This window comes from Oenanthe melanoleuca, chromosome Z, assembly GCF_029582105.1.
Source record: "Oenanthe melanoleuca isolate GR-GAL-2019-014 chromosome Z, OMel1.0, whole genome shotgun sequence".
NCBI classification, from domain to species: domain Eukaryota; kingdom Metazoa; phylum Chordata; class Aves; order Passeriformes; family Muscicapidae; genus Oenanthe; species Oenanthe melanoleuca.
This window is the reverse complement of record NC_079362.1, coordinates 1,204,787-1,276,875: the sequence shown is the minus strand read 5'-3', so window position 1 is coordinate 1,276,875 and position 72,089 is coordinate 1,204,787. Positions and strand designations below refer to the sequence as shown.

Here is a 72,089-nt window from a genome sequence, read left to right as displayed (position 1 = left end):
GGGGGTCCTAGTACAGCCAGTGACCCCAAGAGGCTCTTCAATAGTGCCAGATACCTGCAGCAAGGGGGGAGCCAGGCACCTCAGGCTGCCCCCATCGCTGACAGGCAATTCAGAGTGTGAGACACACGGCCTGTTTTAGGTGCCTGCCTTTGCATAAGAAGGATTATTGCCAAGAATAATGCCTGTCTTGGCAACACAATTCTCACCCCTGGCTTCTCTTTGCTGACATCTGATGGGTTGCAAATTTAAAAGCCATCTATGGAGTTCTTCTTTTTCCAGTATGATTAAAAGTTTTACTCTTCAATGATTGTCAGTTGCATAACAGGTGTGGTTTGGGATCTGATCTTGGCAATTAAGCTGCAGATTCCAGTGGAGCTCTTGCATAAAAACTCCAACTCTCTTCCCTTAAAGTAAGAGTGCATCTAATCCAGCTAAAAATATCAACTTCCACAAGAGCATCAGACAAATGTTCTTGTGGATTTGCGATGGAAAATTGGACTATTTCTGTTATTAGTGCACATCAAAAATCATGCATATACTTGTTACTATGAGTACATGACAGACAATTTCATATATCTGTTTTCATCTACAGTACTTCATAAGAGGAAAATGTGGGACGATTAGCAGTTATACACTGCCCCAGTTAAACAGCCCTTCAAAATAGTCAAGTACTCACAACCAGAAATAAATTTATTAATTAATTTCAAGAGAAAGGAAGGAAGGAAGGAAGGAAGGAAGGAAGGAAGGAAGGAAGGAAGGAAGGAAGGAAGGAAGGAAGGAAGGAAAGAAAGAAAGAAAGAAAGAAAGAAAGAAAGAAAGAAAGAAAGAAAGAAAGAAAGAAAGAAAGAAAGAAAGAAAGAAAGAAAGAAAGAAAGAAAGAAAGAAAGAAAGAAAGAGAGAGAAAGAAAATAGCCCCTTGCCTAACCTGGTGGCTTCCTGTCCCATGCATGCTAGTGCACCTGCTTGCAGGTGAGGGTACCTATCACCATCCAATCCAGAGTCCAGCTATGAATGTAATTAGGAAACAATAACACAAACTCAAAGAACTCAGATATCATAGCAGTGAGTATAATACAGGGTGCTGAAAAATCCTGTGCTAGCCAGGATTGTTTTAATAAACTGCTCAGAAGCTTTCATGAGCATTAATCTGATGTGAGGGGTGTGTAAAATGCAACCTGGCCATATGGCAATGCTTTAATCTGACAAGGCTGAAGCTATGACAGCAGCCACAGTGCACAGCCATCCTCTTCCCCTTTGCCCAGCTGCAGTTGCTTTTCCTTTTTTCATCTCTTCCTTTCCTCTTTGTCATTCCTAAAACAATCCTTTCACACCAGCTCTGGTAATAGAGTTTCTATCTCTCCAGATCCCTAGTCTACTGTAATCTGTTTTTCAAATCACCCTGTTTATCCAAGTTAGAATAAAATTATTTAAATCAGTTTCTTGTAATCTTCAGTTATTTATAGATAAAATTATATATATGTGAGCTATCTGCTGTGGGCACAGTATTATTGAAGGTTTTTCTTCAGGGATTACACCACCATATAAATTTATTTTCTTGTTCTCCACATAATGCTTAGATCTTTGAAAGGAAATAGCTTATTCTATCCTTTTTTTTTTCTCTTTAAGATAAAATGTCCACTTTTTTCTACATTTATTTAAGAGAGTGTTGTGGTTTATCAGTGTGATTGTTTGAAACTAGAATTTCATTTATGTTGGGGATCAGATGGCAATGCACTCCTTTTTTTTCCTCTGTGCTGAAAAAAAAAATTGGATATTTATCTATAAATGCTGAACAATGGTTCTTTGATCATGAATCTGATCCTCATCACACTGACATAAAATTGGCTTATTTGTATTACAGCCAGTAGAGTTGCAGAACAGTAGACATGGTGTGAGTGAATTAAAATTAGCTGTGGGCATTTACAGCAGGGTGAAATCCAAAATAACCCTTTGTGGTGCATTGTGTTTACTCCCTGAGTAAAAACTCCAACTGCTGAGTTAAACTCAAGTTGTTTCTTTTATGTGAATAGTTGGCATAGCTAATACCATGTCATTTGACATGGGTTACATGGGTAATGGACTTGTATTGTTTTTACCAATTTTTCAGTCTTTTTCCAGGAGGAGTAAAAGAAATACTTTCTTAGTTTGCTTGGTTTATGCTTTATCTGAAAAATTTTTAACATATGTATAATGGGCAGTTTTCTAGCCTAGTGACTGAGAAACATTCTATTTTATGTAGACATCAAGGATTTCCCTAGGTTATTCTAGTTTACAAAAACATTGGCCACTAGACCAACAGTGTGCATGACCTGCTTGTAGACTTTCAGTTGTATGAAGAGATATTTTCCCTTTGTAACTGTGCTTGCATTTAATTTTGGTTAACCTTGTATATAAAATTAATACATTAATATTAGTAATGGATATTTAAATATGCATGCATCTGTAATAAAAAAGAAATTTGAATGACAGTGAATTTGTCACAAAGAATTTCAGTTTTCAGTTTCCTAGTTACAATGAATGTGATTGATAGTGCTAACTGTATAGAATCCAAAGATGCATTTTACAACCAAAAAAATTGCTAAAAATGGCTGTTAGGTTGGTTTTTTTTGTAATCGTTGTTTTGCAGTTGTTTTGGAAACCACTTAATTAAAGAAAATATTTTCTTTCTCATGCATTCTTCTCTGTTGAATTTAATTCACTGTAAAAAGAGGCTACAAAAGGCCAATTTTTCTGTCCTTTTAAAAAAGACAACTAAAAAGGAGGTAAAAACCAGACCACCAGAAAGTAGGTAATAAATTTCTTTCTTTCTTTCTTTCTTTCTTTCTTTCTTTCTTTCTTTCTTTCTTTCTTTCTTTCTTTCTTTCTTTCTTTCTTTCTTTCTTTCTTTCTTTCTTTCTTTCTTTCTTTCTTTCTTTCTTTCTTTCTTTCTTTCTTTCTTTCTTTCTTTCTTTCTTTCTTTCCTTCCTTCCTTCCTTCCTTCCTTCTTTCTTTCTTTCTTTCTTTCTTTCTTTCTTTCTTTCTTTCTTTCTTTCTTTCTTTCTTTCTTTCTTTCTTTTCTATGTATCCACATGTGGTCTCAAGTGATAATTCTACTTAATTACATTTTTAATTACATAATATTTATGTGCAAGCATATATGTGCCTATGTAGGCACACAGCTACATCTTTGTTACAAAAAGCAAAGTTTTTTTGCTTTTGTGTTCTGTAACTATTCCTACCAGGACCTGGTTGCTGGATGCATCCAGTTTTGGGGATTTTGCTCATTTTTTACAGCAAAATATGGCTGCAGGAATGGTTACATTTGTGCTCCATAAGCAGGTTCCAGCTATATATTCAAGCTGGACTATAAAGTAGGGAAAAAACAGCTGATACACAAAGGGGCTGTCTAGACAGTGCCCCATCAGTCTGGCTAAATTTGGTGCTACTGCTCCCAATGGGATAATAATATAATTGTTCTGGTGTCTACATTCATTTCCCATGTCAAATATCATCCCAAATATATATATATTTTCCAATACAATAGGCCCATAGGCCCAAACTCTATCATTAAATGGAAGCAGCTCAAAAATAACCACCTAAGTGAATATCTCCTAATATGCAGAAAAGATTTTATTTATTTGCTGGAAGAAAACAAAAACAAATCAAAACCAAAAAATCTCAACCAAACAAAAAAAAATCCTACATAATTTTTCATCAGAATCGAATTAACTTGACTTTCAGTCAAAACATAATTATTTTAATTAAGAATCTAAAAACATTTTTCTGAAAAATACAAAAATTTACTTCTGTATAGGAGCAAAGCAAAGGCATCTTCTCCTGTACAATTATTAATATTATCAAAGAAAATTTAACAGAAATTCAGAGATTTCAATGTGAAATGATAGGTATGAATCATAGGTTGCAACAAAGTGAAAATCTTATTTAAAAAAACCTAATGAACAAAAAGCTTTAAAGAAAAGTTGTAATTTTATCTTTTTTAATGAAATGAGTGCCGGTTTCTTTACTTTCTGTGGAGTGACTATCTTATTTATTTGGACTTTTTTGATTGTTCAAAAGACATTTGACAAATATTAGAACAACAAATATCTTGATTAAGACTTGTTCTACGTATTTCCGAAGATGGTGTGAAAATTCTGAAATCTATGAAAACTTTATGGAGGAAATTAAGCAAAAATATGGAGCTTCTAAAAGGAAAAAACAATGGGAATAAGAACTGTGCCTTCAAACACAATGGTTAAAATTAAAAAAAAAAAAAATAGAAATATATAAATCCCCCTGCTTCAGGAAAGCAAAATACAGAAAATGTGTTTCTGATTTTCCTGTCTGCACAATTATATGTTGTTCTCCATTCAGTTTTGTTCTTTTGTTTCAAGACCAAATTATTCCAAGACCTCTACATATAACAGAACTCAGTGATTTTGGACATTTTAGAGAAACATGCCCCCTGATTAGTTTTATTTTAGAAAGTGATGCTCTCCATGTGCTTCAGTAGCTATTTAGATGAGAATCCACACACACACTTCAGGCAGAGACCATGGGAAAAGCCACACTGCCCCACACCTCACTTTGTAAACAGCACAGGTTTCTTCCCCATCATTTACCAATTCTGGCAAACTGTAGTCAAAAGCTTTAAGCATGTCAAGAATACAAATACCAGGCTAAGCTGCAAATAAATAAAAATCCACTCCTTCCCCCAAAACACTGGGGTGTCTCCCTCCCTAAACTTCCTCTATAGAAACTTTGGTGGCAGCAACTTTCCACGGGATAAGTGAGGGAAAGAAGAGGAAACTCCAAGTAAGAGGGTGGGAAATAAACCCCCTTATCTCTGTCCAGAAGTGCTCTGGAGGAGCTTGCACCCAGACTACTGTCCACCGATGAAAAGGAGGCATGGGAGAAAAAATATGAATATGAACAGAAATACCATTAAATAATTTAAATCTAGGTTTAATCTTGGAGTGACCAGACCTGCTGGAGAAGGGACTGCATGGGCATGAGGGTGTTGGGTTTGGGGGTCTGGGCAGTGAAGGGGGCTAAGTGTGCACTTCCAGGTTTGCCTCCCTCCCTTCATCCCCTGCACTGGAGGATGAGGAGGGTGGGGGAGCTCAAGGGCTCTGCAGCTGCCCCCTCACACTTGAATAAAGAGGAACTTTTCTTTCTGGAGGGGGCTAGATCCGTGAATACCACACTCAATAAGAGATGGGGCATATTGAAAACTATATTAAAATACCCTGATTAACAATTTTGCCATGAACAGGGGAGCTTTGGGAGATCTCTATAGTCAGGGCTGGGGGTTATTCATGCCAGCAGCTAAGAGGTCGAAAGGTTTCTGAAGTTCACAGGCTCAGAGCTTTTGTTATGCTAACAGACAATCTCAAATCAGCTGCCTACTGGAGTGTGAAATATAAATGATTCCTTGTGAACTTCCAACAAGTTGTCACTCTTGTTCTACAAATACCAGGACAGGCTGTTAATTTATAGTGGAGTCCTTTTCTTTCAGCATCGTGAGCCCTAAATGAATGCCTTTGTACTTCAAATAATCTTTCTAATGAAGTTGCCCTGGCATAATAGACCAAATAATTTTTTTTTTTTTTTTTTTTTAACATGAAAGGCAGGATCACTATTTCTCCAAATTTGTCTTTCCCTGTGTCAGAGGTGTTAGGGGTGGGTGGGAGAGATGTTCCCAAATACAGCAAGCTGGGACCCAAGGTGAGCTAGGGGCATTTATAAGTGGTAATAGACTGGGACCTGTGAGAGCCAAAATCTCATCCACTGCCCAGAAACCCAGAACAAGATTTACTGCTCCAGAAATACCTGTCCCCTGCATTGGATGTGATTCAGGGTGTCAGGGAAGCAGAGGAGATCTGGGGAGGGTCTAAGATTTGGGTACAAATAGAAACACACAGTGCTGCAGGACATCAGCACTAACGCCACAAAGAGAAGAACAATCAGTTAATTATCTTTATACACGAGGAAATAAATCAATTAGAGGATGTGCTCTGCTCTTATCCAAGGAGGAGAGGGAAACCCCCTTGTGAGAAGCTGAGGGCAGGTCTGGAAGGTGGGCAAAGTGTAGTGGAGGCTCCACTGCAACCCAGGATGAGAGGAGACCCCCTCCTCATCACAGCAATAGTCATCAGAATTACAATAAAAAACTGATTTAGTTTGCTTGCACTGGAAATAAAAATGCTTGTGTCCCATCCCCACTCCCATATCAGGGAAGGCAAGGAGGGATCTGGGCTCCCCAGGCACCCCCCAGCCATGGACAAGGAAGACACACAAACACAGAGGTTTTTGGGGTTAAGTTCAGCTGAAGGAGGAGCTGCAGGTGCTGCTGGCAGCTTTGGGACCCTCTGATCCATGCAGCCCAGAACGAGGATGCCTTTTGATGGCTCCTTGTACTTACACCAGCTGGACAATGCTTTATTTTGGTGGGGCATGGGAGGAGGAGGAGGTGGGAATTGTTTTCCTTCTGATCAGCATTTATTTTCCCTTTTGAAAATTGATCTCACGATTTATTCTCAGTAAGTTTTTACAAAAATTCTCCAGAAATAGAAGAAACAGAAGTTTGATTTATGCTCTTTGCAAGAAGAAAAATAAAAGTCCTTTCCTTTCCTTTCCTTTCCTTTCCTTTCCTTTCCTTTCCTTTCCTTTCCTTTCCTTTCCTTTCCTTTCCTTTCCTTTCCTTTCCTTTCCTTTCCTTTCCTTTCCTTTCCTTTCCTTTCCTTTCCTTTCCTTTCCTTTCCTTTCCTTTCCTTTCCTTTCCTTTCCTTTCCTTTCCTTTCCTTTCCTTTCCTTTCCTTTCCTTTCCTTTCCTTTCCTTTCCTTTCCTTTCCTTTCCTTTCCTTTCCTTTCCTTTCCTTTCCTTTCCTTTCCTTTCCTTTCCTTTCCTTTTCCCTTTTCTTGGTGGAGGTATGAACTGGTGATACACTACAGGAATTAATTATCTGTGTCCTCAGAGTTATTAGTAATACTTAGCACTTCCAATATGCTTTCCATTTAACAAAGCTGACAAAATGAAACACTAAGACTAATTAGAGTTGTGGTTTTATTTTACATTTCAAGCCTTTTCTTTCCCTTTTTTTTTTTTTTCCCTTTTTGGAAGGGAAAAGTATTCTGTTTTCCAGCAAGTTTTCAAACAAATTAAAATCCACTATGTTCAAACTGCTACTAAAAGTTTGTTACTAAATTGCCAATACTGACTTCATCAATTACACCTGGTGCAGCTAATGCTGAACTGAACAGTCTACATGTTAATGATGGTGTTGCTGACAGCACTTATTTAATTGACATATAGTTCACACCCTTATTTTCACATTTCTCATGGCCAGGTTTTGAATATTCAAATTTCAGCTTTCCTTTAGAAAATCTCTAACCAGGTAGGAACATCATAATACTCGTTTATGAAATTATTAAATTACAATTAAACAGATTTTTTTGGGGGGTGTGACATTTTATTTTTGAGCCTACATCTTTAAAGTCCACAATATTTTAAACACAAAGATAAGAACTGCATAAAACAATTATTTTGTTGAAATAAAAGCAACGTTAACAAGAATTAAATTCTTAAGCTTTCCACAGTGACAATGTGAACATTTAAAACCGTAACCATTTTTTTCAATAAATATTAGCCAGTACAAAGTTAATTTAGGGGAGGGTGTATCCAGGAGATTTCCTGTTTTAGCATCCCTGCCACACGTTACGTTTGCAGGAAAATTAATCTTGTTCACAATAATAATATTTTGCTCATATATTTACTTTTTGCTTTTTGCAAATACAGGTCCACAAAGGGCCACATAATGCAAAAATTATTAGATGTAATTTCCTTGTAGCCACTAGACAGTGATTGCTTAAAATGCCAAAGGGGAATACTACTTTTCTATACTATATGATACTATATGGACTGAAGAATTTTCTTTTTTTTTTTTTTTTGCATATCAAGTACTATATTTGTGGTCAAAGAAGGTGAAAGCAAATAAAACAGCAGAAGAAAAAAAAGACTCTGTGGAAAATAACCATGTAGAAAAAGTGCAATATGACACCTATAAAATGGCTTCCTTTTCATTCTTTGTCTATGATTATAGATAAAAAAATAGATATAGATAAAAAAAAAAAAATTAAAAATTAATGAAAGGTCTTCTAGCAAATCTGCTAGAGGAACTACAGTTACCTTCTCCTAACACCCTCGCAAAGAGTAACAAAACATATTGAACATTTTTAAGCTGATATACACACAGCAGAACATCACACAGGTTTGTCTGGAGGAACACCAGCAACTGAGTCATCACACTGATTTTGGCAAGTGTGGGTGCATGAGGAGGACAGAATGACACAGATGAATGTGTAACATAAAAGAAATCCCTTCAATATGATAGGCAAACTTAGCATAGATTTATCCAAGAACTACACCATTATAGCAGATGAGAAAAGTATAGTACGAATAATATATGCAGTGTATCATTAGGGAGGCTTCTCAAATTCGGGTAGAAAATACAAATACTTTGTATGAGTGTATTAACTTCTCTGCTCTTGGTCAAAATCTACTATTATTAAAAGTTATGGAAACAATACAAAGGCAGCATTCAACATTGGATCACAGACTTGCTAAAAAAACCAATATTACAAAACATTCAAGTCCAGCAACAATTTTGTGGACAAAATTAAGGCTTCCTAAAAACTGTAAATAGTTTGGATTTTAGTCTATTCAGCAAAAATCTGTAGGTTACAAGGTTACTCTGTGGGCTGAGACTACAAACGAAGAACAAAGCAAATGGTTCAGTTTCAATAGGAAATATAATAAAAACCCCTTTATCTAAAAGCCATCAGGGACAAGCACTCAATACAAGCTAACAAGCAGGAACTGATAAGATAACATTTATGTGAGGTCAGAAGTCAAATGCCAGTCAAAAGCTTTTAACCCCTTGGGTCATAAACAGGAATAGATAAAACACATAGATAGTTATTTATTGGATTTTAAAGAAATCTGATCATTGTGAGTGAATAACATGATGATTTATGTAACTGGGACTTACAGAAGAGTAACTGTGTCATTAAAATAAAATTAAAAGCTTCTGGTCAATAATTCTTCAGGGCTTTTGTGTTTTTTCTTTTAATTCACTTTTCTGTCTCTTGTTAATCTATACAATTCAAAAAAGACAGGGGATCAACACAATAATAATTGTCTTAAAACAGGCACATATCAACTCAATAAGAGAACTGATCTTTGCAATCCAAGGTTTCTCTGAGCATTCAATAGGCTAAATATTTACAGTCAGCATACATAAAAGAACAATAGTCACCCTCCCCATTGTGGTGTTAATACCAATGGAGGTTTTTTTTCTTGCTTTTCTTTGAGTCCACTGAAGTAAAAAGCAATCTCATTTCACAGTAAAGGGATGTCCCCTTAAAGAAATTATAATAAGAAAAAAAAAACAAACAGCATCTGATATTTTAAAAAATCTAGTTTTAAGTGCATAAATATTTCATGTGGATTTACAAAAACTTTAATTACACTTCTAATACATCTGGCAACAGGAACTTCTCCACTATGTAATTTTTATTTATTTTTGTACATTAAGTCTTCAAATTCTGTTTATTGTCTATATTTTTGTCCAAAAGTGATTTTGAAGGTAATGCTAAAACAATTACTGAATGAAATGTAATATCTACCATCCAAGAAAGAAGCAAGGATTGACAGAAGGCCTTTCTAGGCCTACTGTTCCTTTAAATAGCATTCACAATACACTAGGCAAACACCATGGATTTAAAATGCTTTAAAATATTTATCAGGAGAATTTTGTCGCCATATTTAAATGATATGTGGAGCACACTCACCTTTATTGACAATCTCTGTTCAGAATGTCCATTTGCTCCACGAGAGACCCTCAAGCAGAGCAAGGATTAACTGTTTTTATTCAGTCAATGTTCTGTAAAAAACCAAGCAACCCTAATCAGCATGCTGATTGCATCGTCCACTAACAAATAATTTACTACTCTGAGCATTGCATTCCATTAAAATCTCATTAAATTTTCTGTTCTCCAATGGGAGCTTTAGCTTTTGAACGGCACGCTTTTTGCTCCAAATTATCACTTAATCCACACTTATGCATTTCTTGCCTGCCCCCTGTAAGCTCCCCTCCCCACCATCATAGGTAGAAATTTCAACACCTAGATACACAAAAGTATGAGGTAAATTGAACTCAGATTTTTATTTCTTTTCTGAATTCAAGATCTTTGGGTGTCAGGAGTGATCAAGAGGAAAACTACTTTGTTAGATTCTCACTCAAGCAGTTTAACCTTGGTGAAACACCCCTCTTCCTAGGACAGGAATGGTGGGTGATTTAGGTATGAGAATGCTTTGAACAATTTGGTAGGTGGGAGAGAGATACATAACACAGAAACATTTTAAGGAAGCAATTACTTAATGAGAGAGAAAAGAAAAAAAGAAAAAACAAACACTTTCTATTTTATTCATGTAAACACTGAACAAAAGAAAAAAAACACCCTTTAGGTTATAGAACACAGAATTTCTATCCTAAATATCAAGAATTGCAGTTAGGATGCTTTGGTAGGGCTCACAGGGTAGTAAAAATCTCATCTTCTCCAGCCTTGCATACTAAGGAGCACATAATCATTATATTTAATAAGTAAAATGCAAGCAAATGTCAGCCCCTAAATTAAAATGCATCTTTGGATTGCTAATTGTGCTCATTGCAAATTTGGGTCATTTTGCATGAGTGATTCTAATGTAGGGCTGAGATTGCCGTGTAGATCAGTGAATTCCTGATTCCCTGTGCTAATCCTGAACTCAGTGACTGTGTCAGGTGCAGTTCTGTATGCTTCAGCAGCTGGTTCATCCACATCAATGCAAATAAGGCAACTCCTACAATCAAAGCTTCGTGAGTCTAAAGCCTGATTGCTGAGGGCAGGCTAAAGCACAACACAGGCTCACTTCAAAATCACAGAAACTGACAAAACAACTTGAATGGTTGGTTTAATGCCAAAAAAGACCAAACAAAATGAGAAAAAGCCATATATAGATAGAGAGATAGAGATAGATAGATAGATAGATAGATAGATAGATAGATAGATAGATATAGATGAGATATAGATGAGATTAGATATAGATATAGATATAGATATAGACATAGATATAGATATAGATATAGATATAGATATAGATATAGATATAGATATAGACATAGACATAGATATAGATATAGATATAGATATAGATATAGATATAGATATAGATGATATAGATATAGATAGATAGATGATATAGACACAGATGATATAGACACAGATGATAAAGATAGATATATATATGAATTTGAGTGAAGATCTGTATGGTGATAATTAATATTAGAATACCTATGAAGAAATATCCCCAGCCAGTGATTACTGGCACAGCCTCCCTCATTTCTCAAGGTCCTCAAGGCACTGTGGTGTCCCCACAGCCCCCACCCATTCCAAGGGGGAGCTGTTTTTGTGGTGCCCCTTGCCCACTCACCTCTTCCTCTGTGCTTTCAAGAATATCCTAAGGAAACCTCTTACTGAAATATCTTCCCTCTGTCTACTCCCCAATTTTTAGCCTACCTTTCCATTAAGTCCACGAAGCTGGAGAAAAATTACAACCTTGAAGAAGAATAAGGCCATGAAAGCACCTATAAAAATCCAAAGGCTCCAGGGGACCTGTATTGATGTATATAAAGGGAGAGCATACCATGTAAATATACTATGCACGGTACTATAAATGCCAAACAGGAGAAAAAGTAGTGTTTCCAGCAAAAGCAAATCCCCTTGGGCAGGGCAAAGAGGAGACCTACAAGGGGTTGACAGGTTTTAGGAGGTGAGAGAATGGCCAAAAGTGCCGTAACAGGTAAACCTGACCTCAAAATCCGCTATGTCCACGGCGGCTGCAGCCAGACACCCGGTCCACGGCCTCACTCGTGCCCCTTCCCGTAACTGCAGTAACTAATATTTCCCTAAAAGCAAACCAGAATCTGGCAAATCGTGTGTGACAGTGGTTTTGCTCAAAATATCCACTCTTTTCTGCTATGAATTCAGCGCCGTTCTCAGTTTAACCTCAGCTGACACAGAGCATCTTCAAGGGAAACCTCTGCCTGGCAAAGCATTCATACCCTCTCCCCCAAACATATCTCCTTCAGGCACACCCAAAAGTGGGGAGGATCCTCTGGAACTGATGCATCCTGGTGACTCGTAAATAAGATTATTGCCATGAAAGGATCCCGAATGTGTTTCATTAATCTCTTTTCTGTGCTGTTCTGTTTTGATTCCCCCTCCAAGACCGTCCGAACCCTTCCCTGCTGCACTGGTCTTTCAAAAACGGCACAACTCAAACTGAAACACTAATCTTAGAAAATTAGGATTCTAGTTAATTAAAAGTTAGAAGTTAGAAGGGAGTAGTTATCTGAAACTTAACTAATCGATTGTCTGTCATTTTACGTTTGCTCAGCTGCGCTTACAATGGGAAAAGACGAAACTAGTGAGCAGAACCAAAGGAACGTAGACAATGCAAGAAGAAACCCATTCTTTGAAAAATTGGACTATCTCCAGAAATTGTTTGTATTGTCAGTGATAGAAAAGATCAAGAGTTTAGGGTGAGGAAGACTCACCTTACTTCCTCCTTTTAGGACCCCTCCCCATGAAAACGATCCCAGACTTAATTTAAGAAGTCAATCACTCATGCTTAATAGCTATTCTGCTAATTACCATAGGAGGTGAGGGATGGGTGGGGCTGTTATTATGAATATCTATTTGTTTGAATCCTTTGCCAATAAATAAACTCCGTGATCACCTGTGATTTTGCAGTGTGAATTAGAGGATTACCTCACGCTGCTGCCCAGCGCTGAATAAACACACACTTTGTAACTTTAAATTGTTAGAGAGTCTTTTGTCCGTCACAGCTGAGTGTCGGTATTAGACCAATACTCTTATTTGGGTAAATCAGTAGGAGAAAAACAAGCTCTGCCCATCCCAAAACAGGGGGGCTGAATCCTGCAAACCAGTACTCTGGAGTCAGCTTTCAGATCATGTTCCCTCTCAATGGGATGAGGCAGCTTCCCCCAAGTCCTGGGTTTGGGAGGCTGCTCAACTTGTCATGGCTGTGCCAGGACCCCGGTTCAGGCTCAGGGGAGATGCTCTGCATCCTCTAGGTGCTGCAGCTATCTCTTGAGGAGTCTTAAAATTAAAATTGTGTTTCACTCCAGAATCACTTTTACCTTAGGGGTTTTGTGGCATTTTGCTCATTTGATTGGTTGGTTTGTTTTTTATTGGTTTGGTTTGGGGCTTTTTTGTTTATATCAGCCTTTTTTTTTTTTTTTTTTTTTTTTTTTTGTCTTTCCTGCCCTGTGCAGAGAGATAGATATCTTGGCTTTTTGTAACAGCTGTAGTTAGGCAGCAGAGAACCCCTAAATACATCCTCTTCAAACAGAAGCCTGTCCATACAAAGTCTCTTGTAAGCACTGCAGATAAAGTTTCTTAGGTTGTATCTGAACTCCAATTTTCCTATATACTCCTATACTTCCTATATATGAGAAGTATGTGATTTTTTTCACTTCTAGATAATAATTTTGTGGTGTTTCCTCTGTTTTTTCCCAGGTGAGGACATCAGGTTTGAATCAAAAGTTACTTAACTCCTCAGTAACCTTCTTACAAACTAATTAGAACCTTGTAAAAATATCAGTAATGTTTCACCAGTCCTACTCTAATGCAATTTGCCCTCCTTCTATTAGAAGTATTTCCTTTATTTGCAACTGATAGTCTTAGGCAATTTGAGGTTGGGGGAATGAGATGGGTACATGTAACCAAAATCACACATTAACTTTTGAAACTTAAAAAAGTAGAGTGACCCACATCTTCTGAGTAATTCACAGTGAGATGACAAAGCGGCAGCTCCATAATTTTCAGTTTTGAAGAATATGGCATAAAGGCTTTAACCACGTCTAGTCAGAGGAAACAATAGTGCATGAGCATGTCTTTTCAGCAGGGGAGTCCCCTGCCAGCAGCAACCTGCAAAATCCTTTTGAGCAGATACACAGGCAGTTCTTCTCAATGTAACATGAGAGCTGTTTGGCTAATGGTTTTCCAGGACTAGAAAACAGACTGCAGATGAAATGAATTCCTCCTCTCTCAGAAACGACAAAAGCTACCTTAGACTCATCTCCACAGGTCTCTTGGTGGGCTTGGTTGGCTCCTTGCAGCTTGACCCAGCTCCCAATCTTCCTTCTGACCAGCACAGAAACTGACACTTAGCTTTCCCTGCTTTTTATAGTATCAGCTGAGGATTTCTGACTTGTCCCACACTAAAGGCCATGTATTCCTTTTCACTGAGGGGAAAAATAGTGGCAGACATTCATGCCCACTGTAAACTCATAAGAATATACCAAGAGCCTGCTCGTGATCAGTGACTGTCCTCAAAATGTACATGAGTATCTCTTTTAACCAACCTATTTTAATAAGGCTCCATATTTGTACACACACACACACAAAAACAGAAATAATGAATATATGAAGATGGCCTAATGTTGAATATCTCAGTGACACATGCTAAACACTAGTTCTAGATAACAATAACATATTCCATGGTAAGAGACACAGTTTTGGTCAACACAGGTTATTGAACTGGAGTGAAATAAAATCTTGAAGCTAAATTTAAGACGTCAGCTGCCATCCCACTTCTCAGCTAGCCAAAAAATTCACAAGAAAACAGGAAAAATAAATGCCAGAACATAAAGCTAGTTTAGGTACATATTATAACCTTTAGGATTTAGAATTCCAGCTTTATTTTGACTACCACTTTTACACTTGTACTTTGAAAGTACACCCTTATATATTCATGGAACTATCTCACTGTTCCAGCTGATAATTTCTACTGTTTTGAATTTATCCTACTTGTACACCAAAATGCCTTATTTGAAATTCAAATTAAAACTGTAAAATTATCCTAATTTTAAAAGTGCTAATTCTGACCATTAAGACAATACTGAAGATACTCTGCTGATAAACAAAGAAAATCGATTCTTGTTATGAAGAAGCAATGTGTCAAATCAGAACTATCAAAATAATTTCATTTTCCATTATATCCTCATTTTCTGCTTTTCCTTGTACAGACAAATCACTAGTATTTAAAGGAATATGGGACAGTGGAGCTGATTGTAGCATATTTACTCAAGTAAGTACTTGGGTGTAGTAATGAGTTTGTTTTAAAATATTCATATTATATAAATGTTAGTTGAAGTTGACAGTAAATACTGAATAGACATATCAAAAGGGCAGCATGTCATCTTCACTTCCCCTGTACTGTGTAACATTCAGATAACTGTTTGCTCTGGTTGTGTCCTTTTTCTTACAGAAAATTAATTTTTAAAGGTATACCAAAATGATGATTGAATATGACAGATGAAGAAAGAAGGAGGAAGTTTTACAGAGGGAGTTTGGGGATTGAGCCATCCACAAAAGAAAAATAAAATTATAAAATTATAAAATTATAAAATTCTCAGGGCTACTGTTCGATTTCTATCAATCAATATACTCAGTTATTAGGTCTCTTTCTCAGGATATTAGAGTGAAAGACACAAGGAAGAGCAAGGTCTAAAGCTATTCCAATTCTTCAGCACAAGAGAAGCATCAGGAATGCGCTGTTACTAAATAAAACCCAGAAACTTTCATAATGATGTCTCTCTGCCAAGAGATAGATAAAGTAATTTTGGTAAATCCATTTTTTTGGTCACCTAAATGGCTAACTTTTAAAATATCAAATTCACCAGTATTCACTGGAGTCTGCATATGAAGTCCTCAATTGAGGACTATTGTCAGAATGTTAACTGAGAACGTGGCAACCAGCATTTTATCAAGTTTTCTGTAAATACTAACATATATAGTATATCGACACAATGCATACATGAACACATCCTTAGATATGTGTATATATACATATCTAAAGATTTTCAAATATATGTACATTTATACACACACACACATGTACAAATATATATATATATAAAATAAATAAATATAATATATAAATATATATACATATATATACTATCGTTCTCTGTACTTCTGAGTATCTGCAAGGCCAGGTGCCACCTGTCTTTAATATTTGTGAAGAACACTTCAAACACATAGAAGACAGTGCATAAGTTTTCATACCCACTTTGAAATAGTCAACTTTCTTGTCCACGGTGCTGTTAAACAAGAGGCTCAACTTGACTGAACACAAATCTCCCATTAGCAGTGAAACTTATGAACCCTGATCTCCTTTGTATCCAGGTCTTGTTCTTGGATTTGCTATGTCTGAATAAGATATGTGGCCCAGCTGATGCTTTGCCTGTGTTTAAACATAGATTTTAATAAGGGGGGAGTTCACACCGTAGCACTATCCCTGCTTGTAGTAATAATGAGGGTTTCCCCTTGTCAGGGTTTGACACTGGCTAGAACCTAGGGACCCATGAAAAACCATTCACTCATTCTCCTCTCCTGTAGCTGAGCAGAGGAGGAGGAAAGAATAATCAAAAGACTTGTGGGGTGAGATATGGATTAGGAGAAAACACTTTAAGGGTAAAACAGGCTCAAAACTTAAAAGGTGTAAAGAAAAATGTATTAACAGAATTAATAGGATAATGGGAGCTAAAATAAACCCTTAGAACACTTCCCCACGCTCCCCCCCCACCCCTCCTTTTTCCCTTCCCACTGATAGTGCAGGGAGACAAAACACACGACTTTTAGTTTGTCACATCTAAAAATCCTTCTTCAGTTTGCTTAGGGAGAGAAGTCTCCTCTGTTATATCGTGGGGTCCTCCCCATGGGAGACAGTTCTTTGTGAACTTTTCCAATGCGGTTTTAATTTTCAGGAGTAGCCCAACCTGCTGTAACATGAGTCCCTCCCACGGGCAGAATAGTCTTCTTGAACTACATGGCAGGGTCAGTTTAGCTCATGGGGTGTCGTTTTCTAAGGATGAGTTGTTACAGTTTGGAAGCAAAGGTTCTCTGTCTTCTCTCTCCCTCTGTTGGACTTTCCCACTAGATTGCAGCTTTTCAGCATCCACACACTGCAGCATGAACACCTTTTCTCACAGGCTGTGACTGTGCTCTGCATCCCCCCATGCACTTCATGAATTACAGGGAACAGTTTATTGTGTTACAGTCCTTGCAGAAGAGTCTCAGCTCTGACACCCAAAGCATTACCTGCCTCCTGCTTCTTCCCTCCTCACCAAAAAAATCAAGTAATGTAAAATTAAGACAGCCCTTGACAATCCCCAGGGTTCACAATTTCATCAGACTTGTAAGAACTTAGTATCTTTCAGGACAGTTAATTAGGACTCGACAACAAGGCCTGAAGTAACCAGGTAAAATGAAACTATGAAACTATCATGCACACACTCACATGTGAACACAGAATGATTAAAAAGAGCAGGATTCCTTAGAAAACAGATTGAAATGTTTAAGGGTGCAAAAACTTACTTCCAGTATATTGAAGTCCTCCTGTTCCCCACAGTATTGTAGGCTGGTAGAGAATCACTTTAGAGCACTAATGCAGATTTTGACAGAATAATTTATTTTTTTTTAGCAAATATTTTTCTGTTTTTAACATATTATTCCCTTTAAACTCAGAGAAGCAGAAGGGCACAATTGAAAATACCCAGCTTTTTCAAATATGTCCCAAAATTTAAGGATCTCATTCAAAACTGTGTAACCCCCGTTAACACTAAAATACTGATTTTTTTCAGCATCATTTATCCAAAGCCAGTTTATAAAATTAATTGATCTCTCCTTTGCATACCAGAGAACTAATGCTAACTCTGCCTTTGTGACACTTCACATTACATAAGAATGGAAGAGTTCTTCACATTTTTACTCTGGGATATGTTGGAATCACAATAGGACACACTTGAAAACACTCAACAGATGTGCTGCTCTGCTGCACTTTTTAATTTGAGCCTTACACCTTGACTAAATTCCTTTTGGACATTTTTGACCCAGATTTATCCTATGTTGAAAAAAATAGATTTACATTGGGGATTAATTTAGCCTGGTATACTAACATCCCTATATCTTCATACGAAGCCTGTATCAAGATGTTTTTAAGATTTTATTTTAAACTGATTGAAGAATTGCTCCTATAAATATCATTCTGATAGGAAGCATAGAAAAGAGCAAGAAAAGAATTGAGAGAGAACTCCTTGATAGCTTTTAATCTATGATCACAGAGCACTATTTCCAGTCAATGCCACTGAAGCAACACAAGACTTTATTACTGGATATAAACAACACATAATGAGCATCTATGGGACACTAGATAACTCCCATTAGTGAAGGAAGATCTTCATAACTCACATGTTGGTTTAACACTTCATTTTATTAACCCTCACTTATCAGAGAGCAGTAGTGCTTTCCACTACAACTGCAGGTAACTTCTCCAGAGCCCACTGTGTGACAGTTTTCCCAATGCTAGCCTTTTGGGGATTTTTCTGAAATAAGGATTGCACATATGATTTGTTTATGTGTTAGAAAGGCAGACAGAGACAACAAATAAAAATGAGGGGCTGCTTGGTTTTCTGTGCATGCAGCCCTCTGTACAAAGCTGACTCAGCCTGACCTGTTCTCTTCCCTGACAGCATAGGAAAGTGAAAAATTCATCACTGATGAATAGAAGAGGGACTAGGAGGGGGGGATCAGAACGTGGGACTAGAATAAGTAATTACCTGATCAACCACCTGATCGGTCTATTCGGGGTGTAGAGCTCTTCAAATCATCATTCTTGTGAGGAATGGAAAGGCATGTGATCAGAGCACCAAGAGGTGCTAGGAGAATTCCTAGCCCTGAGTCTTACAAATGCTGCATTTGCATTCTGATTTGTAGAAGGAGAAGAATATTCTTCTAATCAGTGTTTTGTTTGCTTGTTTGGTTGGTTTTTTTTTAAGATATTTGTTTGTAATACTTACAGGTGCTTGGGATATGCTTCCTAATGCCCAAGGAACTGAGACACTGAGTACAGGCCTGTGGCATCTTCCCCCAGTATTTAAAGAATGTTTCTGACAGGTTGCTAGCTTGCTTCCAAGCCTCCAAACATGCCAGAGTTACTCTGCCCACTATACTGTTTCTCCAAGAAAAAAAAAAAATTAAAATTCTGGTTCTGATCTACAAGCACTTCAGTGGTCCAGCTCCTGCACACAAGCACAAGATTCTTTCCCCAACTGCTCTGCAGATTCCAGTCCACTGATCATCACCTACTGCTGGCTGTCATACCAACATACCAAAGAACATCCCCTTTTTTTTGCATTACATATCTGGAATGCTTTGTTGATTCGTAGCCCATTGCCCACTCAGGACAAGATTTTTTACACACATATATCATTTTGGGACACTGCAGAATGTACTAGCCCATTGCTGATATAGTTATGCTCTGATGATGCTGTTATTTTGTTTCTCAGATACTTTACCTTATATTAAAACAATGTACATAGAACCTCAAGACACAATACAGAGGAAAATGCATCAACACCACTCAGTGCTTTTTAAAAGGAACTACTATAATCAGAGACATGTATTTTAAAATTCTTTTAATACATAGTGGTTAAAAGAAATCACAACACACCACTGGTCTTCTTAGCACTACTGAACTGCTCAGCAAGAAGGCACTTGCTCAGTAATTTGATTTTTTTGGGGAAATAAAAGTTCTATCAGAAAACATATTTCAAGTTAATTAATCAGAACAGTAATGACTTCAGAAATGTCACATAGATAAAATGAGGAGTGTCTAGTTTTAGCAGTGGTATATTTGATTTGTTTGTTTTACATAGTGTTCCATTTGAAACAGCATATTTAGACAGCACAAGTTTTCTATGCATATAGATGAATATGCATGTGTGAATGTTGTATGGCTTAGCTGTGTGAACTAATGTATTAAAAAATATGTAATTTCATATGTAGTTAAAATAACTTGGTCATAATTTTAAAACACAGTAGAGAGGCTGGGAGTAGAGATTAATATCTAGAAAACTCAGGCCAGACCTAGGTCCTGAGGCAACTTAGTAAAAAACAGACATACACACAAAAATGAGCCCATGCCTTTGTAGTCATAACTTTCTGCCTTCAGGTATGGTAAAACAGGTGAACAAAACACACTACTGGCACAGATAAAAGTGTTTTGCTTTTGTTCTGATGACTTACAGAAATAAGGCATCTGGTGCTGCAGTGTGGCCATATGTGAACTCCTATGGGTCTGTGAATCTGTCTGCTTCTATGCTGGCAAGTGACTTTTCACCTTATTCGGAGCCTACGGGCCTCTTTCAAATGCATTTATCAGTGGAAATTCTTGGTTATGATTACACTGCCTGTGTGGACATCAGAGATACCATAAATGCCCCAAACAGAAACACTTGCAAAACAGAAATATGCATTTTTAATCTAACAATCACAGGAGAGAAGTCCACAGGAAACCAAACTTTATTAGCTCCACTATTCATGGAACTATTTAAAATAAGCCGAGCTGAGTAAGTGCAAAGTACCATGAAGCAAACCCACTCCCACTTCTTATATTTTCATACTAAATCATAAAGTCACCATAGAACTGTTTGGGTTGGAAGTAGCACCTTCCATGAGATCTCAGAGCCCCATCCTGCCTGGCCTTGAACACATCCATGCACGGGACATCCACAGCTTCTCTGGGCAATCTGTGCCAGTCTCACCACCCACACAGTAAATCATTTTTCCTAATATCTAATCTAAAGCTACCCACTGTCAGTTCAAAGCAAATCCCCACTGTCCTGCCACTATATTTTAAAATGCTGGGAAATACTTCTGTAGTAGTTGGGAGATTTAGAATTATACACCTAAATGGAAAGTTTCCAGCCTGGCATGCTGCTTTGCCAAAAAATAAATTGATGACCCCACTTTGGAACATACTTCGATGATTTTGCCACTATTTTTCTCCAATATCTTGTCATGTGTTAAATTAGGCTTTAAATTAATCTCTTAATAGTCTTCACATTACAAAAATGAAAAGTATCTCAAATAATAACGTTAGAAATAGACAGAATGCATGACAATTATGTGTTCCTGTTGTTCACTTAATAAATAACTTCTTAAAAGATGCAAGTTTCCATGTATTAGGTGACTTTCCCTTTGTCGATCTAAACTTATCTTCTGTCATTTAGGGACTGTAGGCAGTGTTATAATAAATTTTCCTTCAGCAGCTCAGTTGCCTTTAACATTACACTGGCAGATTCTTAATTATCTTTAAATGTTTTAATTGCTTTAGCTGTGGCTGCTGAGACTACATTTGACAGTCTATAAATGTGGTTTTGGGGAGCCTTGCCTCTTTTCTGCATAATGAGGCATATGTATCCAATTTAAAACAGCCTTGTGTCCAGCTGGCACAGGCAGTGCTTGCTTTAATGTGTTTCTTAAGGCTTACCCACTGTTGGAGACAAGAGGGCTCAAGAGAGCAACTTCACAGGTTAGGTTGGGCTTGTACCAGCAGCAGTAATGTATGGGACAGCTCTCTTTACCTTGCTGCTATAAAAGTTCCACTCAGCCCATATAAATCCACCCAAAAATTCATTTTTCCATAGTGATTAGAACACCTTTGGCCTTGTCCTTGTGTGAAACACAGATTTAAACAACACTAGAATTAGATTACTAGGGCTCTGAAATCATGATTAAGCTAGAGTTCAAGCTGACCAATTCTCGTTTCAGTAAATGAAACAGTTCTGCTCACTTCCAATTTTGATTATTTTTCATAAAATGCCACCAGTCCATATCAGTGGTGAAAACTTATGCCAAAGTGTTCCATAAGTAAGAATTTTTTAAAAACACTTTCAAGACTCTTATCTCAAGTAAACATGTCTCAAATCAGTTGCTTTTCAAATGCATCTCACCTCTTACCATCTCTACAGTAAGATTGTCACCTTTGTGTTGTAATTTTGCTTTTTAAAGAGCTTATTCATTTTCTTTAGTATTCTCTCTGCAGGAAATACATGGTGTAAAACAAATGCCTTTAAAATTTGTTATTTTCTTGACATACTACATGTGCCATAAATGTCACCAAATTAGCATTAATATATTGATTGACCAAATTAGCATTAATAAATTGGGAGGCCAACCCAGTTGTCGATTAAAACGAAATAGTTTGAACAGGTCAAAATCATCTCATCTTTGATACTATAATCTCTGGTACCTGAGAGGACTTGCTTTGAAATCTATCTGTTCTACTGTTTTAGAAATGTAATTTTGAGTGGATTTTGTTGTTTTTGGGTTTTTTTAAGCTGTGACGTATTTCAAAGGAACAACTTCTGAATTTTAAGAAAATGTCAGAATGACAGAGTTTGTAACTCTTCCTGATGGTGATTGAGACAACTAAATTAGCTTTTCCTAGGGATTTGTGTGTGGAACAACATTTAGATTCACTGTGAGCAGCCCTGCAGAGAAGGATTTCAAGGTTCTGGTGGACAAAAAGCTGGATGTGAGCTCACAAGGTACATGTGGAGCCCAAAAAGACAACCATGCCCTGAGCTGCATCCTAGCCAGCTTGGTCAGAAGATTGAAGGAGGTAATTCTGCCCCTCTGCTCTGACCTCCTGAGACCTCCACCTGGGGTTTTGTCTGCAAAGGTGACTGCAGGACTGGAGCACCCCTGCTAAGAAACAGGCTGAGAGAGTTGGCAATGCCCAGTCTAGAGAAGAGAAAGCTCCTGGGAGACCTCAAAGCCCCTTTCTGTAAGGATGGTGTTACAAGAAAGAGTGAGAATGAGTTTTTACAGTGATAGGACCAGGACAAGCAGTTTTAAACTAGAGATTTAGATGATATGTTAGGGGAAAGCTCCTTACTGTTGCCCAGGGACACTGGAGGGATGCTCCATCCCTGGAAGGCCAGGTTGGGCAGGGCTCTGAGCAACCTGCTTGTGATAATTGATAAAAGATTCGTGTTAATCATAGAAGCATTGGGGTTTGTATAAACCAGAATACTTAAGTCTGAAATTAAGCATGACACTAAAGAAAGGGAAATATAAGATTAAATCATTCTGTTTTAAATCCCCCTGTTATGAATATTATGTTTTCTAAATAAGTTGTATCCACTGACAACTTGCAAAACAAGGCTTTCACACAGCCCAAGAGATTCTGCAAAATCAGGTTTCCTGCCTTTGTGTGATCAATTGCAGCCTATCCCTGAGACCAGATTTCCTGACTTCTGCCATTCCTTATCTACCAAGAGCAGATGTTATCTATGGACTTGACAAATTGTCTGGAGACTCATCATCCAGCGATCCCACGGACCACCACTGCTCACCTGGCAGAATTATGACAACAAAAAAATAACAATTACTGATGACTACAAGGAAACCATGCTATAAAGGGAGCTGCAAACCAGAGTTCGTGGAGCACGGAGCGGGCAGTGACTCCCCATGTATCCCCAGCGCTGTTTGCTCTGTCTATATAAAATAAAGCAAACTAAACTTTGCTGAATATCGAGACTTTTGTTTCTCATTTATAACCTGCTCTAATGAAAGATGTCCCTCAACACGGTACGGGTTTGGAACGAGATTATCCACACGGTTCCTTTCAACTCAAACCATCCTGTGATTCTCTGAACTGCCCTCCTGCGTTCCTCAGAAGGCAGGCAAAGCTTGACAAAATACGAACAGGAGTTAAGTATTTTCTACAGAAACACTATTTATCAATTCAAGCAGAATGCTCCTATTTGTTTCCAGCTCACACATAAGGGACCACAGCGATGCATTTAAAACTTAAAGCCGCACGATTTACGACAAAACTGAGAAGAATGTCGCATTTGTCTTTACAAACGAGCTGTAGATTTGCTGGTAGATAAGGCTAGCACTGAGGGATAAAAGAAACAGTGGGAAGGATTCCACTGACTGATGAATGAAAAAATATATTTGCCTTTACAAACCAGCTGTAGGTTGGCTGATAAATGAAATTGGATATTGGAAGATGAAAGAAGCAATGGGGGAAAACTATGAATTCTGTAAGAATTAAAAATTAAAAGGAAGTGTTATTAGAGGGGAAGCTCAGGTATCAGCCGTTCTGGGAAGTCTGTACCTCTCGAGTACCTCAGTCAGAGGAGAGGGAAATGAGGGAAATTAGGATAAAAGGAGGCTGCGTCCTCCAAAAATTTGAGAGGTCCCAGGGGAATGCCCCATGGCCTTTCCCTTTATTCGAATAAAGCAAAAAGGACTCCTCTGTCTCCTTTTTGGACATAAACCTCTGGTGTGTGTGGACTAATTTTCCTGACAAACCGTTGAGCGCCGCGACTACTTTCCCGTGCTCCTTTGGGACGGACTTTTGGACAGATCCAGACAGCGCACAACGCTGAGTATTCTGCAAGGAACACACCTACTCCCGTCGGGCCGGGCGACTCCGCCCCGTTCCTCGGAGAGCGGCCCCGGGCGCCGCCACCCGCGGCAATGGCGGCGCCCAGGCCCGGCCACACTTCCGCCCTCTGGCCCCACCAGTGCGCATGCGCGGCGCCGGCACGGTGGGGCTCAGAGCTGCGACCTTGGCGCATGCGCGCGCACTCCCGATTCTCCCCCGCTCCCCCGCCGCTTTCCGTTGGTGCCGCCGCCGCGCGGGCCCGCGGCCCGTTCTCCGCTCCCCGCGCTCCTCTCCCGGTGCTCCGCCGCCTCACGTGGGGGTCGGGGCTGGGGAAATTCCGTGCCTGGGGCGACCTCCCGCGTCACGTGGTTGGGGTCGCGGCGGCGTCCTGCCCGGGATGGGCTGGCCTTGGCGACGCCTGACAGGGCTATCACAAAGAGGCCCGCGGACCGTGCGCTGCGGCGGGCGCCTCCGCCTTCTTCGCCCGTCGCCATCCCGCGGACGCGCAGCGGTGAGGCCGGGGCCGTGCGTGGCGGCGCGGTCTCGGCGCTCCGCGGCGCCGCCCGCGCAGGCAGCTGGTGGGGCAGCTCAGACGGGCCTTGCTGGCGGCGGGGCCCCGGCGTGACCTCGGCGTGCGGCGGCCGGAGCGGCGGTGGGCGGGTTTATGAGCCGGGAGCGGGGCCGTGCCGGCGGCGGCGGCGGCTGACGGGGCTGGCGCGGGCACCATGGTGAGCGGGGCGGCGGGCCCCTGCCTGGCTGTGGGGACGGCTCGGGGGTTTGGGGGCAGGGAGGCAGCGGAGTGACTGTGGAGCTCTGTAATTGGAACGGAACACCGCGGCGTCTGCTGCCTTCCCCGGTCTTACACCGACACGGTTCCGCTGCCCAGTGGTTGTTTTCGCTCTCTGCTGCTTTTCCGCTGGGAAGTAGAATGAGCCGCTGCACTTAGTGCTCTGTAACGGGGTTAGGATGTCTCTCTATAAATGCATGGGATTCTTCTCCCTCTCTAAAACTACCTGACTGAAGGTTGTAGAGGGGTGGGGATTGGTCTCGTCTACCGTGCCTGCACTGAAATGCTGGGAAATGGCCTCAAGCTAAGATATTTGAATTAAAAATTAGATACTAGAAAAAAAAAAAAAAAAAAAATTCGCTGTTCGGGTGGTCAGGCATTGGAATAAGTTGCCCAGCGAGGTGGTGGAGTCACGATCCCTGGAAATGTTTTATAAACGTTTGAACCTGGTGCTCAGCGATAGTTTTAATGATTCAGGGATTACGGAGGCAGTGCTGGCTTTACGTTTGGACTTGGTGATCTTAAGCTCTTTTTCAACATCGATTCTGTGAGTATTAGTGTGTTGTTGGATTTCCCCAGTTGGAAGTCCCGTGTAAATGGAGCGTATATGTGATCTCAGATATATCCAGAAACTTTTGCTAGACACTTTGTTGTTTGTTGCCAGAAGTTCATGCTTGGTGCTCCGGGTCGTGTGTGTGTGGCAGCACGCAAGTATCACAGATTCATGGACCATTTTGGGCTGGAAAGGGTCTCATGAAAAAAAGTCCCATCTCAAATTGTTTCTCACAGCAGGTATTTCAGCACAGATACAATTTTTTGGGCTAAATGGAGTGCGCAATAAATAATCACTTTGTAACATAGTTGGAAGGGAACAAAGTTTGGTGTAATTCCTGCTAACGAGGTAACCTTGTTGGATATGTGTTGCATCAATAGAGCAGGCTAAGTATTTAATGAATATAAAATTATATATAGCTGTATCTCTATAGAGATATTTTGTATTTAGTTCTTAGTTATAATTTAAAACGCTGGAGTTGATTGGCTTAGCTTTTAACATACTTATATTTGAGATATGAGGAACAGGATCTGCAGGTATAAAAACATTTTGTATTTGCCATTAATATATTTCTCTTCCATATAACTGTATGAATGTAAGTGTCAATATGTAATTTTAACTGGCACCAGTGTTTTTTCATTGATGTAAATCTGAAGAAATGCACTTTGCAAGTATATTTTTTGATAAAATCTGCTTTTAACTGTTCTCATACTTAAAAGCTTAGTCATGTTATTCCACTAAAATACTTTTTATAGTGTAAATTCTGGCTTATGAAAGGAATTTTTTCTTTTTTCTTTTTTTTCTTTTTTTTTAGAGTGTTTATTCAAAACGCCTTGAGATGCTCCTCTCATTTGTAGGAGTCCATGGATGCTGTGGTCTAGTATTGGAAACTACATTTGGAAAATTGCAAGCAAAAAAGTTTTTCCTTTCAGTGTAGGTCCTTATATAACTTAATTGAGAGCCTGCTTGTGTTGCCTAGTGGGGTTGAAAGATCAGGTCCAGTTTTCTTGGCTGGGTGCTGGCAGTGTGGGCAAATAATCTTTGTGTGTGATTCCATGATGTAAGCAAAGGCAAAAGATGGGAGTCTACTTCTATGCTGTTTGGAGGCAGTATGTTCCAGTTCCAACAGTAATTTCCAGTTTCCATTTCTCCAGCAAGAGGAGAATGAAACATTCATCAGTTTCTTTTGTACCAAGAGCCTTAGAAATCATGTTACAAATGTCAATATCTGCCAGGCCTTGACTGTCAGGACACATTGGTGCAGCTGCAATGTCAGTTAGGCCTTATTTGTGGAAATACTGGGCAAACTAAGTTTTGAAAATCTTGGGAAAGTAATAATGGAATATAACCTTTTTTTCCCTACTTAGTACATAATTTATCAGAAATAGTTTTATTTATAAATTAATAGTATATTCTTTAGATATTGGTGTTCACTGCAACAGGTATTCTGTATTGCCTCTTCAGTAGTAATGAGAAATTTGCATTTTTATAAATGCCCTTGTTCTGTACATGAGATTCCCATAGCAATAACTTGATTTGCCTAATGACCACTACTTCTGTAATCTTTGTGCTTAGAGAGCCACAGTGGTAAATGGAGCAAGACTGTCAGGTAAAATGCTGTTCTCTGACTAAAGCATGATTTTGGTTTTCAAACAAATCACCTTGTTTCAAAGGGAGTCATGCACATTCCATTCAGCAGTTTATGGCTCTTTGGCTCTGGAAAGACACTGGTCAAGAGAGAAGTGACTTTGGCTGTGAAGGACATTAGGAGGATGAGCAGTTGGGTGGTAGCATTGAACACCTTGTATATTCTTCATGCCACTTTATACACCTTTTATTGTAAACAATGGTAGGTGCATGAAAATTCTCATTCAGGGAAGCCTTGGTAATGAGAATAGAAAAAAGAGTAAAAATCTGAATTTTTTAAAGAGCTCTCCTGGCACAGATTTCTTTTCCAAAATCAGGTGTATGAATGTCTGATTTTTTACATAGGGTTTGAACTGTCTCAGATTGCTGATTATCATAACTATAGATACTCTATGAAAGTACTCCCTTTCACAGGAAGCATTCACTTTGAGATGTTGCACAACAAGCTCATTTTTCTTTGGCCATCCTATATATTTCCTACTCTTTAGGAAACAATTTTGAATTGCATTTAAGTTTCAGGAGACTATGATCTTGCTTTTGCAAGCTGGAGCTTTAGCATGGACATAAACACACAGAGAAAAATTTGCAAATGAAGACAAATTTATGGGGGGAAAAGTCTTATTTACAGCAAAAGCAATAATGTGTCAGCCATTAAATAGCATTTCAAAGTGGTTGTACTAATTTATCTTCCTGACTTCAAAAATACTATTGCACTTTTAAAATTGCTGGAGATAGAAGTATTTGTTACATTCTCTTACAAATCTTGATGGCCACTACTGTTACAATATCTTTTCAATTTCTTACTTGGAAAGCCACAGCTGTGTTAGTAGTTTGTGTGCTACCATTGACACAATTATTATTATGCCCTTTATTAACTTCTGTGGAATACTCAAGTACAGTTGTGTTAAAATCCTGTTTTTACAAAACTTGCCACTTCAGAAAGTAAGCAGTGGCCATTACATTTCTGAAGGTGAAATGGTGAATGGGATTCTGCCACCTGTTTCTCAGTCATGCAGTTGTATCCCTACTGCAGTCCTGGTGCATACAGCCCTCAGCTTGTAATGTAATTAGAGAACAAGTAGTTTCAAAGTCCTGTGTAAAGCTGAGTGTTTGAATTGCTTGTAATGTGTAGACACGTGTTAAAGGGAAGAAAAGATGGAAACTCCTGCCCTTTTATTACAAGTAAGGAGGGATAACCTTGGGAAAGGTCAGAATAAGGAGACTGGAGTGGTGTCCTTGCATAATACAATCAGCCTTGTCTATCTTTGTACTTTATGTTCTATCAGTCATTTAATGATGAAAAGAAAAATGTTCTTTATGTATAAGTACTTTTAAAAATTTGTTGGAGTTTTTTTTGTTACCAACACTTGTCGGTGTTTTATAAGTACACTTACTGTGTAGATAAGAGTATTGTAACTTTATCTTAACTTATTCATAGTTTTGATCCTTCTGCTAATCAGCAACTCTGTCTCCAGGTATGTAGTATAATAGACTGTGAAAACCAAAGCAAAATAGACTGAAAACCAAAGTCCAGGTTATACTTTATTCAACCTTACACTTTTGCCTTTCTGGCCTGCCATTTTTTTCCTACCAATTTTAAGAAATCTGTTAATCTTCACTTTAATGTGACTGCTTAAACTATTCTTGTGGACCACTTAATGTGTTCTCTGCTCTGCTTTATTTTAAGCTTTTATGAAAAGTGTGCAATGTTACTCAAAGGTAGGAATGCCGTGGTTGCTGGAGGATCAGGAAGTGAACACAGTGCTCAAGACTTGTGAGAAACCTGTCATCAGAGATCTTCCTCTGTGGAAGGAAAACTGCCAGACAGCAGTTTATTAGACCCTGTTGTTGCTGCATGGCTGTACCATTTCAGTCTCGTTTTTGACTAGGAGGTTTCTTGCCAGCCTGTGTTTTGTGTTTTCAGAAAAACTGATTTGGTCCTCATGCTTCCCAGTATTAGAGAGATTGACAGAAATGTCCTTGATCATCAGAATACAGACCTCTCTCTAGTGCCTTTAACTTAGATTTCAAGTTTCAAGCTGCAGAGCTGAACTATGATAGGGACATGGATTTATGTGGAATGACCCTTATGAAAGGCCTTATGAAATGGTTTCAATTCCACAAACTGTTGTATAACTGCAGGCACTTTATTGAACCTGTGCAGCAGCTCCTCATCTCTTAACAGGTGAGTAGTGTTTCTCTTAGTTTTGAGTCAACCTGATCACTGATTATGAGCTAATTACTTCAACACAGATCAGGTGGTGGGTTCCAGGATTTGTTTACCAGAGGTAACTCAAAATCCCTTGTGGCTTTGCCATTGATCATCTTCTCCCTTCAACACACAGCACTCTATTTTTCATATTCTAGATTTTGAAAGTTGTAGATTTCTGACTAAAATCTAAACCCTTTGTCCTCTAATTTAGAATGTGCAAGTAGAGGATGTAAGATGTGGGTGGAAATCAACACCTAATCTTCATTTATATTTCTGAAATGAGTGGTTTTGAATTCAAACTTGATATTAGTGTAAAATGTAAAGACTCAGAAGTATGGGGGAGACTGGGTCTAGACAGAGGCTGAATTGAGCCCTGTTTTTGGGGATGGAGGGAAAATGTGTTCTAGTGTTGTAATATGGGGCAGTTTGGGATGTTGTAGATTTTTCTGGAGTGCGTTAGTAAACATATAAGTAGAGTGTAAACACATCCAGGCAAAAAGGTAGAGTTGGCAAAAAGTCATGCTGTGCATGTAGCATTTATTTTGACTCACTGTGTCATCTGCTGTGTTCCTGTGACTGTGTTCTTGGCTGATTGCAGGAAGACTAATGGATTTTTTAAAAAATTTCTTGTGACAGCATTTCTCTGTTAGCGTATTGCTTGTGATTGATTACCAACCTTCAGGAATCAAGAAAAATGCCTATATATGGCATTTATGTGTATATATGCACATTTTTTAATTACTTAAAGTGTAGAAAAACACCAGAAGCATGTTAGGATATTTCTTCCACAAAGTCAAAATTAAGTTTAGAGGTACCATTGGGGTTTTAGATTTGGCTGGGTTTTTTTGTGGTTTTTTTTTGGTTTTTTTTCGAGTGGCTTAAAACTTTCCAGGTTATTTTAATTTGTACACTGAAAGGTTTGTAGGTTTTTTTCTGTTTTTATCAAATGCAGCAGTAACTTTATGGGAATGAGCACTATGAATTTCTGCTGGGAAAGGGTGGATAGGGTGCAGAGAGACATTCAGTAGCTAACAGATGGGTTCTCTCACAATGTATAGCCTTTGCTTGAGTAAGGAAATAAGTGTCTGTTGGTGAGCTTTTAAGTAGTCTCTTGAATTTTAAGTGTTTTGGCTCACCTAGTGAACCTGGTGCCCTATATAAAAGTAACTGCCTCAATTTGTATCTTTTTCCCCTCCACTTTTCCTGAGTCAAGGTGATTTCTTTCCTCTACAGATAGGAAGCTCTAGGAGCAAATGAAGAGAAATATTGGCACCTGATTAGGCTGTGCTTCTAATAAAAACATTATTGTAGAGAAATGCTAACTCACCCCGAGAGAGTGACTTCTGAGAATAATGGCTTAGTAGAGAGACTAGATGAAGGGACAGTGATTTCTCTCTGGCATTGGGTGGGAGTGGTTAGGGCTTAGTGCGAGATAGAATAAACATTTGATTTTAAAATGGTTTATTTTGTACCCAAAGAATATTTACCACCTTAGCAATTTAGTAATGTAAGTATAGCATATATATTATGTGTGCAGCTGGTAAGACTTTCTTTTATTAGAAGTACTTCCCTTAGCTAGAGGGCTGGTGGAATTGGTTTGAGTAATCTATGCACAGAATTATGCATAATCCTTAATGAAGATTGAGTATTCAAATACATACTGCTCTTCATTTTGATGTCAATAAAATAGAACATACACAAAAGTGAAGTTTTACTTTTTGAGGTGCCTCAAGGAGTTGATGGCACCAAAGTGTAGAAGCAGTAGAAATTCCAAGGAGGGAGAAAGGCAAAGAGACTTTTGATCTCCAAAGAAACTTGGTGGTGTGAGACCCCCTCCAAAGGTGTTACTTCAAAGTATAAAAAAGTAGCTTCTACTTCTAATTGGCAAGTGGCACTTTTTAATAAGACATGTGGTAACATATTTAAAGTCTTTTTAAATACTTAAAGGACAATTTATGCTGTCTCAGTCTCCCTCAATCATGTTGAATTACAGATAATAATGTATGTCCAAAAACATTTCACCTGCCTGTGTTTTTCAATAAAAGCAATATTGACATAATTTATGTTTTACTAAGGGTGAAAGCATTGAAGTGCATGCACTTTCCTTAACAGATTATTTAGGATGAAAGATTATACTGCTGGTAGGGAGGGGGAAGGATGATGAAGGGGTGTAGATTGATTGCTCATTACATAGCAGGTGTTGATAGCAGGGACTTGGCTTGTATGACCACGGGACTCTCTCTTGAGGTGCAGGGACTGCAAAGAGCACAGTATCCACCTGACCAAGTGGGACAAGAGGATCTTTGCCAGTAGTCTGGCTAAACTGGTGTTTAGACTAGGACTCAGAGGGGAAGGAAGAGATTACCCTCAAATCAAGAGGAAAAAGTTGTGGACTGAGCTGGTAAGCTGAGAATGAGGATGATGTGGAGAGGAGTCCTTGAAAACAACTAATCAGAGGAGATAGGAACCCACACATGTAGGTAAACAAAGAGAAAATATGGTTCATAGATAATGGGGCCAGCAGTATGAGGGGGAGGATCTTAGACCTCTTCAGCAAGATTAACTGTGGTGACCTGAGAATCCCTTTTTTCTTTTATGAAGTTTATAGGTGATTGTAGCAAGTTTCAGAGAACTTTTCTTTAAACTACTGTGGTATTCTGCCCTCTCCCTCCCTGATTCCTCCCCAGTGTATTGTGTCTGTTACACAGAGTGTTGTTAGATTAATTTTTTTCTATGATACTTCACCACTTTTCTAAAACACATACTGACTGACTTGTTATTAACTTACTTCTCTACAGGGTGTGATAGGTGTACAGTTGGTGGTTACCATGGTAATGGCTAGTGTCATACAGAAGATCATACCTCACTATTCTCTTGCTCGTTGGCTTCTCTGTAGTGGCAGGTAAGATAAGTGTGAATATGGTACTGAAATTATGCATCAGAGTAGTAACAGTAAAACATACTGATTTTTGGGTTTTTTGGGTTTTTTCTTTTTTTTTTAAGTAATTGACTTTTATTACATTTATTACCATAGCATTGTTACACCTGATTTGTGGGCTTAAAGGCAAAAAGACAGTGTTGCTATAAAAGAGCATGCATGTTTGTTGTTATTAATTGTATCATAAAGTTAACTCTTGTTCAGCTGTTATATTAAAGGTACAAAGAGCATCCTTTAATATTGAAAAGCTAAATTGAATACAAGATACTGAAGAATAAAAGGATTTTGTTTTCCTCAGTGGTGTCACTCTCTTGTTGATAATCTTCCTCCTGATTAGCCTGAAATATGAGGAGTGCTTAGATATTTATAAAAAAATATATTCTTTTTAATATGTCAAAGGACAAGATTGGTATAAATTTCAGTACACTACTTCCTTGTAAAAATTGATCAAACAGACATAATGAGTTGCAAGGGGAGCATTCCCTCTGTAGCTGTATCCATAATAACAATGAAAAACAGCAGCTGTTTTGAATATAAATCAGTATGTTAAATATTAAAAGGAATTATAGATAACTGTGTTTTTTCATTTGGTGAGAAGAACACTTTGTATAATTAGCAGGTACTGTGCTGTCTTTTGTAACTGTTAAATTTTTGAGAATATCAAATCCTTACTGCCTGCTTTCTGAAGAGTATCCTTGAATAGTAGTGTATTCCATAGGAGTATTAACAAGTCTTTCCATTGATTTTTTTTTTTCTCTCTATCTCATAATTACCAACTTGCTCCTTTTTAATATTCCAGATTTCATCACCCGTCAAGTTGCTAATGTGAAGCGACTGTAAATGTTGTTTAGATGTGTGTTAGGTGTAGCAGAAAACAGCAATTGTCATGTGGATAGCACAAACTGGAGTCACACTCTTAATAGTTGTGTGAAGTTTCACTGTTAACCACATTGGCAAGGTCTTGATCACCTTTCTTGTGCTCTAGAAAGATGATGATACTAATGAATATGAAACTGCCTACCATTTATTTTCAAGGTATGTCACCATGAGAGTCTTTTATCAGCAAACATCCAAATGACATATTGTACCTTCTATGTCTAAGATTGATTTAAACTTCCATTTGAAAATTTAAGTATCTAAATCCTTTTGTAAAATAATTTGTCAGTATTATGGCCATGTTCTTCATTCTTGTGAAGTTTTCACTCACTGTATCCTTGTTTTAAGGTATGCCTTGTGCCAGTGATAGGGAGAAGTTTGATATTCAAATCTTTTTCAAATCAATTTTTCTGTTTATCTTTGCACATCTGCAGATTGATAAATACCTCTAGCAGGATTTCAGCAATTGTGCTTAGGTAATTTTGCTCTTACTGAAGTCAGTGGGAGTCTTATTGCCTTCCATGCTAGTAGCCTTTAAAAACTTGTTGCTTTTCAGTTTTCCTTTATTTATCTGGTAGCTATTTTAGTACATTGTAATTTCAGGCTCTGAAATACAGAACTCTGTAACTCTGAATAATTCCCTGAATACAGGAGTTGTATAAAAAGTCAGAAATAATCCTGTGTTCTAGATATAAAAATTATTCAGAAGATTCACTAGAAAAGAACCTGAATTTTAATGGCAGAAAGAAAAGCAGTTATTTTCTTAGTTAACCTGATAGATTATCTTTTATCTTTAACTCATTTCTCCTTAGTGCTGTCTTTTTGCCAGTGGTATTTGACAGACCTGTCTGGGTGGGGTGGTAGAGGGTTTTATGCCCATAAGTGTGCAGGTATAGGCACACTCCTAAAACTGTCTGGCTGTCTAAGGAAAAATTACCACTTGCTCCTTCTTACCTTTGTTAGTAGACTTCAACTATTAACTGCTACTAACAACTTTGGTGTCCAGTAGTGGTTTTTAAGTGACTTTGTTTGAATGTCTTGCTATGGAAAGATTGGCAGGCAAGACAGATCTGAGATGTCTGTAGATAGCCTTTGCTAAATGGGCGGGAGGATAAACATGTTACCAGACAAGACAGAAACATTAACTTACCAGTTTGTTTAAAGATGTTTATGTGTATCTATGTGTTTATGAGAACCGTGCTAAAAGGAAACTGAGACTTTTCAAAATCTAAAAGAATTGTTAGGATAGACAGACTGAAGGTGATTACTTATTAATGGAATGAATAGCTATCAATAACTCTTGAAAATCAATTTACATAAATTTGTTAAGAAATACAAACTTTTTCAGTCAGTGCTATTTTCAGGGCTTGAATGCAACTAAATAGATCTATCAAAATATTTGGCATCCTAAATACCTGCGTATTCTTTTTATTCCTGCGTATTTTTTTTTTAACTAATGAAACATTCTCTACCAAAACATTGCTTTTACTATGTTTTCAGGCCATGTCAGGAAGACAGGAGAAAATGAATGTTTTGTTTTGGATTGTTAATGACCTTTATTGAAATTAACTAGGGCATGTCTGTGTGTCTGTTGCTATTCAGACTGACTTGGATATGTCTGAGCCATTAGGTAATCAGTTGTGGGATTTCAGTTTTAAGCATATGTCAGCTATGACAGATCTAAACTACTTTTTATTAGCTCTGTCTTTATGAAAATGTTTGTTCAAATCTCTTGGTTTTGGTATATTAAATGCAAGATGTGTAGGGTTTATCAACAGAAAAATAGCAAAACTCTTTATCCTGTTGGAATTAGGTTAATTTGCAGTATTGTTTAGGATAATAGGATAATTGCAATATTGTTTAGGATAATTAGGAACAACTTGTGATCTAATTTATGGTTTGATTTTTGCTACACAGAACAAGAATTTTGTCTCTTCTGTTGCGTTATGTACTATTTCTCTGTGCAGGAAAGATTTTGAAAAATTTCTTCACTGCATAGGTGGCTTTCATCATTAGTATCCCAAATTCAGATCAGGGCTATGTGGTAAGTGAAAAAACAGGAGAATATATCTCTGCTTTGTTGTGCTTTGGGTCGTGTGAAGGATAGAAGTTAACATCTCCAGAGTAGTTTGACTTCTTGGATGAAAAGCTTGTTTCTCTGGTTCATTTGTGTCTCTGTCTTAATGTCTCTTTTGCAGCAAAGTTTGCAAATCACAGATTCCTCACCTGGACCACACATAATAAAAAAGAAATAAATTTATGATGTAACTTTCACTCTTATACAAAATTCAGTTCCTTCTTTCCCATCCAAAACTGTGTTCATGCAACATTTGTGATATTTGCTGTTTTCAGTTTTGGAACTGGCAGTGAATTCCTTCAATGAAAATTTGCAGTGTGCAGTGATTGCTTGTTCTATTGGCTGGTACTAGCATTCTCTTCTCTTGAAGAGTTCCCAAGATGAAGAAGCCTTTCTAAAATATAGCTGGGAATCAAGTGTTATCAAGTGGCTTGAGATTGTTTGAGTTTTGATGCCTTCCAAATTTGCCTTTGCTAACTTTTTGGAATTGAATCTGACATCGTCTCTAATTTCACCAGCATGGATTTGAATGGTCCTGCTTGATGAAGTTTTTTCATTGTGAGGTGATGGCTGTGGATTCCTTTATCATCTCTGTGTTGGCCTGTGTCACCGTGAGTGACTGTTAGTGGCCTTCTACTTCCACATGCGTATCTCAAGTCTGTTCTTGTTAATACATGGTCTCCTTTGCCTCAGCATTTCAGAGTGGAGATCATAGTGATATCCTTCCTGCATCTGGATGATAACCTTGCCTTGTTGAATGTGGAAAAGGCTTTGTTTCAGCTGCTAAGGTTCTTATCAAGCTTAGAGATTTAGGTAAAATATACCATCTTAGATACTTAAAACCATCTCTGTCCTCGTCAGAATTTCCATGCCATTTCTTGCCTATTAAATGAATGAGCAATGAATGGTGCATTGATCTGTGAAAATAGAAAAACTTGTAGGTCAACTATGTGTAAATTAGTGTGTTTTTCAATAGCATTTTTCCTAGTAGAAGTTGAAGGATATCACTGAAGTGGTGTTTAGGGAAAGGGATGTTGATGTTACAATTTGCTCTGCTTAAGAAAAAATACTGGTAATGGTTATTAGATAAAAACTATTTCAGATCCTGGAAAATTGCTCCGTTTGGAGGGGATATACTTCATTAAGTTATTTAGAATATGGGTGTGCTGAGTAACTGTAGTGGTGTAATTATTCCTAGTGAACTTCTCCTTCTATGACTGTGCTATATTTGATGATATCTTTAAAAGCTGGTGTTTTGAGAACTGAAAGGGTTTAATGTGAATGACAAACTAACAAAGCTTTATAATTATGTATAAATGGCTCATTTACTGGCAAGAACTGAGCTCATCTCTTCAATTCAGGCAGGGTAGGTACTGGTAAGACAGAGGTGCCTTGCTTAGGAGTGACAAATGACAAGTGTCTTAGTATATAAATCTCTGTTGTGATATGGTTTTTTGAAAGCCATGCTCTAAATTGTGAATAATGGTATTGTTTTACTTGAGATTTTCTTTTTCTTTAGCTTACGGTGGTATCAACACCCCACTGAAGAAGAACTGCGGATTCTTGCAGGCAAGCAAAGAGGGAAGAGTAAAAAAGATAGGTAAATACTTGTTTTAAACCTTTTATGGTTTTTTTTCAGCATGGTGTAGTTCATCTAATAACTTTGCCAGTGTACTTTTGTCTTAGCATGAGTTAAAAACTTCTAGTTGCATATAACTGCCCTGCTTGCATTAACAGTCGCAATTCTTTACCAAAATGTGTTCTGTCAGTTTTAACAGAGCTGGGCATTCCCAAATTGTGCAGAACTGGTTAATTTCCATCCCACAAAATAGTTTGTGAAATGCTAATTTGATGGCAAGTTTTTCTAATGAATGTATGCATTTAGATAAAAACTGAGGAAACAAATCTTAGGATAGTAACTCTTCATCTTGAAGCAAGAGAAGAAGGATTTGAGTATATTAGTTCTGCACAGGAATACTATGCCACTCTTTACACAGCTGTGAAAAAGGTAAAAGGGCTCCTAGGATGTATTATGTGAAATGTTTCTAGTGAAGAGAGAAGGAAATACTAATCCTCTTGGACAAGACACCAATGTAGAACTTTATCTGTATACAGGTTTGATTACTTGTGTTCAAGAAAAAAAATAATTTTATGTGTGAGCAGGTGAACAGAGCTGCTAGGATCATCCAGGAAAAAAAAGTCTATCATACTCAAGGGGCCTAAAGGAGCTGGGCTTGTTGTATCTATTTAAAGACAGCTGAGGGGTTGAAATAGCTGTCTATCAGCTTAAGCTGGAAGTAGATTTCTGGTAGTCAGACATGAAGTTCTGAATAGCCATATCAGAAGTACAGTTATGTCAAGAACTGAGACATCTTGAGGTGGTAGAACTGGCTGTGTTGATGAAATATTTCTAAATTGGCTTTGCTTAGAACTAAACAACCTACTCTGGTTTTCTTTTTGGCAACACAAGAAGTTTGCTCTAGCTCTGTTTCTTCTATCCCGGTATGAACTCTTATAAATCTTAAGACTTGAATTAATCTCTGCACCGCTAATGTGATCTGTTAATTGTAATGTAACTTTTCCTCCTGTTTCCTAGCTCTTAAGCAGCATGGTTAGCAATCTTATTTGCCTGATTCAGGTTGGAAAAGACCTCTGAGACCATCTAGTCCAACCTTTGATCCCATGTCGACTGAAACATGGCCCTGAGGCCCACATCCAGTCATTTCTTGAAGACCTCTAGGGATGATGACTGCACCACACACTGCCCAGGAAGGCCGTTCCAATTCCATGGCAGAATTTGCTCTTGAGGTCCATCCTGAACCTCCCTTGGCACAGCTTAAGCTGGGTCCTCTTATCCCATCACTAGTTAACCTTGCGGCTGTCCCCCCCTTGGCTGCAGCCTTGCCTCAGGCAGTTGTAGAGAACAGGAAGGTTCCCTGTGAGCCTCCTTTTCTCCAGGCTGAGCTCCCTCAGCTCCTTCAGCTTCTCCTCATCACACTTGTACTCCAGACCCTTCCCCAGTTCCATGGCCCTTCTCTGGACTTGCTCCAGCGCCTCAATGTCTTCTTGGTTGTGAGGGGCCCAAAACTGAACACAGGATTTGAGGTATCACCTGAGCAGTGCAGGGGACAGGGTGCAGTCACTGCCCTGGTCCTGCTTCCCACGCTGTCTGACACAAGCCAGGATGTCCTTGGTCTTCCTGGCCCCCTAGGCCTGTGCTGGCTTGTTTAGCCACTGTTAACCAGCAGCCCCAGGTCCTCTTCTGCTGGGCAGTTTTCAAGTGGCTCTGCCCCATCCTGTAGCACTGCATGGGGTTGCAAGTATAGGACCCAGCATTTGGTTTTGTTGAACCTCATGCTGTTGGTGTCAGCCCATCAATGGAGCCTGTCCAGATCCTTCTGCAGAGCCTTCCTGCCCTTCAGGAGATCAGCACTCCCATCCAACTTAGTGTTTGGAAATTTATTGAAGGTTCCCTCCATCCCCTTGTCCAGATGATCTGTAAAGATCTTGAACAGGATGGGGCCCAGTACTGAGCCTTGTGGAACACAATTAGTGACCAGCTGCCAACTGGATGCAGCATCATTCACTACCATTCTCTGGATTAAGTTGTTCCTTGTAAAGTAGTAATTTTTTTTTTTTGCCAATATTTCCTTCAAATTAAGAATCTCTTTTTATCTTAGCAGTTTTCTGTGACAAAAATGAGGCAAAAAAATTGTGAATAAGATCATAATTTATAATTATCCATTTATTCATATGTGAAATAACTTTAATTATGGAATTGCAAGTTTTGTATGAGCCTTAAATTGAAAAACACAATTGCACTGCCAAATAATAATTGTACTTTGCTCCTATTGCCTTTCCTCAACCTTGCCAGTCTTTTGCAATAGTAGAAGTAGGTGGTTGTAGCAGAGTGGATGTTAATCACAAGGGAATATAAAACTTCAAAGAAACTAAAGGGGTAATGTGGACGCTTACATGATGTTTGCTTTGCTTATTTATCAGCTGAATGAATAATAAATTATTTTTTAATGAATAAACATACCTCTGTGTTCTTGAAAGAAGTGACTCTTGTTCAGGAAGAATCATAATTAAGTGGGAATTGTTCCTGTTGAGTTGGTTTGGATTGACTGGTTAAGGTTGCACAAGATGGAATATGCATCTTGTGAATCATTTCAAAAAGATGTTGAAACAGTGTGGGAGAAATAAGAATACATCTGTTTGATACTCCCCATGATAAAGAATACCTTTCCAAGGTAAAGAATTTGCTTTGTCAAGCCCATAGTTTTGCAAAGTGTAACACCTGTTTCTTAAATACACTCAGTCTGAACTAATGTAAAGAAATATGATTAAAGGAGATAGAAGGAGCTTACTTGAAAATTTGCCTTAGAAACAGCTATAGCGTGAAATTTATTCAGGCATATTACACTTCAGTACATTATGCTGTAGGCTTTGGAAAAAAAAATTCTAAAATTTGAAATGTCATTATGTATTGAAAAAAATCTATTTTGTCATACCCATGTTTCTATTATCTATTTATTTATTTTACAGAAAATATAATGGTCATATTGAAAACAAGCCCTTAACCATTCCAAAAGATATTGATCTTCATCTGGAAACAAAATCTGTAACAGAAAGGGACACTATTGGTAAGTGTACACAGACAATAATATATTATTTCCAATATACCCTGATTATTTCTGTCAAATGTTTATTTGTAATTAAGGCTGAAATATCTCTTTTGTAGACAGTGAATGAATAGAAGCAAAACTGGTCGTAAATGAGAAAGCAGGTAGTAGGATTAAGTCTCCTTTCATGTTGCATGAGTTCCATTTAATAGCAGTGTTGTGGAAAGGGATGAGTTGATGAAATCCAGCATAAAGCACAACTATTGTATCAGGTGTCCATAACAATATGAGATAACACTAAAAGAATCATGTGAAAGAATCACAATAGACTGTGGTCTACTCAAAATAAAGTTTTTAGCTTTGTACAAGAAAATAACAACTGGCAGATGTCAAGTCATATACTTTCTGCTTATCTAAAAAAGGGAAATGTGCTGTAGCATTGGAACCTAAGTCCTTTCAACTATACATCTCAAACATTTAGGTGAAATGCTTAAAACCAGCAAGTGACAGTACAAAAGTATGCAGCACTAAGTGTTTTGGAAGATACTATCTTTTTTTTAGATTCTAATTCTTGATTATTAAATCATAATCAGTCATTCTGTTACAGAAAGTTCATATATGAGTATGTATGTGGTATGTATTTCCTTTCTACCTACATTTTTATATTTATATTTTCTCTGGTTAAGTATAGAAAGAAAGGAGGCATATTCCTATGAAGGAGACTTTTCAGCTTAAATTGTGGAGACAGCATTTTTGTAACAGAAATAAAGTTTTTGAAGTAAATAAACAAAGCATTCACAAGATTCAATTAATGTTACTTTCCTGAAATTATACCATTTAATTGTCAACCTGAGTTATACAAGACAGAGTTTGACTGTGTTTGAAAAGTATTATATATAATCTGTTTTTAAATCTAGGGTGTTATTTCAAATAAGTGTAGGATTTCTATCTTTGCCAACAGGTAGCTTGCAGTCAAGTCAGATATTCAGCAATGTTTTCTCACTTTCAAATTGTATAAATGTAGGGATAAATGGTGTTTGGAAGGGACAATTTGTTTTGTCACAAAAGGTTCTTTGCAGTTTCCAATACCTGTGGGAACTCCCTCCACAACCTCCAGCCTGTATGCAACACAGCATGATCCCTGGAATTTTTACAGTGAAGTTTACACAATAATTATTGCTTTATAGGCTGTATTAACAAAATCTGAATGAGCAAATCATCAGTATCTAAGTAGTGGGGGTTTGTAAAATAAAAATAACTGTTTAATTGTAATATAATAAATGATAGCCAGTGAGATTTTAATCTTTAAAAAAATGATCTAAACAAACCCTCTTACCTGGAATTGCAGCCAGACTCAACTGGAAAACTGTTTACTCTCTATGTTTTGAAATCTAAGTTCAGTATGCTTTTTGGATTTAGGGTGTTAATATATAAAGGCTAAGGTAGTAAAATAGTAAAGAATGAAGTTCACATTGTTGAGTAACTTTTCATTGTTGTTGCATTTCACTTGGTTGATCTGGATCTACCTAAACTTCGCTTTAATACACTTAACACACAATTGAAAACCTCTTTTAGTTGCTACTCCATTCTATGTACACCAGTAACTGCTTAAAACACACCCTTAACATTCACAAACTTTTATTTTTCAGCATTGCATTACTTTCCAGAATATCAGTGGCTGGTGGATTTCACTGTTGCAGCTACAGTTGTGTATGTGGTGACAGAAGCCTATTACAGCATTATGAAGCCCTCACAAGAAATGAATATCAGCATAGTGTGGTGTTTGCTTGTCTTGGCTTTTGCAGTGTATCCTTTTCTGTTTCGTTGAATCCCCCTCTATCTGTTCCAAGTAGTCTACATCACTCTGCAGCTTATATAAATCCCTGTGCCACTGATGGGCGGGATACAAAAATATTTAGTGTTTGGAAAAATGATCCTGTAAGCTGATGCTGTTGAATAATGTTTATGCTGTATATACTCTTTGTAAATGCTGGTATCATTAGGTTGTTAACATTAATACCAGAACATTTAGGAGAAAAATACATGTATGCAAATATAGTTAGTTGCTCATCTGGAGTATGTAGTGGTTCTACATGAACTTTTATAGATAACAAGCAAAAACTCTGAAAAAATTTAGTGGTTCTAAGCTAACTTGATTTTGCTCAATTTGGCAGTCAGAAATAGTTATCTGTACATAAAGTACAGTTTTTGAAGAAGTTTGGAAATTTAATGCGCATTCTTTGTTTTCAGTATGTTTGATCTGATGCTTCCTGATCAGAATAGTACAATGATGTGTATACTAGTTCATTGCAAAAATAGATGCGTGAATTTATAATTTTAAAATGTGAAAATAAGTATGTAGACAGTTGTAGGAACTGTAGCTTTGTGAAAAGCTAAATTCACCTCTGAAACTGAGGGAAACAGAAGTCCGGAAGTCGAAAGAGGCATTATAATATCATAAAATGTTTGTTTTGTTAGAGAGAAAGCAGTTAATTTTTCATTTCTTTTTTTTTTTTTTTTTTTTTTTGTTTTTTAACTGGAGAAGGCAGTATCAGACATAGATACTTGTGTGGTAATTAACTGCATTCTACATACCAATCCAGACACACACTTGAGGGAGGAAAGTTGCAGTTTAAAGGTATGATAGGGGATAAAACAGTGGAATTGAATAAGGGCTTGTAAGAGTGCAGATTATAGAGAGATGAACTGGAATGTGAATTGCTGCAGCTCCTCTGCTCCTTCAGCAGCTGAGAACAGAAAGTGCTAAGTTGCAGTTGATAAACCTCTTGAATATTCAAAATTGTTTCCTCTGTATAAATAGTTCTTTAGAGATTCTTAATGTGTTGTGATTTTTCAGTTGGTTTGTAATATTAGAGTAGCTGGTGGTGTTATGTAAAAACTTGAACTCTTATTGTTTGGTTACATTTGGCTAAGAGTTCTGAATGTGCTTCATGCTTGCCTGTCCATGATAATTATTAAAATGTGTGCTGCCTTTGTAGTATGGACGAGAGTTCTTTTCTAAGTAGACTGAAGTATAAAGGATAGAATTTTTCTGGAGTTTTTGCTGGTAATGTATAAAAACTTGTTGGAAGAGAAAGTCAACTCATAGCTGGAAAAAGGAACGTTAGTAGCATTCTTCCAGATCAGGTGTTTCCCCTTTGACATGTCAGTGAACAGATCCATGGTCCAAAAGGTGTTTTTTCCAGTCTGTGAGAAGAAAATCAGTGTTTGTCTCTTTTAATTCTATTATAGCTTTAGTATAGGTAATATAAAGTTGTTACTGCATGTCCTTTGTTTTATTTTTTGGTGTGAAGTCGGGAATTTGAGTTTAATCTTTACAGAAGAAAGTAAAAACAAGTGGCTACTGTTTCGAAAATTAGAAGTGATAGGCAATACCTTTCACTCCAGTTTTGAGGATGCAGGGAAGTTTAATAGAACTAATGGAGAAACAAGCTTCTACTACTAAAGCCACAAAGTATTCTTAGATTTATTGGTGGCGATGCCCTGTTTGCTTCATCTCTTGTATCTCCGGAGTAGTCAATTTAAATAACACTATAATAATTGCAATTCTCAGTGAAACAGAGTTGGGAATTATATATTGTGCAAAAATCTGCTGCAGTAATACTTTCTTAGCATGGTTTTGTAGACTGTCCTGTCATTGCATTCATTCGGTCGTCAATTCAGGGCAGAACTTTTAAAAGTATTTAAGTTGCCTGTCAGTGCAAGATTTTTGTCTCAGTAGTGTGAATGTGCAAGTACCTGTTAGAGCTCTGTTTAATACCTGTAAGAGGAGTTAGTGGCAGTGTAGAAGGATGCAGTACCAGGAGCAGGGTCTAAACTTTATATTAGTCTTAACATCTCCATAAATATGTTAACATAACTTTTTACAGGCATTACAGCTTTTTGGGTGAAGGAGGTACAGTACAGAGGTGTTGGTAACAATACTTGGGGTCACTGGAGAGATGAGATTTCAGAAGAGGTTCATTCATGTGTTGTGACATCAGGGTTTTGGGATGTAGAGCATATTTAAAACTTACTCAACTAATCGCTAACTCAATATGTCAAGACCAGAAGAGATTCTGTGATAATGCAAGGTTCTGAAAAATTTGGTTGTCTACATACTTTTTGCAGAAAGCAGTAAACGTGATATGTCAAAGTTAAATAGACAAGTGTTTCTTCTGTTTCATGCCTGTGTGTTAAGAGGTGAACTGAGGATGCAGATGATGGAAAACTAGGAGGAATTTGGAGGCAGAGTGGCCCTGCAGAGCAGCCTCAACAAATTAGAGATCTGGGCAATCACCAATCATACTAAGTTCAAGGGAAAGTGCTGGATTCTGCACCTGGGATGGGGCAGCCCTGGTTGTATGGGCAGACCAGGGAACAGGAGTCTGGAAAGTAGTGCCATGGAAAAGGATCTGGGGCTGCTGGTTGACAAAATGTTGAGTGTGAGTCAGTAGTGCACTGGCAGCCAGGAGGGCAGGCTGGCCCAGCATGGCCAGCCAGGAAAGGGAGGGGATTGTCCTGCACTAACAAAGACCTTCAGGCATTAAAGAGCATCTAAAGGAGGCCATGAGGATGATGAAGGGGGGGAAGCCAAATGAGGTCACTTGGTCTGTTCAGCCTGGAGGAGACTGAGAGGAGACTCATTGCAGCTACAACTTCCTTGTGAGGGGAGAGGAGGGGCAGACACTGATCTCTGCTCTGTGGTGACCTGAGACAGGACTTGAGTAAATGGCCTGAAGTTGAGTCAGGGGAGGTTTAGACTGAATATTAGGAAAAAGTTTTTCACACAGAGGGCAGTGAGTCACTGCAACAGGCTCAGTGCTCACAGGAAAGTGCTCACAGCACCAAGCCTGACAGAGTACAAGGAACATTTGGACAGTGGTGTCAGGCACATGGTGTGATTCTTGGGATGGTGCTGTGCAGGCCCCAGGAGTTGGATGGTCCTATTGTCCTATGTTCACTCCTTCTGAATTCACAGTTTTCATATGTTTAGGAGCAGAAAATGGATCTTCTTCACTTCAGCCATATGAACTATAAAATTAAATAGTTCCATAATCACAGCAGTTTAAAAAATTAAATTATTTTTGTAAAATTTACAGTGCCTGCAACTGTATACAATATGCAAAGTGTACAATTCTGTAATGCCTCTTGTGGCCAAAAAAAACTGAATGAAAGGGGAGGCTGATGCAGGCAATCTATTAACTTAGTACTAAACACTCCTAAATTATCCTTTCAGTAGATCCTGAATATTAGGTCTTGCAATGGAAGGAAGTGATGAAGCAAGCCATAATGCTTAAATTTTCTCCAACCCACAAATAGAAACGCTGAAGATTTTTTAACCAAGAGAGGGCTTCAGTCATGTAGTTTGCATAATCATGAATCTAATTATTGAGTTCTGAATCTGCACTATAATTGTAATTTATTGTTAGTATGCTTTCTTTTTTCTCATGAAGTATCTGGGGGGTCATAAATCTGGTGATAGATTAGGACTGTTGATCATAAACTGTTATTAAGTCCTTTTTTAAATTCAGGGTGTTTTCAATTTGTGATTAATGTCCCTAGATGTAAAAATAGCCTTAGTTTAAGTGTGTGTTATTAGAGAAACCAAGCTTTCTAGAACACAGTCTGTAGGATATCCATTATCTACTACTTTTACAGATGACTTAAGTCTTCCTTTTAATGCATCAGTTCTTTATGTAAAGTATAAAGGGGTCTGAAGGTGATTCTTATATGAGATTAGAATTACTAGATGCTGTCCTTAGATATTGTGGATATTAGAATCTCTCTGCATATACGTGAAGTTCAGCAGTGTATGTGTTAAATGAAAGCGACCTGTTGAGGTGTGATATTGCATAATCATAGTTTCTTGAGAGACAAATGATTGTTCAAATGTTTTACTGAATAGGTATGCCAAAAGTTTTCATGTACTCAACATATTAGAATTCTTTCAGTATTAGAAATGGGCAAATACAACTATGTTACTGCATAGTGGGGGGGCGTGGGGGGGAGTGGTACAGATTACACTTAAAATCTTGTTTTTCCTTTTTCTCTTTGTTTTTTTCAAATCACGTAATGCCTGGAGTTATCTCCAAATACTTTAGTAAAATCTGGACTGGATACTGCCTACCATTTAAGTTCTAATGAGCTGCATTTCATAGTAGTAAGAGTTGACAGTGTATCATGGAAATTTTCTAATCTGTTTCACTTTAGAACTAATTTAGAAATGTGTAAAAAAAGAATACGTAATAAATATTTTTAAAACACCCTGATAGCAGAGCAGGTGATGTGTTAAATATTTGTCTTCATGGCAGAGGGGCTAGATAAAAGGATTTGATGTACCAGATCATAGAGGGGTTTTAAGACTGACTTTGTTTTTCCAAGGTGAACATGGGATAGGTTTTTCTTTCCTATACAGGACTTAGTGTGCAGTTGTCTTAACTCTCTTTGAGATGAAAGTCTCATGGGTTCTGTAATTTAACCTGAAATTGGCTGAACACATATTACCTTCAAAAGAAATAAATGCACATCATAGAACAGCCCTGGTGTAGGTGATGAAAATACAAGATTATAATTCTTAGTTATAGTTATTTTACAAACTTAATTTTCCTTGACCTTTTTTGTACACAGTAAGGTACTGTTTTCATTGACTACCCATTATTTCAAAGTTGAGGATGGAGGTGAAAGATCAGTCTGTGTCACCTTTGGTTTTTTCTTCTTTGTGAAAGCGATGGCAATACTCATTGTGACGGAAAACTATCTAGAGTTTGGTTTGGAATCAGGTAACTCCTTTATTTAGTGTTTGAAACAGGTGTAGTGATTGTATGATCTGAAAAAAATTTACTTCCAGTATTTTTGAGAAAATCTTTGTTAAAATGAATGGTGTAAGTCATATACTTCTAAGAAAATATGCTTTGGAATGAAGATTCTAAATAATATCCTGTATATTTTCCTGGCTTTCTCTTAAATAGTATAATCTTTGCCTAGCTTATTTGTTTTGTTAATTGTATTTGCCTTCCAGTTACAGATTTAGCCCCTTTTTGACTTTTATAGTAACGTGTAGCTCCCTTACTGGAAAAGAATTTTAAAAGTTATCTTTTTTTCATCTTCCCAAGGTGTCCAAATATTACAAATGTTGTTACTCAAGTTTTGTTGTATTGTGGCCAGCTAATTAGTACATAAAAGAACTCTGCTAGACATGAAAAATAGTTTAAAAAATGACTTGTTATCCAGCATTCTGTTTCACAAAAGGGATTATTCATTTGTACTGTAATAAAATAAATATATATGTCCTTGCAGGATTCTCGAATTTCTCAGAAAGTGCTATGCAGTTTCTTGAAAAACAAGGTTTGGAATCCCAGTAAGTTTCTAGAAATACACTTGTGTGTTTATATGTGAATTTATAACTTATCTGTTTATATGTGAATTTATGAACCATTTGGATTTTCTTAGCTAACCTTTGTCTTGTATGTTTTGATTTTGTACCTGTTTATCATCCCTGCAACAGTTTAAAAGAGATTAATGAAGAGATCTGAAAGTACCCATAATTAAGTGAATTTGCATTAAAGTTTTCATTTTAATATGGAGATAATTTTTGACATTTTTGATTGTAGTTAATAAATATAGTTCAAAATTGTAAACACTTTTTTCACAGTATTTCCCTTCAGCAAGGATTGTTTAAATAGATAAGTATTTTTTGACATCCCTATAACATGCCAGAGGATGAGTGTGCAAAAACTACAAGATGAAGTTTGTGTTAAAGTTCTCATTAGGAATAAATCGTGTTGTTCAGTCCTGTTTGCAGGTTGTAGCTGTGTTCCTTTCCTATTATGCAAAAACATCTGCTTGCTACAAGACATCCAAACCTCATACAGACTGTTGAAGGAACATGCCATAGCTTGTGATATTACATAAATACATAAACAGTGTCATAGTCAGTCTTTATATATTGCAAAATGGATTTCTGTTACAGTTCTTTATACATGTGTGCTAAAGTTTAGGGAGCATTTCATCACTGGGAACACAACATGGAATTTCTTGCTTGGTAGGTCTCAAATATCATGCAGAAGCCAAGGCATATCTTTATTTATCTTTATCAGAAGTTTCCTCAAACTAGATGAGTGTAATTTATGAATCCCACGTATCTCTTAGCCTTCCTTTAATCTATTTTCCTAAGCTATTGCAAGGTCACTAACATCCGTATTCATTTTCATGTTAAGTGTTTAGTGATAAACTATTGCAGTGCTTTGTCTTTTTTGAGTTAATGATGGTGTCTTTTGATAGTTTAGGTGACATAGATTTAGAAAGAATTTGAAACTCATTTGAATCACTAGATTTGATTTTGTTCTTCTTAAATCTTCTTAAATCTTCTTTAATCTTTTCACTGTAACTGTGATGTTTTTGTTGTTTGTTTGAGGGTTTTGTTTTGTTCTTACTTTTTTCTTTGTGTGGTCCTGCTTGTTAATTGTGTAATTAATTCTGTGATTTGTTTGATCCTAGGTATTTTTCCTGTAGTTTTTTTATATCCTATACTAATCACTTGGAAGAAACATGCTAATGACCACATGTACATTTCAGATACATCTATGGAAAGCTGCAGTAATAGCAGTTTGATAGAGATTTTTAATTGATAATGGTAGAATAAAGTATCTATTTTGTCTTTGAGCAGTTAAACTTATGAGACATCTGTTCATCTTAAAAACTCAATCCTTAAATTTGTTCTATTTTAGATATTTCTGCTATATAGTTTGTTGTTAATTACAATATAATTTTTTCTTCTTCTCTACTAACAAATTAACATCTCACAGTCAGTAAATGAGGTTTTCTGTTTTTCTAGGAAATAAATAGGTGGCTTGGTTTGGGTTTGAAAGTTTTTTTTACAATTTTAATTTCTGATTGGTTTTTAATAATGCTAGTATTCTGGAGGAAGCCTATAGAATACCGTTGGATTTTTTTATTAAATGTTAGCTACTGTTGGGTTAAAAGTAGTCTCTGATATCTCCCTGTTCCCCCAACTTCCTCCCCAAGAAAATGCTTATTTCCTTTCTTTTCTTTTAGGGGTCCTGTGTCTAAACTAACCTTCAAATTGTTCCTGGCTGTTCTGTGTTCACTTATTGGTGCTTTTTTGACATTCCCTGGCTTGCGACTGGCTCAAATGCATCTGGATGCTCTGAATTTAGCAACAGAAAAAATAACACAGTAAGAGAAAATATATGCAAATAGGTATATGCTACTCAGTCTTAAATCTTTTATGTCTAAAAATAAACAAAACAAACTATTCCAACAAGAAGGTAGTGACTTAAGACTTCTGTTGCTGCCTGCTTTTCATATCTTGAGCAGATTTGCCACCTGCCACTTTCTGTTCAACCTATGCTCTGCCAGTCTGTTACATTCTTTGCTTTGTAATTAAGAGTCCAAATTAAAGGAGCTTTCCTTTCCTCCTGCAAGAGCTCCACTGTTAATGTCTCTGTGTCCAGCTTTACTTCCCCCATCATTTCTTTCTGGAAGTTCAGATAACCTTCAGGAAGTACAAGTACAATCACAGACTGTTTTTGTTTTTTTTCCACCCCAACTTACAGCTGGGCATTATTCCTATTTATAGGAATTTCCTATTATAGGAATTATTCCTATTTATAGGAATTTAATAAATTTAGCATAGGATAAAATGCAAAAATGACCCAGAATGTTTAATAAGGGTCATATGTTAATATCAGTTTAAAGGAATATTTTCATTTTCAGCTGTCCTTCAATTTGGTAGTAAAATGTTCTGTCCAATTTAATTATTTCTCTTGAGCATTCTGCGATTGAGAGGGTGAAACTCCAAGTGGCTTTCAGACATCTTGGCTGTCAATGTTTAATACATGGTAATGACAGATTCTGCAGCATAGGGTAGTGTGGGTACTCGGTCTGGTAAATTTCCTAAGAGAACCGTTATGTTTTCCAATAGGAAAACAATTTTTGTTCAAACTGCATTTTTTTCCTTTCCCTTCAGGAATGCTCAGCTTAAAGATTAATCTGTTTGAAGTGAGTCTGTCAGTCTTGGTAAATTTATAAGCAAGTACACTTGCCCTCAGTGTAGTTGTCCACGTATAGCAGCCAGCTACTGGCTTGTTTTATCTGCTTTTACGTTACTGTCTGTGTGTAGACTGTGACTGAGTCACTTCCTAACCTATTCTTTCCAGACAGATAAACTACTCAATTGTTATGGTTCTCAATATTTTAAAATTCCATGTGTCATTTCTGTAAGTGTTCCAACATCTTCTGTGATCAATGGACATGACATCCTAGGCAGAAATATAAACTCTCTGAAACAAAGACCTGTTAATCAAGAGCTAAAGGACAATTAATATCCACCGAAGTGTGATTATGAAAACTAAAACTTCTCTAGCTTCTTTAGATGATATTGGAGCTGGTTGTTGAAGATAACTTTGTTCAACACCGCAAGTTATTTTCAAAAGTCTACCAGTACTTTGACTGTTCAACTGGAACAATGTGAAAAGTACATGAAATGGATTAAAACTTGATAAGGTATCCACATAATTAGATAAAGCCATTATAAAGAATATTTGTTAAGAGATGGGTTCTAATAAACCTGAAGAGCATAATTTGTCCTTGCTGTTGCATTTTTGTCAATGAGTAGATCATTTATTGACTTCAGTAGTTTGACTGTGACTAAAGTAGGGTTGTAAATGTGGAGGATTTGTCACTGATACAAAGCTCTCTAAGTTGGATGCCAAAACAATGTCTATCTCTGCAGTCAAATATATACCCTACCTAAAAAACCCCAACCAAAACAGCTATAAAGGAAAAGCCAACCAAGTAAGCACAAAAGCGACAAAACCCAGAGATTTAAATTTGTATGTGATGACAGCTTCTGTAACATGCAAACATTTGTGTTCTTTAGAACAGTTTTTGATTACATTATTTTTTTTATAGTGTAGAAGCACTGTAGTGAAGGTGGAGACAAGCCTAATTGTTAGTGAGGAAATACTACACTAACAAAACAAGTCAATCCCTTCAACTGTTCTTGTGTCATTTTAATAATGAATAATTATTGGGAAAATGGGTTTAGAAATAGAGAAGAAAATTTAGAAATTTAGAAGTAAAGAAGGATATTAATTTTGGAGAGAACGCCAAAAGCCATATCCCCTTTTTAAATTCTGCTGTTTTGTATACAAAGATTACTGAAGAGTACTACTTTTATTTTTGTTGTGCAATTTCATGTAGTATTTTTCTTGGTCTGAGTATCTTCAATTGAATATAAGTACCAAGTTTAATTTAATCAAGGTTTCTAAATAAAATGCTTCATTAAACTGTGAAATCTTACCTCTGACTACTGTATCTCCTGTTCTTTTTAAAGCCAAAATCCAGTGTGATTTCACAATATGTAATATTACAGTTTTGTTGAAATGTCGTACCTATAAAATAAGGAAGTACTTTTCTTATTATCTTTCTCCCAACTATTTTAAAGTTAATATTTCTCCTTTTGAATCTGTATACACTTTCAACAATATGGTTGTTGTTTTTGTTTACTAAGTTCCCTCTTTTTTTTTTCTTTTTTTAGAACATTGCTGCATATAAACTTCTTGGCACCTTTATTTATGGTTCTACTGTGGGTAAAACCAATCACTAAGGACTACATTATGAGCCCACCTTTGGGCAAAGAGAGCATTCCTTTGTAAGATTTCCTTTAAAAGTTTTCTGGGTTATTGAGAACAAAACATTGTCTTAGAGCTCCTTGAAAGTCATAGAAACATGAAAGATTTTATTAGCATCTGCTGTCAGAGGAATTGTGGAAGCTGCAGTTGAATTTTAAAGCTCTTTAAAATTTAGCTGCAGTTTCCACAATTTCAAAATATTTCAAAAGAATGAGAATTGTGGAGCGTTAATGTTTCCAGAAAGCTGCTCTCTCTTGATGTCTCCTTGACAGTAATGTGTTGTTTTTTGTAGGGGTGGAATACCACCTCACTACTACCTGCTGAAACCTTGTATCTTGCATACTGGTGTAGGAGAGAAGTGGTTTCACTGAAAACAGTCGAGATATGTTGGCCTGAGAGCTAAGCTAGGAGGTTTGTCTTAAGATTTACATGCTGTTGAAGTGCTATTGAATTGATAGGTAAAATATTTACAATATAAAAAAGGGAAGAGTTTCCAGGAAGAGCAGTGTCTGAAATACTATATAAGTATAGCTGATTGTCCCTGTCACAATTAGTCTTGCTAATTCAGAGTAGACTTGAAACAGATAGGATGGGCTGTTACATTTCTTGCTTTCTAGAGGAAAGTTTCTAAAGTGATTCTGTGACCACTGAGCTATTACATAAAATGCAACGATATACATATTTTGTACATCTTTTGTTCCTCAGTTCCTTTGTTATACCCAGCTATAACTGGGTATCTAAGGCAACTGAAGTACCCATTTATAATCTAGTACTATTTACTATCTAGTCCTGTGTGTCTGAATACCTGTAATTATCTGAGCAACCTTGGTTTTTAGTGTCCTGCCTTCATTACTTAGTATTCATTTGTCTGTAAACAAGAGCAGTTCTTAAATGCCTAAATTCTAATTTGGATCTAATGCTGTAGGGCTTCTGAGAAGTAGTAGGAAAGAGAAATAGAAGGCAAAAGTAAATATTACTTTCATGTGAACTTCTTAACTGTAGTTTGTTTTTGTGTGTTAACTACTTTTGACAGTTTGCCTTAAGATTGCTTTACAGATGATACAAGCAAATAACTGCAGTAGGTGGTCTTTGGAAAACAGCATTACCTTTTTTTATTATCCACAGAATGTCAGAAGATACATTTGATACCATCAGATTGTGGATTATAATCCTGTTGTGTGTTTTGCGGTTGGCTATGATGCGCCATCATTTGCAGGCCTATCTGAATTTAGCCCAGAAAAGTGTGGACCAGATGAAAAAGGAAGCTGGTAGAATAAGTATGGTGGAATTACAGAAAATGGTAAGTGTGGTGGCATTGAGGTTGGCATTTGCAGTACTTCAACTGTGCAAATGATTTTTTTCCTTATTTGTTGTCTTCTGTGGCAGCAAATCTGAATGAAGCTTTCTAGATGATATCTCCTATAAAAATATGATAATTACAGAGAAATTCTGCAAACCAAAATATGGAGAGATGTATCATCTCTGTTATGCAGATAGTTTGTCCTTGGTTATTTGGAAGTTGTTGTAAAAAATCCCTTCCAATGATTGATGATCTGTAATTATAACACAGGAAAAAAAAAAATTGAATTTTCATAGAAGAGTAAAATACTGTTACTAACTAAGATTTTTTTAATTGAGGGAAAATTTGTGATAATGTGGTTATGTTTTGGAATAAAATGACATGTTTAATTCTGTCAGACCACTTTGAAGTGCACCAGCCTAACTAAAAAATTGCCCATCATGTTGTGGACAAGGAGAAATTTCTGAGGATACTTTTTTTAAAAGAAAAGTAGTAAAGCATATCTTGAACAAATGGAGGAAGTAGAATAGCTGTTGTGTGTTGTCTGCAAAATAAACTTAAATTGCTAGTGCTGCATGACAGTGCTGTCTAATGACCCTGCTGAGTTGGGGTCTGTGCAGGAGGAATATTGAAGCATGCTGTAAGACAAAGATTCCTCTTCCAGGACTGTCATTATTACTTTAAGTTACTCTAAGTGTCTGAAAGTCATGAGTGAACTGTGCAGTAGTTTTTACAAAGTGGCTAGGAATTTGCTCCAGAAAAAAAATTAGGAAATACATGTAGTAGCAAGTGGTTGGGATGGAACTGTGCCAATTGCTGTAAATGCACTATTTTTGTACTGGGAATTTTATTCCTATTTATAAAACAGTAATGTCTTCTCCATGTGGCATTTCTTAAATCCATTTCTCCAGTACCTTCATATATTCTCTCTGAGAAGGCTGTAGTCACTAGATGCAGTCTTGTCTTGCTTTATCTTGCTTTACCTTTTTTAGGAACTTCTGCCGGTGAATTCTTTCCTGTCTGTCATTCTGCAGTAATGATTACTTAATTCATTATTTTTGTCATATTCCATCATTTTTTTCCAATATTTTTGTCTCATATTTTTTCTTATGTCAGTGTCTTACTACTTTTTTTTCTCATGTTAGTTTTTTGATGTTTGCTCATTAAGAAGCCCTTTGAGGCTTGAGAGGTATTCCCAAAACTATCATGTCTGCCTTCATCATTTTTGCCACCCTGCATTCTGTTCTTTTTAAAACCCAGGTAGTTTTATTTCACTGCTTGCTTACTATTGATTTTATCACTTTTTTCTGTTTTTATCTGGTTTAATCTTTCAGGTCAATAGCTTATATAAAATATGTAATGTTACAATTTAGAGAAAAGTGGAACAGATGGAGAGCAGGGGGAGAGATATATCTTAATGGATTTTGATGAACCGTAATGTATGGCTAAAATAAAGGCCATTTAAATACAGTTATTGATCTAATGAAAACTCACCTTATCATTGTTTTTAAAATACAAGTGTTTTCCAGTTGGACATCTTAAAAATATCTCACTTTTGAAAAAGGACTGTAATATTAACCAAGCTTTCATTTACTTTTTATGGAGCTTTGGACTGTGACTACTACTTTTACCTGTTTTTTCACTAGTTTGTAAGTGACTGGTAACTTGAAAAATTAAACATGTGTTTATTTTTGTTTCTGCTGTATTTAAATAGGAATCATTGAATGATGGCATGCAGTTTGCAGAAGCAAAATTGATTATCCTTTTTTAAACAGAATTGATGCTTTTTATTATTTCCTTTTGGCACTTCATCTCTGATTTGTAAATGTCCTTAAACTAGAATTCATTATGGAGATTTCTTCATTAGGTCTTTTGAAGACAATATGTCACAAGAGTTACTGGAAAATTCTTAAAACAGCTGTAATGCCTAGGTCCTGGGTTTTTTAATAGATTATTTGTTTTTTCTAGACATGTTCATAAAGGTCTGCTTTGATCAACCAGCAATCACAACCTTTACTCTCTTCCATTTTTCCAGGTGGCTCGGGTATTCTATTATCTCTGTGTAATTGCACTGCAGTATGTTGCACCATTGGTAATGCTCCTTCACACAACTCTGCTCTTGAAAACACTAGGTAGGTAAAGCTGGATCAGCAATAGTTTATTCTGTTCTACAAAGGCCTTTTTTATTTTCACCAGACTAAAGAGAATTATAATTCATGGGTACTTGCAATACAAAAATACCTTGTAGTTTTCTGTACTTTAAAATGCTCATATGTGGCTTTTAAATAATTATTTCTGTTGCTACTTTTGATATCTTCCAATTACATGGTAATTTGTTTATTTCTGAGAAATTGTGTAGTGCAACAAATTAAACAGTTTTCTTCTGTTGAATTATTTGTCTTTTTAGAAGTATTTTAAAAGTGAACTCTATAAAGCATGATAAACTTCACAAGCATCTCATAAAGGATTTTTTTCAGCTTTTTTATCTTTAGTAGACTTTTAGAATGGGAATTGAAATATGAGGTTAATGTAGCTACTGGGAGATCTGGTTTGGGATTTTTTTCTTTTTTTCTTGTGAAATTGGTCTTTCATAGCCTGCTAGTCAGTTGTGTCATTTGCTCTGGAAAAAGGCAATGGATAGAGATAGGCTTTAGTAGGTTGTGATTCATCCTGCCCTGGAGCAGAGATCTCCATCTGGGTAGGACATACAGAGGTCTCAAGGCAACTCTATCACATGTAGACGTTAGGATATCAAAATGCAAGATGAATCCTACCCCAGTAGCTTGCTGGTATGATCAGGAAGTCATATAGATGAATATAGTTTGTATTTACTAAATTATAAAAACTTAACAATTTTTGTGTGTATTAAGAATGTATCAAAGATGATCTGTAGAGTGATTGAATTAACAGAACTTGAATTTAATTCTACAAAAATCTGTTACTTGTTTGTTTTTAACAGGTAATTATTCTTGGGGCATCTACCCAGGATTGAATTCTGACTCTCCAGTAGAAAGCAGTCTGCTTCCCAATTCTGTTAACTCTGAGTCTCCACCTGCTGATGGAAAGATGAAAGTAACTGTAGTACAAATAACAATGGCTCTGGGAAGTCTAAAGAATATTTTCACTCCTCTTCTGTTCCGAGGACTCCTGTCTTTCCTCACCTGGTGGATTGCAGCCTGTCTTTTTTCTACAAGCCTTTTTGGGCTCTTCTATCACCAGTACCTGACTGTGGCATGAACATGGCAACTGGCAGAGCAAGTGTGAGGTCAAATTCTAGATACAAACCCAGGTACCAAGAGGAGATGAAGAGAAAAGAAAACTATATATGTGAAGAGAAGACATATCATAATTATTTTTAAACACTTCCTTGGTGTTCTCAGGGTGAATAATCTTAAAATGTTTAAAATTGCAACTGGGTTTGTTATTTTTGTTACCCAAATGGTAGGTAACTAATTCAATTATAGTCCTGGGACTGACTGACATTATTGTGTTGTAGATGGTGGTAAGCATGCTGAAAAGATGTGACCTCTTGGTTTCCATAAACAGAAAGCCAAACTCAAAAATTTGTTTTTTAAGCATCAACAGTCACTGACTGAACTGCATTCAAAGGGTACTGGACGTAGTGATGGTGGCTGCCTATTGATTAAGCCTTGAAACTGAGCCATACAGTGAAAGGAGAGAGAGGGGATTTAAAAAAAATTCTGTTGGATAGCTGTTCATCACTTTTCTCTTTGGAAAATGAAAAAATCCAACAGGACAAAAGACATACTGTATATTACAGTAAGGAAAGTTGTATAAAATATAAATTTAACAAGAGTAGATGTATGTACCTGACAGGTATTGCTGCCTACATATTTTGCAGGAGTGCTTGTGCAGTAAGAAGAGAGTTATAACAAATATATTATTTCAGTCCCTGTAGTCATTTTGAAGTAATGGCCGTCTGTATTGGTGCTAGTATTGATCCACAGATTGCATTTGGATCTTTTAAATTTCTTCTTCTGAGATAGTAGATAAATTCCATTGAATTTACAAAAGAATAGAAAATAATTAGTGACACCAGTCAAACATTTCAAAACAAAACAGTTTAATCTTGCTGACTTACAGTGTATGTATATGTGTAATGTACATATATATTATATATTAAATATATAATATATATGAAGGTATGAAATACCAAATGTTTATTTTAAATTCCTGAATGTACCTTACAGGGCTGTGGGAGAGTGGTGTATGTGTATCTAGTAATTTCAAGGATCCCTTTTGAAATGAAATGTCTACTAAATTTTTTTTTTTTTTTTTTTTTTTTTTTTTTTTTTTTTTTTTTTTTTTTAGTTCAGTTGAAAGGGCTATTTGTTTTTTGTGCCTCTTTAGAGGGACTTAGCTGTACTAAAAAACTTACACTGTCTTGGAAGAGAAGATATTCCTAAACTGTTAATTTTAAAATTTCTGCTCTGTCAAATCATCATCTTTTGCCACTTTAATCTGTGCTAACTTGACCATATAAGGATAATTAATATATCTTGGCTTCAGAAATAGATTTTCTGTATAATAAAACAGCTATGTAATAAGAAAAAGAGCAAAGTATTACCTTTACAATTTTTGCTTAACTGGAGAGATAGATTCCAATCATAAAATTATTGACAGTTTTTCAGATGTTTTGTGTATTTGCAAAACAGAAATGGGGATTTATATGCAGTAGGTTTTTTAAACAGTTAATATTACACTTCGCAGAGGTCAGTGGGTTTTTAACTAATACTTGCTGGTTTTATGTTACTGTTCTTATTCTCCTGAATTTGTGTACAGCTTTGGCATATAATAAGCATTTATAAATGGAAAAGCTTAACTAAATATGTAATATGTAGCAGACCTACCATATGGGAAAACAAACTCAATGAATGCAGAAAATCAAGATTTTAAGCTGGTGATAAACTGTCTGTGTTGAAAGCCTTTTAAGTTATTTATTAGTTTATTAAGTTGCTTTTATTGGGGAAAGATTTGTGTACACCAGCCTAGTACCTTCTGCATGTGTTTGGGATGTCTGAGAACACCTTGCATGATGCTACTGGTTTCATTGCAGACTTGGGCTGCAAGCTTTGTTGTTTTCACACCAACTTTTTGTAACTAACAGGGACGAAAGCTTAACTGTGAATTGGCCTAAAGAATAATATTTGACCTCATTGTTTCAAAGCATTCCTAGGAAGTGTCTTTCAGATAAATAATCAAATGACAAAATATGACAGGTCCAACAGTACTGGACCCACTTTTGTATTCGTTCAAGATGTGTAATTTCTACAAGATACATCATTACTAATAGAATTAATAAGGACAGCTTTTAGGTTAGAGTTAGTGTTCAATGCCAATCTTTTATTCAGAAAAATAGAACAATGCAAAACAGTTTCATTCTGATAGTGAGCTAGCCTGATAATGCTCACTATGTAGGAAATATAACCTGTTGTTGCAATCTAAAGGAGTAAATTTTGGATACTTGAGAATACTTCAAAATAATGTTAAACAACAGTTTCTGCTGAAGTAGTCATTCTGAAAGCTCATAAGCAAAAGTGAACTGCAGTTTTATAATAACATATTCAGCAAAAGTAATAACTGGATCATGAAGCTGAACTTCACAAAGCTTTTGTTAAGAGCTCGTGCTGCCTTACTATTCAGACATCACACTGATCATGGTGAAAAATAGGCATCTGCTGTTACAAACATGAAGATTAGTGCCACTGTGCTGTTCCATTGTTCTACAGAGTTGAATGGTGGAACCTTCTGGTCAGCAGTGAGTGGGAGATGGGCTTTTTTTGGATCCATTTAATCCTGACATGAATCCAGAAGGCTTACGAAAAACTAAAATATGGCAATAAAAGCCTTTGAAATGTGTGGTGACAGTGAAACCAGAGGGACCAAATTGCTAAGGTTGTGAGCAGTGCTTCCTACAAGTATGTGGTATGATCAAAAATGATGTTTTAAAGTAGAGTAGTAACCCTGATAATCATGACTTCCATGTGTATTGTGTAAGGTTCAAAGGAGTACCTGCTCACTTCTGTATTAAGTTCCTTTGAAACAGCAGCTGGCAAATGCTTTTTTTGTTTGTTTGTTTCATGGAGATCTTTATCAGCACCTAGTGTTGGGGAAAAGCATCTTGCAGAAATGGAAAAGCAGGAAAAAGGTTGGTAGGTGTTACTCAAGTTTTTAAAAGATTTTTTGGTCTTGCTTTTTGCCCACTACTTAATCAAAGAATTTTAGAATGGTTTGAGTTGGAATGGATCTGAAATGGGCCACTTTCCACAAGACCAGGTTGCTCCAAGTCCCTTCAAACATGGCCTTGAATACCTCCAAGAGATGGGCAGCCACAGTTTCTTTGGGTAACCTTATCTAGTGCCTCACCACCTTCACAGACAAGAGTCTCCACTGAACACCTAATCTAAATCTCCCATCTTTTCGTTTAGAACTGTTTCCCCTTGTCCTATCACTCTCTACCTGTGCAAAAAGTCATTATCCCTTTTTTTTATAAACTTCTTTAATGGGAGGTCACAGTGAGATCTCCCTTAGATACTGAGAGATTTTAGAAGGAAATGTTCCTTTGGCAAAGAATCCATGTCTGTTTCTATTTTCTTAAATTCAGATCTCCCTTCCCCTCTTAGTGATGTGACTTCTGTTTGCCATCTACAGGACTTTCCCTGTGTTCCCTGCACAGAACCAAGTAAGCTAAATGAGTTCAAGATTATATTTTGACTTTTGTTTAGTTTAAATTTATCTATTTTTTGAAGGATTAGTTCCTTTAAATAGCTCAAATAACTTCAAATTCCATCTGAAACACGAACAAATCTGTTAACGTTTGTTTAGACTCTGCACTTTTATTATGTATGTCCCTTTAGACAAAGGGTTAAGATAGCGATAAATCCAGGTCTTCCAGCAAATTCAGGGGGGTCCAAACATAACACTTGGGCTATTTCTGAGTTAAGAGAAGTTGATTAAGAACAGAAGAATAGAAAGCCTATTCTTACACTTTGTAGGTGGCATTCTCAGGCTGCACTTGTCCTCTTTTGATACTTTCTCAAGCTATAGGTTATGCCAGTTTTTGAGTTTTTGTTAGCTGCAGAGTCTTCTCTTCCAGAATTCACTTGCATAAAGGATCCACACACAGATTAAATAGTAGCATCAGTACAAGAGAACATTCTTGTAGAGAAGACACTTACACAAAATTATTTTCTGTTGCAGTTGTTCTTTGCATTTGAATCACAACTACTGAAAGGTGTTTAAACAGAGATGCATTCTTCCCTGGTTCATAAAGTGAAATTTGTCTTAAGAACAGAAATGCTGCCAAGACATCATCAACACATAAAGGCAGCATAACCTTACCTTGTGTAGTGTTTACCAAGTACAAAAATTACAGCTAACTTCAAAGGAACAATTCAAAGTGTAGTAACTACAGCTAAGTGTTAGGGATATTGCATATATCACACAGAAAATTGAACACATCTGATCTTAAAGGTGTTGGAAGGCTCTCCAAGTAGAAGGCCTTTTGTCTCTTTATTCTCATATAGCTGTGCTTTTCACAGAGATAATTTTGATCACTTTTTAAATACTACACTTCATGTTTTTTCACATGACACATTTTACACATTTATTTGTTCGACACAGCCCCTCCACACCCAGACTTAACCCCAGAGTTAATTTTGTCACTATAAAGTTCTTAGATAGTTTTAATTAAATTTTAAGAATTCAGTGCCCAGACAAAGTGGAGACATTGAACAAGATTGAGGCCAAAGAAAAATGTGTATTCTGTTGAAGAAATCTATTACAGCTGAGCAAAATCTTAGTGGAGGAAGGCAACAGCAGGTTACTTGTATTCTAAATCAAATACTAAATGTGAATCTTTACCATTATGAGTAAGACTGTTATTTTTAGCATCTGCAGCCTAAATCCCAAATGGCAAATAAAGAGCAATATTTTGACCTCACGGATACCTAGTCTAAAGAGCATCTAGACAACAGATGCTTAGAAGCCAGATGTCTGATCTCACTGAGCAGGCTGATGCAGATTGGTCTGTCCATGCTTCAGAGTGATTTTTGTGCAACTCCTTTAGGAAGGCCTGCCATGCTTTGTTACCTCTGTTGCACATGCAGTTTTGTGGATGGCATATCTCATTTGCACTCCTGAGAACCAGACTGAAAGGTCTTCCTCCTCTAGATGAGATCATGAAACCAACATGTCATTTCCAGGCTGCTTTTACTGACATCTGTATATGCTGCACTTAACTTTTTCCAGTCTCTCACTGTGGACTGCCAGGAGAGTAATAATGCACTGGATGTTGTTTTACATGCCAGTGTATATGTATTTTTATACCTTTGATTTCAATGGTGTTTTTAATGGAAGTTATTTTTAATCCTAATACCATGGATCATATTTTCATTTTTTAAATTAATATCAGTGCCTGCAATTAGAAGTCAAAAACTTCTACACTGTTTTTTTTAAAAACTTGATGTTCAGGCTGAAGTATTAACAGGTATGCAGTTTTATATCCAAGTCCAAAATCCACCTGTAAATACCAGATTTTTTTTCCATGTGATTACACATAAGTCAAGAACCCTTAAAATTTGTACTTGCAGCATTTTTTCTCAGCAACATACTATCCATATGAACTTGCTATCTATAAAATACACATCTCAAAAGAGTTCTGAATAGCTTTTTACAAACTCCTTAATGTTAAGTCATTACTCTTACAGCTGTGCTGCAACTTATTTTTTTTAAACCTGGCTTAAAATTTGTGTGCTTAAAGTCAGCCTTATTCTCTCTTCCTCTGTTCATAGTAACTCTGCCTCCTGTATGTGTTCAAAGCTTCCAGAATGCATATTCACAGTATTTTTCATAAAAATACAGGACAAAGAAAAAGGCACCAAAAATTGTATTTCATAACTACAGTTCATATCCATGTCATGATGTGCCAACAGTTCTTATTTCTCCCGTCTTTGGTCATTCCTTTCTTCCATTGTTAACTGTATGTAAGGTTTTCTAGGAGGAATACACATGGAAAAATATTCTGTAATAGAAAAAGAAAGCCATCTAAAGTTTCAGTCTTCCCATTTATATGAGCAAATATTAATGCAAAGACACTATTAAATAATTCCAGCCTAAAATTTCTTGTAGGGTAGACATGTTACGAAGTGCACAGGGAACATCTTCCAATTTGTCAATATTCTACTTTAAATGTTTTAGTTGCCTCTGTTGCTGGGAGCACAAATTCAGTGTTGTTCTTCAGTTAATAGTAGGGGTTTTTTTTGGTTTTTTTTATATTTAAGTGAAAAGCATACAGTTGTGTCTACTCTAGAACAAAGACCTGAGACAAAAAGACTCCCCTCCCTTCATTTCAATATTTGCCAAATGGGAAAGACTCTGATGTTATATATGTAAATTTTAGCTTCCTCTTACTGCTACAATACTGTTAAAATATGTTTTTTATAGTTACAGCTTTACAAGTATTAAGACTATCACGCTTCACAGTGAGGATGGTGTTCAAGTGGTGTTTGCATTATATGGATCTGGTGTTGCATTACCTGCATTACAAATTGGCTCCTATGCTTTTAAAGGATCATCAGGATCTGTGTTCAGAAGAGCACAGCACAGGCTGAAAAAGCTCACTTTGGGGATTTTTTTTTTTTGTTTGCTTGTTGTGGGGATATTTTTAGTGGTGTGGATAATACTTGGGTGCAACTACTACAGCTAATAAACAACCTCCAGTAATATTGCAATCTTTTTGTACACTGTGAAGTGCCTAATCGTGGGTGATTCTGGTAGCCCTTGAAATGGAGTTTGCTATGAAATTATGTTTTTCATTCAATTTTTGGCTTATGTGTGGTTTTGTGTTATTACATATTGGAGACAAATAAGATTTTGAAGAAATCTTTTCCATTCCTCTTTCTTAAATGGTAATCTAACAACTTTGTCCTTATCTGACTGATAATTGAATACCCCTAATTTAAGCTAACACCCCCTCCCTCTGCCACCTGCCACTTCTGCATTGTTTTCTTTATGACTGAGGGTGAGAATTTACAAGACTTGGAATGGATTGACTTTCAAAGTTTTGTAGTGACACCTGGGTGTTGAATGTACCCCAGTTATGCAGGCACACAGTTGACTTCAGCCAGGTAAGTTGTTCTGCTTGGGCTCAGAAGGGCGACCCTGAAGGTCGCTAAATCCTTATGGATTGGAGCACAAAGAATATCAAATGTGGTATGGCTAACTGGCAAAAAGCTTCAAAAAGTTTCACCTTGTAGAATTCTGCTAGGGTATTCAATAGTGAAACCACCCTTACTTTAAAGCTGCTTGTCCACCTTCAGGAATGCAAGAGCTGAAGGTAGAACATGGCTGGTTCAGCAAGGAAGTTAAAGGAGTGAGAAAACAACAGGCCCCTGCTCCTGAGTTAATTATACATTCTGCATGAGAAGTGCTTGTAAGTTGACATGGTGTTGCTGGTTCAAATCTACCAAAGGAAACCCTCTTCTGAGGAAGGCATGTTGAGCTTTTGACTCTAGAAAGTGGCTATAGAGATCTGTACTGTATGAAGTACACTGTTTGGGAAAACCTGGTACAGTAAGCTTGCTTAATATTTCCTTACACTATTTGTAAGAAGTTACATTACATTTTTTACTGTAGGGCATTTAAGAAGCTGATTTTGCCTTGCTCAGGCAGCATTTTATATTAATGTGAAAATAATAAGAATTGGTTTTCCATTTAAATGCCTAAATTTCTTTAACAACAGTAAATTTCACAAAAATGAAGCAAGGTTATACTCTCTTATTCCCTATTCATTTTGTTGAAATGTTAACAGTTTAACTGCTTTTATAATTACATTATTAAAATGTAATTTTACATGCACATTAATAAACTGAAATTATGTCTATTAGTTGCTCATGGTAATACCACAGCAAAGCTAAGAGAAACTGTGATATCTGCTGTTCATCACGTGGTCCCATCAACTTGCTTGCCATTGTAAAGCATTTACCCATGTTGGACATACAATATCTACTGCAGTGATGTTCCTATAGTATTTTAGCATCTGTACGTGTACTCTGCATGCCTTGCACTTGCCACACTGTAAATGATTAAAAAAACCCTTCCATTATTTTATATAGTATTTCCCATATCTAAAATAGGACAATTTCTAAAGCCAAAGATCAATAAATGTTTATTGTCTACCAGTGTGATTTTTTTTTTCCTACTTTGTGTGATTTATACCACTTTTTTATCAACTTGCAAAATCTCCAAGGAGCATGTAAAACCAGGCTTCTTACCAGTTTTACTACTAGTCTAGATTTTTTACTTTTAAAAGTAATTGAGTAGATAATTAATTCCCTCCTTCTTTTGGGTGCAGCAGAATAAATAATTTTTGAGTATAAATGCAGGAGGTGTCTTATTCAAGTGAACAGCAGTTTAAACACAAAGAACTATTAGAGATTTCATATGAGTTTTCATTTTTGCGTATTTCACTATTTAAATTTTTGGACCATTTCTGGAGAAAGATTGGCAGTACACCATAATAAGTGGAGGAAATTCTTAGTTTTACACTCAGAGGATTTGTCACACATCTTGACTGTCCCTCTTCCTAGTCACTTATAGAAAGGGGTTGTGTTTGCTTCTAAAAAAAAGAAACGTGTTTAAAGGCATTACATTGTCTCTCCTGTTTGTTTCATACTAGCAGCACTGAGGAGGAGTATACTTAACACCTTATCACCATCTTAAATTTGATTTTTGGAATATCAGATTTGGTTCTGCATGCATCTTCTTTCCATGTGTACAACAAATGCAGGTGAATTATGCCAAAATTGCTCAAATAGTTCCAAAGCTGTAAAAAAAATCCTTGAGAAAACAAGGATTCTTTAGCCTAAACCCAAAGTGGTACCAAAGACCCCTTCCACAATAGCCAGGTCATATGAAATCTTGCTTTTGAATCCACCAGGTCCACACTGTGTAACTTCAGCTAACTTCTGCTGTCATGTGCAAACGTGCATGATTCAGTGCAGTTCCGTAGGGAATAATCAGTTTTTTGAAACTTTTATTTTAGCTGAGTATATGCAAGTGGGAGAGGAAAGCCTAGAAGGATCCTCCAGACAGGAGGATAAGCAGCTGATACCTGTCAACATTGCCAGCAATGTTGAAGATGTTGCTGGTATGATTTGGATTCTGTGACAATTTTTGAAGACCATGCAGCACAATTATTTTTTCTTGCCTCCTTAATAGGCTGTTACCTGGTGGACAGTGAAATGGACCAGAAAATCACTCTTTTAGAGGAATATTTATGTTCTGTCTAAATCCATGTTAAAAGAATGTATTTTTTTTTTTATGCTTACTCTGGAGTTGGGATTAGAGTTTTGCTTTCCAGAGGATGCAGTGCTGATGAATGAGGGAAAGTCAGCTTCTCAGTTCATGAAATGGGAGCATGATACATCTCTCTTTAAAGCAGACAGGAAAATAATGAGTATTTCTCTCTGAATTGTGAGCTTTACAAGCTACTTTCAGTGATTCTGGATGACCAACTCCTGTCACATTCCTCTCACCTCAGATTTTAAAGCAGCTTTTCAACAAGTATAAAATTTTTATGATTTTCCAAAGTGGTCATTTCTATAGATACATAGTGTATACTGTGTAGAATTTATGCATTGCCAGAAGCTAAAAGAATCCAGACTCATAGTTGGAGTTGGGTTGGTCTTCAAGCATCAGCAATGTCCATTTACTTCCCATTTGGGTTATAGCATGAACAGGACAAACTTCAAAGTTTTGGTCATATAACCTGTTGTCTTATTTGAGTGAACACATATTTTAGTATCAGCCTGACAAGAAGAGTAAAATATAAATATCTTCAGCCCAAACATCTGTATCTTTCCTGAATTGCCATTTTCTCTTTCTTCATGGAGTGGGATTAAGATGTTGTTCATTTCACTGACAGCTTGAGCTCACAGACTGGGAAAGGGGACATGGGGAGGGACATCAGCTGAGTTGAATATCAAAGAATTTGGACTGCAATTTATAAAATGAAAGCATTTGTTGTGGATAGGGGTTTGTTTTCCACAAAAGGAAAGTATGATGTAGTTATCTGTCATTTCAGTGCATACTGGTAGACACCATCCTCCATATGAGAATGAGAGTGTCACATTAAAAATCAAGAGATGGTAATTGTGTTCTGCAGAATCAAGTGGGATTCATGCTGTAAAACTGCAGGGTGAGGTGGTGTGTATTGTTATTCATGTGAAAACCTGGGAAAGCTAGGGCAACAGGGACCAACAGCTAAACCACTATTGAAACAATTTTTATTCTTAGGATTGGAATTTTGAATTGGTATAGCTGTGGCTGGTTAGCCATTAAAGGCATTAAAGGCACAAATCTAATTTCCTTAACACAAACTATGTGTCATTTTTTTTAATATTGCATTGCTTTTAATGATTTTTCCAGCTTTCTACTGTGAGGCCTTTAGGACATTTGGTCTCTTGGCCTAACAAAATATTAGGACTATGGTAAGTTATCAGACTTCAGAATACAACTATGCATGCTAAGAATACTGAGAATACATAAAAGCTGTATAAAAGGTATATAAAAGAAAAGGCAAAAAAATCACCTGGGCACCACGGCAATTTATTTGTTTAATTTCCATCTTAAATGACAGCTATAAATTTTCCTTCTTATTTCTGTTATCCCTCAGACATTCTCAGCTTTCTTGGCTTTTTCCCTGTTTTTCTGTTGTAGACTCTTTTTATGTTTCCTCTTATTTGTGTGCTGTTTGTCTGCTTTTGTTCTGAGTTTGGTTATGAAAGAAATCCAGCTTTCTTCTTGCTCTGTTTTTCTCCTTCCATGTTACTATTTCTTCTATCCACTGTTACTTATCACCTCTCTTCACTCCCACTAGAGAAGTCACTTCTCTTAGACATTTTAGAGGAAGAGCTGTTGGAAGATTTAAAACATACCTAAGTCACACCAGAGCATGGATTTCTCATTTTGGGAAACTATAAAATTCAGGTCTGCTGCCTTTTGTAAAAATCTCCCATCTCTGGCAGCTCCATAAGTTCCTGTTGTTTTCATCTATACAAAACACAGTTATTCTAAACTTACAGATAAAGGATTTTTGTTACACAATTAATAGTTACCTTCAGTCATGCTTTGCCATTATTTTTTACCAGATTTTGATAAGCACAATGCTTTCAATCTGTTTTCTCTTAACTTGCTAATCAACACAAAAAGATTGTAGGTGTTTTCTCTCCATTGAAAAACTTACTAAGGAAGGCAGCATTTGCCAAGAGGGCAGTATCTGTGATGCACTTTAAATAGAGATAGATGTGTCAGCTGCTGATGCCTGTGATGCAGAGCTATGCTAAATGCAGCAACTCTCCAGCAGGACAAGAAGAAATACCCTGAAAGTTGCTTTTTTTGCTTAAGTGGATTTAGTAATATTTCTGCTTTTTAACACATTAAGTTTTGTAGACATCAACCTGAAATACTGAGGAGTAAGTTTTGAAGTGGGCAGGATATGCTGCTTAAATAAAATGTATTTCCTGAATTTGCATTCAGTCTCCACAATCCTGTTTTTACTTCTATCTTCTGTACCTTTTGATTAAACTACATATATATATATATTTCTGAGAAAATTACAATGTACAACATATAACTATATATATTGTGTATATATAGGCATGTATATGTATGTATATTTGTAGATATAGATATATATATATATACAGTGTACTATATATATCTTATATCTGAGAAAATGACAACATACAAGTGCCTCATAGACTTTAAAAAATAAAATTAACTTTTAAACTGTGTTTTAAACTCTTTTAAAGTTACTTGATTAAATTTCATGATTGTGGTGTCTCTTCTACCTGTCTGCTACTATATATAAAAATTAAGTGTAAGGTAGGAAGGAAGGGGTGGAATTTGAATGGTGGAAAATAGCCACTGGTCTTGCATGTGAAAAATTATCACTATACAAATGACCTTTCTTTTAAGAAATTCTAAAATAATGGAATCATGTTTATATACTTCTAGGAGGTCATTCAATTGAAAAGGTTTTAAAATTAAGTTTCCTGAACGAGCAACACTGCAATGAATCTGAAGTAGCAATGTAAATAATTTGTTTAGTGGGTAAATGTTAGACCATTAGTGGTTGGGAACATGGAGGGAGTTTTACAGGGTGAACTGTTCAAGCATGTCCACCTCAGAGTTTTAAATGTTTGTGGATGCCCTGGTCTTGTTTTGCTAAGATTTTTATACCTGGGCCTGTGTCTGACTGGGCTTCTGTTGGTTAAGTAGAAGCACATTGATACTGGACTTAGATGTAGTAGGGTTTAGCCCACTGCAAGTCACAATTGAATTTTTCTTTGTTTTCCCCCATGAAAAGTAACCCTTTTACTTTACTTTTTACTTTACTTTTACTTTACTAGGTAAGGGCTGGACATTGCCCCAAGGATGAGGATCTTCCATTTGTGAATAGCATGCTATCAATAGTGCATTTTCTAGTCAATATTACACAGAATAAAATAAAATTTCCTAAAAAATTTTCACAAGTATCTCAAAAACTTGTTGGGTTGTTTTTTTTTTTTCAGCAGTACACATTTGGAATGATCTGTACCTTTTTTTTCATGGGTTGCTTTTAACTTCTGAAATCCAAAATCTCAGCTGTGCTTGAAATTGTATTTTGTCTTCTGAATGAGTTTAAACCCAAGATTATGAACAGAATCACAGTAAGGTTGCCGTGGATCACTGGTGGGGTTATCTAGTCCCACCTCCCTAACCTTATGCTTGCCTATTTGGAGATTTGTATTTGTTTTCTCAAGGGTTGCTTGCCTGGAAGGTAGTGACATTAATTTGCTTCCTTCAAAGTGGATGGGAGCATTCACACAAGGGAAAAAGGAAAAAAAAAAGCATCAACAGTATTCACATAAAATTTGTATTAGTATTCACTCAGGTCTCTCCATAATAACGTGTCCTTAGACTTTCCAATTTGAAGGACTTATAAAGACACTTATATTAAGGACACATTTGTGAATTAACACAGATATGCCATACTCCGTATAGCTGTAATTTTGAAATACTGTTGGTAAGGCCTGGCAGACTGTTTTTTAGTTGTTGCTGTGGATACATCTGACATTTCAGGACTAACTGAGAGGAGTGTTAAAGAGAAAAGTGGCAGAAAGTCAAGCACAATTATGCAGTCGTACATACATGCAACAAATAATTTAAGCAATTTTAGTCTTGAAGTTGCAAATTCCAGGAGGTTTGAGGCATTGCAGCTGGTGGTGAGGAAGGCTAAGAGCCCCAGTGAAAATGCTCTCAGACCCCTACATGAAGGGGTGAGTGATTTGGCCAGGTGGGAAGCAGCAAAGGCTCGTTGTTCTTTACTGTGGGGTGCAAAGTTTGCCACCATTCAGTCAGCAGGAGCCTACCCTGTGCCCTGGCTGCCCCCACAGCACTGGGAATTTGCATTCCCACTGTGGAAGCACAACATGATGTAACAAGAGGGCAAATCCTGGTGAGAGAAGGAAGAAGTGATTCAGGATGGCTGAGAGTTCATGTGATGTGGCATCAAGGACAAGAAAAAAGTCTGCACTGGAAATGCTGTCAGAGAAAATGCAGCAATATGAGACAGGCTGCAGGTATTTTTTCCTCAGATTCATGCTCTCTGCTGAGGATGGTGGGCAGATGTATTCATTGCAAAATCCTGTTCTGGCTGTGCCAGGTTCTCTCTTAGAGCTTATTCCAACAAATCAGAGTAATTAATCTTCTTCAGGGCTGCTTTGGAGCTCCCAACATCATGATTTTACTGATTGTACAAATTACAATCTCAAGGGACCTTCTTCCATCACTTTTTATCTCCTCAGTTGTCCTGGTTTGAAGGACAGGTATCTGTCAATAAAGGCAGAAGCTTCTCTTTGAAATGGAGAATGTAAATCCCTCCTCCAAATTATTATAATTTTGAAATTCAGGGGCTCTCAGGCAAAGATATGGGAATTAGGAATAACAGTCCTTTACTAGGAAAATTAAAATAGAAATGCAGTATTACAAAGAACAATCCCAAGCCCTGCCAGAGTCAGAATCCAAGCTGACACCCGTCAGTCAGTCAGGGTGTTGGCACAGTCCCATTCAATGGTGGCTGCATCCTCCTGCAGTGGCAGATGTGGTTCAGCTGGAGCAGTGCTCCTGGAGAAGGTGCAGTTTCCTCTGAAGCTCCAGGGATGATGTGGAAAGGTCTGGCTTTCCTCTGGAATCCAGTGGAAAGAAGGTAACTTGCTGTCCAAAATCTCAGTTTTTATCTAGGTAGGAAAGGCTTGGCTCCTCCCCTGGCTGGAGCATCTCCCAGTGGGATGATGTAATTTTATCAGTCATGCACTGGGACTCAAGGACCCATTAACAGGAGATATCTCCTGGAGGGAGGATGGGTTGAGGAAAAGATACAGATGGTTGCCCCACCTAGTCCTAAAGATGCCCATTAGCAGATAATATGAGCCACGGAGATAAGGAATCACTGCCCCACCTGGCTTCAACAGATGGTGATAGAATACACATTTCTGGCCACTTCAACCCAACACATCAGTAGAAATTATTTTCTGTAGGTTGACAGGTCACTCCACCAGAGGTATTCCTCACCCTTTCATAGCTTTAACTTATCGTCATACCCTCCTTTCTGAGAATCCAGCAGCATCATTGCCATTTGAAGTACCTCTGCCTGCTCCAGGAATGTTTCCCCCAAACCTCCCTTTGCTGCCATTGCTAGCATCTTTGGGCAGTACAGCAGGTCACTCCTCTGCTGGTTATTACTTTTTAATTATACCTACTCTTGAACACTGACCCCTTCCTATGAATGTGTGTGTAGGGTTGTGCATATAACAAAGAAAAAAACTGAAAAAATACCTCTTGATGTGGTGCTCTCTCTTCCCATCTACCACCCACTTCTTCCCTCTGAATGCAGAGAACTGCTGCCACCTCATCTATCTATAGTTTGTTTCCACACTTCTCTTCCCAGGAAAAAAAATCCCTTCTGAATGTGCTGAGCTGTGGCAGGATTTGATTCATACATGGTTCATTCTCTCTCTGAGCTACTCATCAGTGCTTATGCACCTCGTGGTGATGATGCCCAGAGGGTGTTTTTGTGCCTCCCTGCATAAGGCCAAGCCCATCATCTTCTGAGATTAGGTAACTGATCTCCCTTCGTCTGGTTTTGAGAGGAGCAGAGTGCACAGCTGGGTTATGGCACCTGCCTTGCTCTTCCTTTCAGATTCTCTTTGCAGCTTCAGCCTGTCTTGGCTGGTTTTCCTGGGTCCTCTAGGCTGTTTTGCTCACAAAGAGTAACAAAAATAAATACAGGGAGAGGGAAATCAGGTGAGAAAGGGGCTTTGTGGTCTTTGTTGCTACTGTAGAATGATTTGGTTTGGAAAGGACCTTAAAGCTCGAGTCATTCCACACCCCTGCCAGGGGCAGGAGCAGCTTCCACTGCACCAGGCTGATCCAAGCCCTGTCCAACCTGGGCTTGGACTTTCAGAGCTGGGGCACCCACACCCACTGTGCCTCACCTCTGGCAGCAAAGAATGGTGTTGTTATGTAACAAAACCAACAAAATTGTCCTAGAGACTTCGTGATGCACCTAGACCATGCCATTGCCCTGATATTAATAGCCAGCTCCCTGTGCATTGCTTTGAGGCTTAGAGCTCAGGGAAAGTCTTTGCTGAATCACTCCAAGCATAGATGACCATCCTTTCAGGACAGAGAATGAGAAACCTGCTCACAGCCAAATTTTCAAAGGCAAAAATTAATTTTGTAATGGTTTTCAATATTTTTTTTCAATTGTGTGAATATATTGTGAGACTTCTTGGTGAGGGAGTAGGTCTACACCAACAAACCTCAGTAGTCCAAAACAGGGAACTTATCACTGAAATGTAAAATAATTGTCTGACTGATTTTTTGTTTTGTTTTTGTTTTTTTTTATTATTCCTATGGAACAAAAAATACCAATGCTTGGACTCAAATTTTCAGTTAGTTAAAGTTGCTGAGGTGTTTTTTAGCCATTACATTGTATAT

The 72,089-nt window shown here is 37.1% G+C and overlaps 1 protein-coding gene across 2 annotated transcripts; it reads left to right on the top strand.

Moving 5' to 3' along the window:
- The first annotated feature begins 24,981 nt into the window (after positions 1-24,981).
- TMEM161B (transmembrane protein 161B) lies at positions 24,982-64,225 on the top strand. Of its 2 annotated transcripts, XM_056514052.1 has the most exons (12): positions 24,982-25,080; positions 32,350-32,453; positions 36,962-37,042; positions 39,991-40,088; positions 41,717-41,873; positions 46,698-46,849; positions 47,367-47,427; positions 49,125-49,265; positions 51,631-51,744; positions 52,850-53,024; positions 55,060-55,156; positions 55,984-64,225. In XM_056514052.1, the coding sequence occupies exons 1-12, from the start codon at positions 25,078-25,080 to the stop codon at positions 56,259-56,261; spliced, it is 1,461 nt and encodes a 486-aa protein (XP_056370027.1). In that variant the 5' UTR covers positions 24,982-25,077; the 3' UTR covers positions 56,262-64,225. The 2 variants fall into 2 exon arrangements, with proteins under 2 accessions (XP_056370027.1, XP_056370028.1); XM_056514053.1 differs by lacking the exon at positions 49,125-49,265.
- Positions 64,226-72,089: the final 7,864 nt, after the last annotated feature.

Excerpts from the sequence above, each read along its gene's own strand:
- TMEM161B (XM_056514052.1), top strand. Across the intron at positions 53,025-55,059 it reads TGGTGGAATTACAGAAAATG|GTGGCTCGGGTATTCTATTA; the intron begins GTAAGTGTGGTG and ends CCATTTTTCCAG. Across the intron at positions 55,157-55,983 it reads TCTGCTCTTGAAAACACTAG|GTAATTATTCTTGGGGCATC; the intron begins GTAGGTAAAGCT and ends TGTTTTTAACAG.